Consider the following 72,089-nt stretch of genomic DNA (forward strand, 5'->3'; position numbering starts at 1 on the left):
TACAATTTTCATATATTTAACTTCTTAATCATTTATTTTTCTTAACCTTCTTAAAGGATGTTTATGCTGGCAATGGTGAGTTTAGCAGAGAAAAACAGCGTGTAGTCAATGAGTCTACTGTTGATATTGTCGAGGTATACAAATTTAATAAATTTTATTTTTTGTTAATGACGTATTATTTTATTAATTCTATTTGTTTTTAAACTGTACTATAGGATTTATTAGTCAGATTTACCAAAGAAACAATTGAGTGTGCATCCCAATCTGCTGACTTAATCAAAGATACTGCTACGAATGAGGATGGTAACACTTCACTTAAGAGAGAATCTGCAAAGAAGACCTTATCACTTGAATCCATCGAAGAAGACACTGTTCCACTGAAGCTGCTAAAAAGAAATATTAAGAAGGAAAAAATAGTCAAACAATAGATGATTTTAGTTTTAATATTTGAAGACAATTTCTTTTATGTCTGACAATTTGGGACTGTAATATGTGTACGCATGGTTATGTCTTCAATTTCCTTTAAACTATAACTTTAATGTTTAAATTTGATTATAACTATATTATGCTTTTATTATGGTTTTATTTGTTAGAAATTGTATAATTTTATTTCTTCCATCCGCTGGTTTGTAAAATATTGTTGACATTTTTCAATTATTGTCAACAAACTTGACTGCCAGCTACATCAAAACGTTTTAAAAGTGATATTATGTTTTACCATCAATTATTTATCAATTATTTTTTATAATAAAAAAATAACTTTTATCAAAAACTTATTTAGAAATTCAAATTTATTAGTTATATTTATTTTCATAAATGCATCATATATTTTTCTTAAACAATCGAATTTAGAAATTCTCATTTCTTATTTACATTGGTTTTCATAAATAATATATATTTGGCAAACTAATTAAATGTTGTCACATTTTAAGTTATGGCAACAGAATTGGCTGCCATACACAAATTTGAATCATTTTTCTTTGTAATGGTTACCAAGTTTATTAAATAAATTTCATTCTCATTCTCATATATCTAAAAAACAAAGATTTAATATATCATAAATTTACAACCAATTATTATATATTAACTTACTACGTCAATTTCGATTCCATTTGTCTTAATATAATATATAGATATATATATTAATATTTATCTCTATATATTATATATATATGGATTTTGGTTGTTACTTTATTGTAAAAATAAGTCTTGATTTTATTATATATTATATTATATTATGATATTATTATATTTTTAAAATATTTTATAACGTAATATTTTATATTGTCATTTTAATGGTCTTCCCGTTTTCCAAAGTAATAATTACATTACTGTTTTGAAATCTATTTGTAATCGTCCCGTCTTTTCATGGGGGATTTTTCCTCTATAAATGTTGATCTTCATTCTACCATCAGAACCACACTTGAAGATAAGTTTCGTCATATTTTCCATTTTTACTACTCTATTTCTACTTCCATTCTGAAAGTCCTACCAAATGGAGAACAACTTCAACCAAGAACAAGTTGTTAATAGAATGAGTAGGTACCAGTTCTGTATTATCCACCTTGAGGATGAGGTACGTCTTTGGTATATTTTTATATACAATTTTGGTTTTACAAAAATTCTTCTACTCTTCTTATTTTTTTTCACGGATTTGAAATTATATTATCATTTTTTCTTCAACTAATCTATGTCGTTGTTCAAATAAATTATATCCTTGGAGGTTGTTGGGTTTGTGGATCGTGCATTCGCCATTCTTTATGATCACGATCTTCAACGTCAATGGACTTTAACAGATGAAGAAGGCAATAGACATGTCGTCACTTATAACAAGAATTTACAGAAACCAATGGTAATAGGAGGATGGAATGATTTAAGGGAATTTTATGAACTACACGATAACCACAGTATTTATTTTGGATATGTTGGTCATTCTTGCTTCCACATCACTGTTTTTCCAAGTAAATACAAACCTTTATCTATTGGACGTTTTCTTAAAAGACTTGAAGCAGATGAACCACTTTTCAATGGACCGAAGTTGCATTTTTGCATATTTCTGAATCCAAACCAATGCCATGCTAGCCATCTGGTGAGATTCATTTCATTTATATTTATATTAATGTATTTTAATTTTTTAAAAAAATTTAATCGATATCTTAAACTGATAAATAATTTTTATTGATTTCTTTAATTACATGCTATGTGTTAGGATTTGCCTTCTGATTTTGGCAATTATCTTCGTCAAGGAAGATTTAAATGCATTCTTCTTCATAGACCGCGCGAAATAGTGAAGTGCAAACTACTCTTTAGAAATCATCCAAAAAAGTCTAACAAAATAGGAAGTGGGTGGAAGGAATTTTGTACTGCTCATGGATTTGATCAACCTATTGACTTGGTGTTTGAAGTTGATGAGATGAAAAACAATCAGAATGTCAAAGTGCTTACATATTGTAATCTTTAATTTACAGTTTCTTTTATGGTGTTATTTGAAACTTTTTATTATAATTAGTTTTGTTTTCATGTCTGCTACTTAGGTAGTTTTCAAGCTACAAGTTCATATATATTCAGCAATGCATATGTATTGTTCTATTTTGTTATTAATGAAATTTCTTTGCACATTGTCTCAAATTCTATGAATTCCAATCAAAAGTTTATTCTTAATCTTTAATTCATCGACTCTAATTCATACATACTAGAATTTAATTTAACATATTCAAATGAGTTATAATTAAACATAATTAAATATGTTATAAGTAAACATACATGTATGGATATATCTTGGTTTAGTATGTTATAAGTAAACATACATGTATGGATACATGTTATAATTTTGCAGACATCATGAAAAAAGAATGGCACATACTTGGTATGAAACTGTACTTTTTGTTCTACTATATATAGTACTGCATAAAAAAGACGTGTTGTAGTACCAACATAAAAAGCAGATTTTTTGTTCCCTGTAAGAACAAATTACCAGTGCAGAAAGGGCTTTCTGCCTCGGTTATTTTCCACATTCTGCCTCGGGTCTGGAACCGAGGCATATTGGGGCGAGGCCAAAAGGTACATCTTTTGGCCTCGGTTATCACCCGAAGCCATAGACCCAGTTTTTTGCCCCGGTCTTGGTAAGAACCGAGGCATATTCCTTTACTCGTCATTTCCACACGCTGCTCCTCATCACATCCTTCACCTGCAATTCATTCGCAATTTAAAAAATGTTTACTTTTTGTACCAATTCATTCATGTTTTTCGATCCAAAATTATACCACAATAATTTGCAAATGAAAGTAATTAAGATACTGATCCTAGAAACTGATATGAAGAAGAATATTGCAGCTATTGGCATAGAAAGATTAACATGTAGATGATGCAGAAGCAAAAAAAGCAACCTGAGGCTGAGAAAATTGTCAAAGGCTACTTGGAATAGCAGTTGGAAGGGCCATGTACGGCCATTGTAGGGCCATGTACGGTGACATTCAATCTCTCTCAGCCTCCTACCCCACGCTCCATTTCAACACCATTGCTGATTGCTACAGCCATGGCAACCACTCTGGATCTCTGCGGCGTGGAGGTGTGCGCGATGAGGAGTGCGCCCTTCGCCCTCGCGCAAGGCACCAGGTGGAGGAGCTCCTCAGTGGCGTCGACCGGCGACAGAAAGGCGGAGCGGAAGGAGGGCGTTAAGGAGGTGACAAATCCAGACTTGCGGAGCGGAAGGAGGGCGTTAAGAAGGCTAGGGTTTGGGAGTGGTTCGCGAATTGAACAGAGGCGCTGGCGCGGGGAGGAAGAAGGGTTCGCGAATTTCGAACCCTAAATAAACCCTATGGCTTCGGTTGTTAGAGGAACCGAAGCCATTGACCCCCTTTTGGCACCGGGTCTTCTTGGACCGAGGCCTATACTCTGACTTCCAGCCACTTTTTGGCTTCGGGTCCTATTGGACCGAGGCCTATACCCCTCTTTGGCACCGGTTTTGAGCGAACCGGGGCCTATACCCTCTTTGGCTTCGGGTATTTGGAGAACCGAGGCCTAAAACTTGACTCTAATTGCAAAAATGCCACCGCGCCATTATATGCTTCGGTTCCTGGCTAACCGAAGCATATAAGGCGAGGTAAAATAAACATTCTGTACTAGTAATCAAATATCAAAGAATTACTATATATATGAATGTTTCTGATCTATTACCAGTCACCACTGCATGCTCTTACTATTTATAATCTTAGTCTACTGCTAAATACTTTTGGTAGTCTTACAATTGCTTCCTATTACAATTACAAATATTTTTGTTTCCAAAATTGTGATTAGAGGTACAATCTCCAAAAAAAAAATTATAAAAATCATTCACCAATATAGTAATAAAACAGAGAACACTTTTTCATCCATTGAGTCAACTTATCTTTCTTTTTGTTTATTCCATTGACACCTTTGAAAGTATTCCATATGTTTTCTGCTGAAATGGAGGAAAACGATTGTAAAAATGCAAGGCTGAGGAGGAAGTTGGTGCTACAACAAAGGTTTAATGCAAGAAGTAATCAACATGCAGGTAATCTTCTAACATATACCTTGAATCATTTGACTGCACAATCTCTTCATCAAACATTTATTTACAAATTCTGCATTTCTATGTTTATATCTTCTTTGCAGATTACAAAGAACAGAATGCAAGAAAAAAACCAAAAATCGCCAACCATTGTTCTCAAAGTATAAAAATATCAGTTCATTTTTTCTCTATTTGAAAAAATATATTTTGATTTGAACTTCACAACATAGATTGATAATCAAATATCTTTGCTGTTTTAATAATAGATAAAAGAAGTGAATCTGATAAATTAGTCCATAACAGTATCCAAAGGAAGCCATTACAAGAGTTGCATCTTAGTAAGTATTCTTCTTCTTACCTCTTTCTTTAAACAGTGTTGTTACATTGTTGTTACATGAATGCCATATGTATGGTTTTGTATTGTTGGACATAAAATGCTGCTACAATAAACATTTTTCAGATTTGGAAAACAACAACAATTTTCACAGTATTAAATCAAGATTTCAGTCAACAATTGGTAAGTTATATTTGTTTGTTTTTTAAGATTACTATTGCAATATCACTTTAACAAATTATAAACAATTGTTTATTTTAATGCAGTGTCTGGAAACAATATATCAAATTCTTCAACTACTTTAGTTGAAGATCCAATTCAAATAAACTTAATGACTTCACAATCCTCAGCTTCTACTATAACATACAATACTCCTTGTGGTAAATTTCTACATTTAGCTGTATTTCTACATTGATCTTTAATGATTTCTAATGATTCTATTAATTTTTTTTAATGATTTCAGTTCTCAGCAATAGCATTCACAGAAGTTATGTACAAAATAATTACAATTGCAGTGCAGGTAAGTAGGTTTGACTCATATATACAAAAGTTCATACTGATAATGACTTTGAATATAACATAATTGTTTTAATAATTCTTTTCCATAGGTGCCACATTTGGAGTTCAAAATCATTCATATTCTGTCTCTAACAATAAAGTTGTCAAATATCCTTTTCAAGTCATACAATCACTTCAAAACAGATTCAATCTTCATGATGAAACAACAACAGAACAACATTGTTCAGACACAAGAAATGATGATTCAACAAGAACAACATATGAAGGTAATTCAGATCTTGAATTGCTAACTTATTGATTTCTATAAATTCCTTTTTTAAATTAGTAATTACTTTTCATTTTGCTAATATTGTAGGAGATAGTACAAGTACTACAATTACAAACGAATTGTATTGCAAAGGAGAGTTACAAGGTAAAGTCACACAAAATTGTACAGAATTTCATACATAAAATATTACTTGAGGTGCTAATGCTTTATGTTTTTGTTCAGAACTACTCAATATTGGAGATCCTTGCTTGGAATGCCAATACTGTAAAGCTCAACTGTGGTATGAAGAAAGAGCAGAAAAAAGTAACACATCAAAGGAAGTTCAATTTTCATTATGCTGTCAAAAGGGAAAAGTACAAATTCCACTACTACAAAAACCACCTGATCTTCTTGAAGGTTTGTTAAATGGTGTAGATCGTAGAAGCAAATCATTTTTACAGAATATAAGAATGTACAATAGCATGTTTTCATTTACTTCAATTGGTGGTAAGATAGATACTTCAATGAACAATGGTTCTGCTCCACCACAATTTATTCTTAATGGTCAGAACTATCATCGTATTGGAAGTTTATTGCCAGAACGTGGATCAAAGCCAAAGTTTGCACAACTTTACATATATGACACCGAAAATGAATTGAGTAACAGACTAAAGCATTTCAGGTTAGTTGAAATGAGTAACATATATGCTCAAGTTATTTGCTGAAATACATCTGTTTATTAAGTTATTTCTTTTCTCTATTATGTTTTAGGTCTAACAGCAAGGAATCTGATCTAGATCAATCATTGGTTGCTGATTTGATTCAAATGATTGACACTCACAATGTTCTTGCAAAATCTTTCAGAAGAGTAAGAGAATTGTCACTGCAACATATGGAATCAGATTTCACACTAAGACTATTTAGAGGCAGAAACAAAGACCCTAGAGTATACAACACACCTTCATGTGATGAAATAGCTGCTCTAATAGTTGGTGATTTTGGCAATCTGGATGTAGGCAGAGATATCATTGTCAAAAAATTTTCTGGTGAATTAACAAGACTGCATGAAACTCACACAGCTTTCATTCCACTTCAGTATCCTCTAATGTTTCCATATGGAGAAGATGGTTATCAAGAAGATATTCCAATCAGAGAGTCTCATTCAAGAAGTCAATCCAGGGTCAGAATTAGAATTTCGTTGCGAGAATTTATTGCATTTAGAATACAACAAAGATCTATAGAACCTGGAAATATTATGAATGCATGTCGATTATTCCAACAGTTTTTGGTTGATTGTTATACAATGGTGGAAGCACAACGACTGTCGTTCATTAGAGCTAATCAAAAGTTAATTCGTTGTGATATTCTTAATGGATTACAAGAGGCTGTTAATAGAGGAGAGACAGATCCTTCTTTAATTGGAAGGCGTATTGTACTGCCTGCTTCATTCACTGGTGGTACAAGATACATGTTCAACAATTGTCAAGATGCTATGGCTATTTGTAAAAAATTTGGCTATCCTGATTTGTTCATTACTATAACATGCAATGTCAATTGGAGCGAAATAAGAGACTTTGTTTTACCAAAAGGGTTGTCACCATCAGATAGACCTGATATTGTATGTAGAGTATTCAAAATGAAGCTTGATGAAATGATGACAGATTTCAGAAAAAAAGACTTCTTTGGAAAAACCACTGCAGGTATGTTCTATAAGCATTAGTATAGACTTTTTGAATATTTTTGAAATTTCATTTTTTAAACTATTTAATTTGTTCTGTTATATATGCAGGAATGTACACAGTAGAATTTCAAAAGAGAGGTTTACCTCATGCACATATACTTTTATGGTTGGATGGAGAAAGCAAATTGAAAAATTCAACTGATATTGATAAAGTAATATCAGCTGAATTGCCCAATGCGGATTTGTATCCAAAATTGGAAAAAGTTGTAGCAAGTTACATGATTCATGGACCATGCGGACCTGCGAGATATACTTCACCATGCATGAAAGAAGGAAGATGTTCCAAATTTTATCCTAAAAAATTCACATCTTCAACTTATATTGATGAAGATGGATATCCATGCTATAGAAGACTTGATAATGGTAGATTTGTGGAGAAGAATGGAATTAAGCTGGACAACAGAAGTGTTGTTCCTTACAATCCACCACTTCTAATGAGGTATCAAGCTCACGTGAATACAGAGTATTGCAACAAGACCAATTCAATAAAATATTTGTTCAAATATGTCAACAAGGGTCCTGACAGAGCTACTCTTAAAATAAGCAACAACTCTGCACAATGTGACAAAGAAACCATTATTGATGAGATCAAGAGGTATTATGATTGTAGGTATCTATCACCATGTGAAGCAGCTTGGCGAATATTTGCTTTTGACATCCATCACAGATGGCCTCCTGTTCAGAGATTGACATTCCATCTTCCTGGACAACAATCAACTTTGTTTAAAGATAATGATGATATTAATGTGATCTACAACAGGTACGAAAATGCTAACACAATGTTTCTAGCTTGGTTTGAGGCTAACAAAGTTTATATGATGATATTAATGTGATTTGCAACAGGTACGAAAATGCTAACACAATGTTTCTAGCTTGGTTTGAGGCTAACAAAGTTTATACAGAAGGAAAAGAATTGACTTATTCTGAATTTCCAAGCAAATTTGTGTGGTTTGCTAAAGAAAAAGAATGGAAACCAAGGAAGAAAGGCTACAACATTGGTAGACTTACTTATATTCCTCCAGGCTCTGGAGAACTTTATTATTTGAGGATATTACTCACAATTCAAAAAGGTTGTATTGATTATGAAAGCATAAAGACCATTGATGGGAAATTTTATGAAACATACCAAGATGCTTGCTATGCTTTGGGATTGTTGGCAGACGATAAAGAATATATTGATGCAATCAAAGAAGCAAGTGAATTTGCTTCGGGGTATCAACTTAGAAGATTATTTGTTACTTTGTTGTCCATGAATACAATTTCTAAACCAGATATAGTTTGGAATTCTACATGGAGTATCTTATGTGATGGAATTTTGTACCAAAAGAGAAAGGAAATGAGATTACCAGGTATTTTATATTGTTATTTTTGTAATTCAATAAAAATATATCTTTTAATTGCATTATTTTGTTCATGCAGGTCTTCAAATTGAGACTGCTGAATTACAAAAAATATGTCTCATGGAAATACAAGAAATGCTAATGTCAAATGGTAGATGTTTGAAAGATTATCCTTCATTACCTCAACTTGATATTTCAGATGTACATACATTCAATAACAGATTTATTGTTGATGAGCTGCAATACAATAAAGAAGACATGGCAAAAGAACATGATATTTAGCTTAAAGCACTCAATGATGAACAAATGCATGTATATCAGGATATCATGACAGCAGTTGTTTCAAACAAGGGAGGATTCTTCTTTTTATATGGCTATGGTGGTACAGGTAAAACGTTTATGTGGAAGACATTGTCAGCTGCTCTAAGAAGTAAGGGCATGATTGTTTTGAACGTAGCATCAAGTGGAATTGCTTCTTTACTACTTCCTGGTGGAAAAACAGCACACTCTACCTTCTGCATCCCACTGTTAATTAATGATGAATCAACTTGCAACATAGCGCAAGGTACTCTCCGTGCTAAACTTCTGATGGCAACCAATTTAATTATCTGGGATGAAGCACCAATGATGAATAGAATGTGCTTTGAGGCATTTGATAGAACACTAAGAGATATTATGCGAAATGTTGATGATGCCAATAATGACAAACCATTTGGTGGCAAAGCAGTTGTCTTGGGAGGTGACTTCAGACAAATTCTACCCGTTATAAAGAAAGGATCTAGGTTTGATATCATCAAATCAGCCATCAACTATTCAGAGTTATGGAATTGTTGTAAAGTGCTCAAACTGTCCAAGAACATGAGATTAAGTACTACAACAAACAATCAAACAGCCAATGATATCAAAAAATTTGCTGATTGGATATTGAAAATTGGAGATGGCCAAATGGATGTAAATGAGATTGGTGAGTGCATGGTAGAAATTCCAGAAGAGCTGCTTATTATAAATACAGATGTACCTTTATTGTCATTGGTTGAATTTGTCTATCCTCAATTTGTGGTTAACATGATGAATCCAAATTATTTTGATGATGGAGCAATCTTGTGCCCAACTAATGATTCTGTAGAGCAAGTCAATGATTTCATGTTGTCTTTATTAGGTGGTGAAGAGGTGACTTATTTAAGTTCAGATACACCTTGCCAATCTGATGAACAAGATGAAGTTCAATCTGAATGATTTACATCTGAATTTTTAAATGATATCAAATGTTTAGGGATACCAAATCATAAACTCAAGCTCAAAACAGGTGTGCCAATTATGCTCTTGAGAAATATTGATCAAGCAAAAGGTCTTTGCAATGGCACAAGATTGCAAGTCAACCATTTGGGTAAAAATGTAATCTCTGCAACTGTAATTACTGGAAAAAACATTGGTGACAAAATTTTTATTCCAAGAATGGATTTAGTGCCATCTGATTCAGGATTGCCTTTCAAATTCCAAAGAAGACAGTTCCCAATTACATTATGCTTTGCAATGACAATTAACAAAAGTCAAGGACAAACACTTTCTAGAGTGAGACTTTATCTTCCCCAACCTGTATTCACACATGGCCAACTATATGTTGCTATTTCTAGAGTGAAAACCAAGAGAGGATTGAAAATACTTATATTGGATGAAAATGGAAATATCACAAACACAACTAAAAATGTTGTCTACAAAGAAATTTTTGAAACTCTTTGACAATGAACACATTATAGGTATGTCATTTCTAATTTTCTTTTAATTTGAAAGTTTGTATAAATATAGATGCATGATCTATTGTTGTAATTAAAATATTTGTTATAATTTTGTTGTTCAATGCAGGATCTATTGCGTAAAGTCCAAGGCTTACAATGAACATCATGCTGATTTAAGAAGTAATCAAATTTGTGTACCAAAGGAAGTTATAAAGTTGATTAACCAAAAACAGATTATAGGTATGTAATTTGGTCTTCTTTTATTGTTATTTTTTTAAAGAAATTATATTATAACCTTAGAAGTTAATAAATATTACAAAATCAATTCCTATTATCAAAAATATTACATTTAAAAAAACCCGTGCGTTGCATGGGTAGAAAGACTAGTATTTGATAACATATACAAAGATACTGAAATCTAATGTTAAACAATAAATGTATAAATACAATAAATATTATTGAGAAACAGGGGAGGAGCGATTTGAACATTAAGGCACACAAGTTTCATGTTATGAAATATTTGTAATGTGTCAGTTACTATGCAATTTATTATGAAATAACATGAAAGGACTCTAACGTGTCAGTTATGATTGTGTGAGTGTTGATGTCAAGTCCAATAAATAGGAATTGTTGTCTGTAGTTATGTGTGAATAAAAACCAGTTTGTAACTTCATGTATATATCTCTCTTCAATAACAGTTTTTATTTATGTATATTCATGGTGTTATTAAGCACTTAGAATTACATTCTTATCAATTGGTATCAAACTTTATGATCCTTGGGCTCGTTCATGGCAGACTATACCCGCAAGGCAATGGTAATGAAAGAATTGGAAGACCGTGTTTCTACACGTTTTGAAGCGCGAATGGCAGAATTGGCTGGTTCCATTCAAAGTACCCTTCATGCTTCTTTAAAGGATACGATCGATACATGAGATTGTGGCCCAATTTCTTAGAAACTCTGGGTATCATAGTTGATGAACAGAAAAACATTCAGAAGAGGTAAAGCGTAAAGCATCATGAAGGGAAAAAGAAACTGTAAGGTGAAAGTGTTGTTCTGATGTGGGTATTCACCAAAGTTCAACATTGACTAAAGTGAAGAAAGAAAAAGTAGGAAACTACTATAAAAGCGATGAGTTGATTTGAGAGTTAACACTACAACACAATAGGTCTCTTGGTTGTATGAGGGGCTTGGGTAGTTGTGTGTCATTAGAAGGTTGCAGTTTTTGCCAGAAAAATTGCACTATGAAGGGTTTGCAATTTTGGTCTACAAAAAATTGCACTTTGAGTGATAATGCTTTTGTTGAGTCTTTGTGGATGTAGGCCTTGAGGTGCCAAACCACGTTAAATTTCCTGTTTGTTTTCATTTATATTTTTCTGCTCTTATTAGTGGGTGTGCTTCCGCTTGTAGAGATTATTGCTTTTAGTGCGTGATTTCCCAACAGTGGTATCAGAGCTGAGGTTCTGATCAAGGTAGGAAGAGGAACAATTTGAAGCGTTGAATAAAGGCAACTTTACGTGGGTTCCTTGGAAAAAGGTTAGTGCTGATAATTTTCTTAAATTTGTGCAATGACTTCGTTGAAGCTAGATGTTCCTTTATTTGATAGGAGGATGGATTTCTCCTTATGGCAATGCACAATTCAAGATTATTTGGTGCAGCAAGGTCTAGATTGTGCTTTAGAGGGGGAAAAGCCTGTTGAGATGAAAGATGCCGAGTGGATCACAATTCAGAAAAAAGCAGTAAGTACAATTAGATTGGAATTAGCTCCTCAAATTAAAGTGACTGTGTTGAGAGAGACCTCTCACTAGTGTAGGAAGAGGATTTGGCAGTGGTTATTTTTGTCATTTTGCCCCGGTTCCAGAACCGAGGCATATTAGGACGAGGCCAAATGGGGTCAAGCTTTGGCCTCGGGTGTGAACCGAAGCAGAAACATCACATTCTGTCTCGGTTCTTTTGAGAACCGAAGCCATATGGTGCGATAGAAAATCAACCCTAGGTTCTTCCTCCACCTGGGTTCTTCCGCCACCTGAGTTCTTCCGCTACCTTCGGACCACCATGGAAGTTGTCGTCCATCTTCGACTCACCGAAACACACCACACCTCCTAGGAAACTTCGTCACTTGCATCTTCACTCATCAACGAGTCCACTATGATCTCGCAACAGACACCGAAGATAGAACCACCAACGTTCACCTCAAATCTGCATCATGAACAGCAACACCGTGGATTGTAGCAGTGTTCGCAGGGAAGGATACCCAACGATGCAACGTGGTGGTGCAAGGTAGACGGAGCAGTAGACCTGTGGTGGCGTGAATAGTTGGAGCGCAACAATAGTAGGCGCGAGGCACGATGAGAGGAATCGCAGGCGTGAGGAAGAAGAAGAAGAAAAGGGATTCGCGTTTTTGAACCTTAACAGAACATATGGCCTCGGTTCAATTTTTTCGGCACCGGTTCAATTTCACTCAAGGCCAAACATCATTCTAGTGGCATTTTTGAAATACTGGCTAACTTTTTGGCCTCGGTTCAATTTTTAACCGAGGCAGAAAACCCTTTTTGGCACCGGTTTTCTTAGAACCGAAGCAGAAAGGTGTTTTCTGCCTCGGGTATATTCTGAACCGAGGCGTAAAACTTGGAAAAATTACAAAAATGCCACTGCGTCATTTTATGCTTCAGTTAAGTGACAACCGAGGCCTATAACACGAGTTAAAAAACCCAAACTGCACTAGTGTCTCCAAGGAATTTGTGGAATTTATTGGAAAGTAAGTTTGCATCAACAACTCTCACCAATCAATTGATGATGAAAAGGGACTTATACTCATTGAAGATGGAAGATGGATGTAATGTGTTTGATCATATTAATAAGTTCAATGAATTAGTATCCAAGCTTATGAATGCAGGAGATGAGAGTATTAAAGATGAGGAACAATCATTACTTTTGTTGGCATCATTACCTAAGTCTTATAAGCCACTAGTGCAGTGAATTCTAGTTGGGAAGAGTACACTAGGACTATATGATGTGGTGAGATCATTGAAGGAGAGTCAACAAATGATGGGTGATGATATAAGTTTAGAAGATAGTCAAATATTAGTAACTAAAGGTGAGCCAAGAAAGAAATATGGTTACCAACAGGGTAAATTTCAATCGAAAGATATTACTAATGTTCAATGCCATTATTGTGGAGAGTTTGGTCATATACAGGTTAAATGTCGAGCATTCAAAGAGGACTTGCAACATATGAAGGAAATGATGGGAAAATCTGAGAGTACTCATTCTGCAAATGTAGTCAATCATGAAGATGGTCTTTTAATATGTGAGACTTTTAGTGAAAGAGAAATATGTTGTTCTGAAGTGGGTATTCACCAGTCCCGCATTGACTAAAGTGAAGAAAGAAAAAGTAGGAAACTACTATAAAAGTGACGAGTTGATTTGAGAGTTAACACCACAACACAATATGTCTCTTGGGTGTATGATGGGCTTTGGTAGTTGTGTGTCATTAGAAGGTTTGCAGTTTTTGCCAGAAAAATTGCACTATGAAGGGTTTGCAATTTTGGTCCACAAAAAATTGCACTTTGAGTGATAATGCTTTTGTTGAGTGTTTGTGGATGTAGGCCTTGAGGTGCCGAACCACGTTAAATTTCCTGTTTGTTTTTATTTATATTTTTCTACTCTTATTTGTGGGTGTGCTTCTGCTTGCAGAGATTATTGTTTTTAGTGCGTGATTTCCCAACAAAAAGAGACGTGTATCATATTATGAAAAGGGGTTAGAGATGAAAGGAAAAAGGGTGCATATATATAGGGGGTATCTGCAAGAGATGCAACAGAAATAGGTATTATGTAGAAGCATGCAACCCTATGCATCACGTGTAGATTACAACGTGCCACTATATCACTTTAAGATGGAACATGCTGCCAAGAGCCACCACTCGTGGTCCAACCTCTACAAGCCTCCCACTCATTGACCAATACACATGGAAATACCACATGTTTACAATCCATTACGAGCCACCCTTGTAAATGGGTCTCAACATGTCTCACACTCGAAGGTATCATCCAAAGTCGTGTAATCCCCGCAAGACATTCCTAATTCAACCCCTGCCCCTGCGCTATCGTCTGGTGCAACCTAAGTGCCGCGAGGCGAAAAGTCGTTGTAAACCGTATGGTAGGCACCCCTCGTTGCCAGGCGCCAAGCATTCCAGAGGCCATTATTTTGGCCATTATCGCCTGGCGGAACCATCCTTCCAGCTAGGCGCCTAACAGTTCAGACCTCATTGTTAGGTGCTACACCAGTACAATGCATCTTACTAGTTTTTAGAATCTTGGATAGGTTCTAACACACTCAATTCATACAAGTACTTATCTAGAATACAACATAGATCTCTACATATTTTCAATAATGCTTCAAATCATTATATCCCAACTCAGGTGCATCAATTCCTTACACACACACACACAAACACACACACACACACACACACACACACATATATATATATATATATATATATATATATATATATATATATATATATATATATATATATATATATATATATATATATATATACTATACCTTCTCAATTTGGAAACATGCCACCCTTGAATTTAACTACAAGTAAATTCTATTCAAAGAGACTCTAAGACAACAACCAATTCATCCATGATATTCGAAAGACCATATTCTTATATCAAACAGTACCTACAACCATCCAATTCAACTATATGGATACCCAAGTGTTCACCAATGAAACAACTCTCAACATGTGACCAACCCAAAAGAACATCTAAGCCCTAGAACCTCATAACAGAACCTAACCCTGCTTCTAATTCCTGCCACAGTAAACTTACCTCCAACCAATAGCTACAACATTTCATTCCTCCCAAACCTTAAACTAAAATGAAGTGTAACCTTAATTACTACCACCTTCCATGTATTAGCTCAACACCATTACATGTTTTATCTATTATATCATTATTCCTGCCTAAACTAAGGTAACCACCCACAAAACCCCAACTTCGCAACCTTCGCATCACAAAACACACAATATCGCCACCATTGTGCTGGCGCTTGGCGGCAAGCCATGGGCCGTCAAGCAATGCATCCAATTTTGGGTAAAACCCATAATTTCCCTACACCTACGAAAACCCTAAAATCCCCAATCTCATTTCCTTCGTCCATTTCCATAGACCAATAGTCAATCATGCCTCAGTTGTACATAAAATTAATTTACACTCCAACACACAAATTCTCAATGGAATTCATATAACAATTACCCTCTGGAAAATTATGTTCCAAATTCCTTCCCAAACCCAAACTTACAATCATGTTCACACACATAATTATTCATCCAATACCTAAAAGTAAAACACAATTCAACAATTCATGGCATCCATCATTCAACCAACTGCTAAAGACCCCTTTCACCCCAATTAGAATGGCCCAAAACTCACAAAAACTCAAAAAGGAGCTAATTCTTCTCGCGTCGCCTGGCGAGCATTCATCAGACGGTTCATGTCAAAACCAAGAAAACTGGTTTACTCTTGTTGTGTCGCCTGACAACCAATTCATGTCGCCAGGCGAGTTTTGGCAAAAACCAAGAAATTGAGTTCAAAAGCCATGTGTTGTAAGACCCGCGTAATTTAATTAATTAAATAAATAAATAATTAATAAATGTGGGAGGCTAGTGCATTTATGACATTAAATTATGTTAAGTATGACGTGAAAAGTGCTAGCTCATGTGGTTGAGAGTACTTTGATTATGTGAGAGGACTTGGGTTCGAGTCCTAAGTATGCCAATTGTGTGTTGTTTGTTTTTATTGTTTTAATAATATGTGGGGCCACATTTTTGTATGAGATAATGCTTGAGTTGTGTGTGTTAGCAAGAAACAAAAGTTGGCCTAGTGGTTAGCTTTGACTTGGCATTGGGAAGGTCATGGGTTCAAACCTTGGTGAGTCAAATTTAACTCTTTTTGGCTTAAACTTTAGTGTGTGGCTGAATATGAATAGATGAGAGGGACCTTAGCAGAATGGGGTAGCTAAAGGAGCTGAAAAACTATTAAGTGATGGGCCTTGAATAGAAATAAAAGCCAATTCCCGTTTTTTTTTATTAACCAAATTAGAAGGAACTATAAAAGGCAGAATTTGAGAGGAGAGTAGGGTTTTGGAGGTCTATTTCTGAAAGCTTTAGAGGGAGGACGAAAATTGAGAGTGAAGGGAGAAGTGAGAGTGAGTTAGAAAGGGAAAAAGGAAGTGGTGGTACGGTCAGTCTGTGGTGATCAAAGGAATCCCTCAATTTCAAGCTTTAAGCGGGGGAAATTTCAGGTTAGGGGAGCTGAGCCGAAATCCATGTTTATGTTGTTGTTTTTGTATGATCTGTGATGGAATTATGCCTAAATTTCGTGCTATACCTGAGGGAATTAAGGGTTATGGGTTTTGGTACTATTTTATTGAACTTTGGCCAAAATAGCATGAAAATAATAGGGTTATGCACTGTCTATTCCGTGGTTATGCATGTTTGGGCTGTTGGGGGGTCTATTTCAGTGTTCAATTATGTGCGTATGACTATTGGGAATGTGATGATTGCAATGGTATGAAATTGAAGTATATTTTGGTTGAACTTGTTGCTGTTGTGTGCGTGAATCAGCGTCAAAACCTGCAATTCTCGCTCAGGCGAGATATGCAGGGACGCGAACCCTCTATCTGCTCGTGGCCATCGCTCGGGCGGAGGGTTTTGGGGTTTGGGCGAGGGCTCATCTCGCTTAGGCGAGTGAGACTCGCCTAAGCGAGAATTCGTGTTCCATTGTGTGGTTGATTGAACATCTCGCACAGGCGAGGTTGATTGTTATTTTGAGCGGAAGAACGTCTCGCCCAGGCGAGACCCTCTCGCCTAAGCGAGAATGCGAAAAGTGCTCTGTTGAAGGGACTGACTCATAGCTCAGGCGTGAAGTTTGAATTTTTGGGCGAAACTAATCTCGCCCAGGCGAGTGTAACTCGCCTAAGCGAGAACTCGAGACTGGTTTGGTGTGTGGTACTCGCTCAGGCGAGATAACCTAGCCCAAGCGAAGTGAACTGATATGAATATGCGTGAATTGGAAGTTTATTTCAAGGATGGAGGGATGTTAGGTTTAAAGGCAATAAATAATGAGGAATTGGACTGAGTAAAGCTTGGATGCTGATGCATGATCTATAATGCTTCTAGAGTGTCTTAATGGTGAGCTTGCTGGTGTTCCATGGGTTGTGGCCCGGAACCCATCCTTGAGTTGTGGCTCGGGATAGGGGTTAAGCACGTGGCATTCTATGGGTTGTGGCCCGGAATGACTTCCCTTGAGTTGTGGCTCGGGATAGCAGATGAACACGAGGGATTTTGAGTTGTGGCTCGGGTTGGCGAGTGTGACGGTGTGAGTGTGCTGATGGTGGCCAGTACGGATGGGTCCAGATGGATTGCCCTCCTTAGTGGTTGCTGACGAGTTTGGTAGTCTTGGGACGTTACGGACTATGTTCGTATTTGAGAACTCCACCTGGTGTTACGGTGTGTGATCCGTAGCATGTTTTCCGCACGTGCTCTATCGGTTGCGGCCGATAGGTGTGGCCAATAGGTGTAGAATACTGCTAACATGGTTGTTGTGTAGAATACTGCTAACATGGTTGTGGCCATGTGAAAGAAAGGGAACGAGGTTCCCAGATGTCCTTATTATACATGGTGGTGGCCATGTGATGGAAGGTAACGAGTCTTCCACTAGGTACATCGGTGTACATGGTGGTGGCCATGTGATGGAAATGGAGTAAGGTTTTGTGGGAAAAGTAAGGATATTCTATATGGTTGTGGCCATGCAGTATAAAGAAAGAATTCGTGCTATTGTTGCATTATGTTGTATTGGTTATATATGTATATGTATGTTTGGTATATTTTCGTGTGTTTTAACTGTTAGCTCACCCTATCTGTTTATGTTTGGCGATGATTGTGTACGCGGTACACAGGAGCAGGTGATGATACAGGTGGAGCTGGTGAGGCTTAGCTGCGGAGAGTGGATGATTAGGGGAAACTTTATGTTCACATTTTTGTTATTCTATTTTGAAACATGATGTAAAGGCTCATGGCCTATTTGACTAAACTTACAGTTTTGTATTTTTGGACTTACTAGTAATTTAATGAACTTTTACATTTCCCGTGTCTTGGGAAACGAGGTATTATTATTAAATGAGATTTTAAATAAATGATGCTGATGCATTAATTCTATTTTGTTATATTAAATTCGTAATATCCGAGCGGGATGTTACATGTGTCGCCTGGATTCTGGAAAAATTCCAGAAACACTAAAAATCCACGGAAATGTAAAAGAAAGAGTGCCACGAACATACTGCATGTTATGAAAACATTAGAATTAAATCAAACACATATAGTAGCTCCCCTAACATGGATTCCTTGCTCCAATTTTCATCATACAAAGGAGTGCATATCGGTTAAATGTTATAGTTGTGGGAAGGTCAGGCATTTCACAAAAGATTGTCGATCTAAAAATGGAATAGAAGAGACAACCAAATCTTTTCAAATAAGTTGAAGAAGAAGCGGTGTTGTTAATGATGGGATGCAGATCGGGGAGCAAGCACAAGCAAGTGGAGAATTGGAGAAGAAGGCCAAGTGTAAATAGCTTAGAAAGCTTGGCAGAGAGTGTTGTGATCTTAGATAGCTCGGTGGAGCATGAAGAGAAATCAGTGGACCATAAGGCCTACTCAATTAGCTTAGTAGGAAGTCCAAATAGCTTGATTAAGACGACGAAGCAAGTGAACTTCCCAGCAAGCTCGGTATGGTAGTTGAGCAATTCAGATAACTTAGTGAGACGTCTAGATAGCTCAAATGGCTCAGTGTGGAGTGTGGATAGCTTGGATCTTGAAGAAGACAAGTCTGTTCTTCAAAGGTTAGAGCTTGCAATAGGCATTTTACAATAGAGAATTGAAAGGGAAGTAAGAGAAAATGCATAGTTACAAGAAATATTAGAAAAAAGAAAGCAAGATTGGATGATGAGTTTGGGGCGAAGAAGGTGTGGGAATTGTCCAATCTCTTGGAAAGAGCTTGGTCTATTGAGAGGAACCAGTTAATGACAAGTTGGCCATGGAGATAGTAAAGAACCTAGTTAGGGACAAGTCAACCAAGGTTAAGAAGAGGTCGACCAAAGTGAAGTACAAGTCAACCACAGAAAAAGAGAATAACAAGTCAGTCAAAGAGAGAAGCAAGTTGTCTATGGAGATAGTAAAGAACCCGACTATTAATGAAAGGGGCAAGCACGACATGGGCTGCATATGAGAAAACCAGGATGAAGGATGAAAGACAAATGAAGTATTTAAGTTTACAGGGAGATTTTGTTGGGAAACTTAAATGAAGGTAGTTGGATAAATGTAAAAGATACGAGTGCTTCTTAGTTATAATTATGAAGTTCATTTAATTGTGTTTAGGTAGTAGTCAGGTAGCTCCATTTAAGTATAGAAGTTCATTAATAAGATTTTAGTAGTAATTGGATAACTTTATTAATTGTGGTTTGGTAACCATTATATTTAATATATGTGGTTGAATAGTCAAGTTAAAAGACCTATAAATAATACATATAGTGCTATTGTAAAACACAGCGAGTCTTAATACAAAGAGTGTCTATCCAATAGTCTTATTTGTCAACAGAAACTCCATGTCACAATGCAACAAAACACTAAGAAGTTTTGAAAGGCTTCTAAGCGTTGATGCTAAATCACCCAAATAGTTACTCTCCACATCTACGGAGGTTAGAGGCGATGACATGCTCCAACATGGGTAAATAGGGAATTTACTTTTAGTGGTCCCTGTTGCCGTACTATGTACCTTAACTTCTGATTCTAGAACATCTAAAAGAAGTTGTTATTGAAAATGAATATCCCCTTTGTTGTCCTGTTCACAAACTTGTCCAATGTTTTGGATGAAACTTTTGTCGACATATGTACGACAGTATGACGAATTTGATTGTGGATAACTTTCGTTGTTGTTGTCTTACCTGATCCTCCCATCCCTCATAGAGTCGTATATATCCCTATTTTGCAAGCTTTGCCTGATTGATTTTCAGTAAACATAATCACTTATTTCACACCAACCGGAAATTGGGTAATAGGTAATGATGTGTTGTCTAACTCGGTCAAAACTCTCTTCACCATTTTCTTCACTTGTTCAGCTTCATTCCTTCAACAATATAAGGAAAGACAGAATGAACATAAAAAGGATTTTCAGAAAATTGCAGTGACTACCCAAAAATCTCTATATATAAAAGAGTTTGGGAACATCCAGCTTCTGCGCTTGTTCTCTTTATCCATAAACAAATCTCTCCCCCAAATTCACAATAGAACACGCGGTGGAAAGAAAAATGAAGAAACATTAAGAAAGAACTCGTACTTACAGCACAACGGTTTAGAATTTAGGTGGCACAGAATAAAGTGTTTTGTATCTTAAAAACCATACAACTAATTTTGAACTCTGTAATAATTATTTCCAGTGAATTGTAGGGTAGAGAATTGTTAAAAAATCCTTTGGGTAGCCTTGTTAATAGATTAATGATATGGTTTAATTACTATTTGGATACTTTTTAATTTATTTATAATGTTCAATTTGTTCCTCTTCATTAAAAATTCAATTAGATGTTCTAATTGTTAAAATGCTTCAACAAATCCTTGGAGTTTTAAAAGCTACAATTAGATCTGTCATTTTAGGGTTAAATATGTTTTTGTCTTTTTACTTAGTGAAAATTAAAATTAGTCCATTTTTGACACTTTGGCTCAATTTAGTCTCTGAACTTTAGAGATATGTGAATTTAGTAATTTTAACCAGATTTTGTTAAGTTTATTTGACGTTTTAACTCATTTCTCGACTAACATCAGAGCGAAAATGTGTCAATCTGTGTAAACAACTCAAATGTTATTATGAAAAACATTTGAAACAATAAATAAACTTAACAACATTTGGTTAAAAGGACTAAATCCATACTTTTTTAAAGTTGGAGAATTAAATTGGACAAAATTTCGAAGATTGACTAATTTTAATTCTCACTAAAAGTTAAAGGACAAAAAACATATTTAACCCTTTATTTTATTATATAAGTTCAATTTGATACCATTTTCCTTCCATCTAATCCAAATTTTCTAAAAATTAAGATTAAATTTAGTTTTAAACGAGACCAAATAGAATTCATTGTAACAATAAGGGATCTAATTGAAACATTGAATCTAATTGAACTATCTTTAACATTTAGAAGATGTATAATTAAAGTTTCTTTTGATAAAACGGACTAAAATGAACTTTAATTATAGATTGAAGGACAAAGTAAGTAACTAAACCTGGTTATATTGCGGGAGTTAGTCTGTTACTGCATTCAACAAATAAAGAAACCGCGTCACTGTTCAAAATCACGAGAAAAGTTAATTGAGTCTGGAAAACCTCATAAAAGTGACTATTTATGTTTGGATTTTGTTCAGAACAATGATAATTTATTTATTTAAAATATGTAATTAAATAAATGGTTAAGTTGAGTTTCACAAGTTCTGTCCCTTCTGAAGTCCCACATCAATGAAAGTGTGGACTCCCGCGTGTCTCCTCCTCTGAAGTTCAGAAACACATCGTATCGTATCTCCAATGAGTCTAATGATTGTTAATTCTGTAGCAAGAAATGAACACAGTTTATTTTCGATATTGTCTTCTTAATTGCCTATTAGTTTTGTGGTTGGTTCAACACAACTGTTGTATTATTAGGATAGCTCCGTAGCCTCGTACCTTAACTGAAATGAATGAACACACTTCAATATCATCTTACATTACTTATGCTCATCCTCTACGTCTTAGTAATAATAAAAGGTTAAAATACCTTTTTGGTCCCAATTTTCGTCAACTTTTTTTCAAATAGGTCCCAATTTTCGCGGGTGCTCAAATAGGTCCTAATTTTGGTCAATTTGATTCAATTAGGTCCTAATTGGGTAACGCCGTTTAAATTGATAACGTTTCATTGTACAGTTGACTTTTCCTTACTACGTGTTGAAATACTAATCCTACGTGTCAGTTTTTCTTTATAATGAGATGGTTAATTAGGGGGTTAATCACATTAAGTGTTTAATTAAATGCAAAAAATTAAAATTAAAAAATAAAGTGTTAGGGTTTATAAAAAGTCGAAGAAGCCATCTCTTTGGAAGAAATTTCAGCACCCAGAAGAGAAAAACAAAACCCCAGAAACTTACACCCCAAATATCTCAAAATAGTCTATGGAACCATCGACGGGTTGAATGCACCGACACGAGTCGCATACGAGGAAAGGTGCGGAGTGAGGAGGAGCATGGCAATTCCAGCATCCAGTTTGGATTTCCACGACAGATTTAGAGCATAAGCTTTTCCAGGAAATCCCCGGAGAACAGTTGAAATCGAAGGTGAGAGCGCGAGGAGGAGGATGGTGAGGTGATGCATGGTGAAGAAGAGAGAGTTTAATGTAAGGAGAAAAATTGGAAGTGAAGTGCTGAGGAAACGAAGTTAAAGAGCGCCGCAAAAGAAAAGAAACGGGCGTGAAGGTCCCAACTTTTTATAAACCCTAACACTTTATTTTTTAATTTTCATTTTTTGCATTTAATTAAAAACTTAATGTGTTTAACCCACTAATTAACCACCTCATTGTAAAGAAACACAGACACGTAGGATTAGTATTTCGACACGTAGCAAGAAAAAGTCAACTGTACAGTGAAACGTTATCAATTTAAACGGCGTTACCCAATTAGGACCTAATTGAATCAAATTGACCAAAATTAGAACTTATTTGAGCACCCCGCGAAAATTGGGACCTATTTGAAAAAAGTTGACGAAAATTGGGACAAAAAAGGTATTTTAACCATAATAAAATTATTACTATAGTAAAGTCCATGTACAGGAATAACTTTTTCGAGATATAACTAAGCAAGATTATCTAGTAAGTCCACGTAAAAGTTAGTGTTTGTAGTTTAAAATTTAAAGTAAAAATATGCTTTATTTAGTCAGTTTAATGATATAAAATATTGTTGTAATGACTATAATCTGGGATGCAATTTGAGTATATGATATTTGGTAAGCCTCTTTATAAACATTTGAAGCTTTTAATTATTTCTCTGTTTTTCTTTTAGTGCTGTTAGATTTCTACGAGGATAAGTTGGTTTAAAAGTTCACGAGAGCGTTTTGTACTTATTTAAAAACGGAAAAAGATTATTTGACGATCATAAAAAAAAATGTGACGTCAAAATATGTGTCCTGTAAAATCCGTGTAGAGAGAACATAAGAAGGGTTAAAATAATACCTTTGCTATAAGGAAAATGATGGAATAGATCTTGTAGTGTCTACCTTTGCTACCTTTACTCACACTTAACCCTTCCATCCAATGCTTTATCCAACCTCTTAATAATCCACCTTCTTAATGCTGCTCACAAAAGCAAGGTAGGAGAAAATGTGTTTTGTCTTCAATACTTACAACACTGTAAAGTCTGTTGCATTATCACCTTTGTGCATATTGTCTTTTCTTCTCTTACTCTGATATTTATCTCTTCCTTCATACACAGGTTCAAGTCCTAATTATAAATATCCTTTTACACAAAACCATTTATACATTATAAGCTTCAATTTGTTCAAATTAACATAATCATTGCACTTGACAGTGCTATTTTTTTTTAAATGCAGAAACAACTTATTTGAACAATATATATAAAGAACCATTGATTGTAAGGAACGTGAAGCAGTCAATATTTTTACAATCAATAATCTTTTATTTTGTAAATTGATATATATATGGGCTAATAACCTTTGTAGGAAACCATGCAAACTTAACCATTTCAGTTAACTTGTATCAGAATCTTAGGTTCAATGTTCTTGATGTTTCTCTGACAGCGCATGTTTGAAATCTTCATCAACCAAAAGATAATTGTTCCTCGCAGGTTCCTTTTTCTTGAAAAATCACGAACAATTTTTGTTCCCATTTCTTGTAGCAGAGGATGCATTCCAACTTTGTTGTTTTTTTCAACTTTTATGAGGCTACGCTCTATGAGAACTCTTATTCCCCTGTCAGGGTCTACTCCACAGACATTTAGGATCTTCGTGACATAGGTTATGTCTTTACCAACAAAGAAACAACATACATCAAGGAATAGATCTTTTTCCGATTGATTAAGTAAGCCATCGAAGCTTATTTTCAATATTTGTAGAACTTCATGGCGGGGAATACTTTCTAATCTTGACAATACTTTATTCCATTCTTCTTTCGGCCTTTCATATAAACAAGATCCAATGACTTCAAGAGCTAGAGGTAATCCTCCACAGTAATCAACTACCATTTTTGCGAGGAAATGACATTCCTCTTTTGGTTTTGCTTCTCTAAATGCGTGCCAACTGAGAAGCTCAACGGACTCGTCTGGGTTCATTTTGTTTATCTGAAAAACAGAACAATTTTTTTTCAAATGTATGTCTACTACATCTCTTGTTGTAATGATTATTACAGATCCTTCAGCGAAGTGGTACCAAAGGGCCGGACCGTACTCAGTCTCATCTAAACAAGAAAAATAATGATCATCCACATCGTCAAGAACAATGAGCACCCTTTTACTAAGCCTTTTTCGAATCATATTTCCTCTCATCCCCTTAACGCTATGTATATCTGTTTTTAAGACATTAGAAAGAAGCTGTTTTCGTAAATGAGCATGCCCTCTTGTTTGAATAACTTGTGCAACATCTTCAATGAAAATTTTCACTGTGAATGTACCAAGAATTTGATTATAGATGGCTTTCGCAAGTGTTGTTTTACCTGACCCTCCCATTCCACATATCCCTATCCTACAAACTTCCCTGGATTCATTTTTTATAAGTTGAATCACTTCTTCCATACGGGATTGTAATCCAACTGGAAAATTTGTAGCAGACAAGACTGATAAATTAAGAACGCTCTTAACAATTTTGTCCACTAGTTCAGCATCACTCCTTCAAGTTTAATAACAATTATAGAAGAAGTCATGTATTGCAAAAGTTAAAGTAGAAGCTCAAAATATGCATATTGAGTGAGTGAGCTAGTAACTTACCTGTAAGTGCTCTCATCCCAGCCATAGAAATTTGCTGCTTTGGCGAGCGCGTGGCTCCACCTTGACATGCCATGCTCTAGTTGTTGTGGTGAAAATGTTTGTTGTGCAGTTGCTTTGAATGCTTCTCCAAAATCACCCTTCTGAAGACGCACATCAGATGGCTGAATCTCGTAATATACAGGCAGAACATGTCGACAATAAGTTTCGTGCCATTTGATGATTTGATGAAGCTGATGAAGACACCAAGCAGATTGAGAATAGGTTTTGGTGAAAACAACAATTGCTACCCGACACAGATTGAGAATAGGTTGTTGGATGTCCATGTCATTGACTGCATTCTGGTGGTGAAGGAAAGTGGTGAGTCCAGCAGCAGAGAGCACAGAATCGAGATGAGAAACAAATTTCCTGCGAATGTCTTCTCCATTGAAGTTAATCAGCACGTCGTACATCTGTGGGAGTTTGGAAGTTGAAGAGGCGAATTCCATGGAAGGAACTGGTGACGCCATCAAGTGTTAGAAGAGAAAGCAATAATGCAACTCAGTGAGAGATGATCTCTTTACAGACACAACCATTCAAAGTAGCCAAAGATTAATATTTCTTTATCGTGGAAGCGCCTTAAGACCATTACATAACCTTTTTACTTTGGTCATTAAAGAAATTAGACCTACACCCACTTTGAACCACCCAAAAAAAAAACAAAATAAATACACTGATAACTATAAAACTTTTTGTAATTATATCACTGCAAGAAAATGTCTTATTACTAACCAATTTTAGTGACTAACACTATAGTCACTAATATAAATAAAAAATTATAATTTTTTACTAACCAATTATAATTTTTTATTCATAATAGTAACTATCTTAGTAACCAATGATCTTTTTACTTTGTAAACTTGTATCTAAATTAGTAATTATAGTAACTAACAACTTTTGGTCACTAAAATTGGTTACTAATGAAGCATTTTCTTGTAGTGTATGTTTTCCAAACTTTACATATTATCTTTACTTTTTAGTTTAAAAACATTATATTATCTCTTTTTATGTTAGGCACGCATTATGAATACAATTTAAGAGAATAACAAAGACATTTTTTTTGTACACATTAACGTATATCTAAAAGAGGCCACTGTAACAATGAAAAAAGAATTCTAAATACAATTTAGAGAAACGTAATAATACCTGAATGTTAAAAAAAAAAAAGAATTCAGTGCCAGTTTTTATTTAAATTTAGGAAATTTTGTATCCGTTTACTGAAAATACAAATAAGATGAGTTGTAATAACCCAAAAAATTAGAGATAATTTTACAATTTAAAGTTTACACCATTCATTTAGAGCTTTTACAGCGCTGTATATGCCTCGGTTCATGCGGACCCGCTGCATAAAAGCATGCGGTGGCAGTTTTGTAATTAAATTGAACTTTTATGCCTCGGTTGTCATAATAACCGAGGCATATAGTGCTAAAAAAATTTGACCGCTGCGTTGACCCCTAATTTAAATTTTTTATTTTTTTTTTACTGAAGGAATATGCCTCGGTTCTGTAATAACCGAGGCATATAGTGCTAAAAAAATTTGACCACTGCGTTGACCCCTAATTTGAATTTTTTATTTTTTTTTTTTACTTAAGGAATATGCCTCGGTTCTGTAATAACCGAGGCAGTAAGTGTAATATATGCCTCGGTTCAGCACCTACCCGAGGCAGTAAGTGTAGAATATGCCTCGGTTTCGAATAACCGAGGCAGTATCCCTTCGTAGGGTTAAAAAACCCCAATTCCTTCGTTGTTCTGCGATTTCATCTTCTCCGTTTTTCTGCGAATTCGTCTTCTCCGGCCAACCTTCAGTTCTCCGACGACCAGCACCACCTTCACGCACAGGTCCCATCGTCCGGCGCACCTCCGGCGCACCTCCGACGCTCCAGCGCAACTCTGCGCACCGTCCCGCACACCTCCGACGTTCTAGGGCATCGTTTCGTCGCAGCACCGCACCGCCGCGGCTTCTTCTTCTTCTTCGACCCACCACCACCGTCGCTGCACCTTTGAGGAGTCGTGCACTGCGTGGAGGAAAGTGAGCGTCGTTGGAGGAAACACGAAGACGGGGAAGGGAACGGAGTGTGTGTGAAACTTCGACGAAGTTGAATTCCGTTTTCTTGAAGTAAGGTTTGGGAAAGTGGACCGCCGCCACTCTAGCTCGGCGCGTTTGTGGCAACGAGAAGGGTTTGGCGACGGAAGCAATGGCGGAGGACAGCGTAGCCATGGCCGCGGACGGTGGAAGGTTTCAGTGTGTAACAGGAGGTTCTTCCGGTGCCGCTGCGTGTTTTTTTTTTTGAATTTCTGATGCTCATTAGGCCTCGGTTCTGCGAGAACCGAGGCAGTAAAAATTAAATATGCCTCGGGTTGTAACCGAGGCATAAAATACTAGTTTTTTACCTCGGTCGTATATGCAGCGGTTGCGGACCCGAAGCCAAAAGCTGAAAATAACCGCTGTCATTTCCCTTCCCTGCACTAGTGATTAACACAATATACACTAGTGCAGAATCACGTTTTTAACTCGCTTTATAGGCTTCGGTTACTGCGGAACCGAAGACTATAAGGACGCGGTGGCATTTTTGAAATTTTTCGAACCTTTTTGCCTCGGGTCTCTATCCAACCGAAGCCTATAAGAGATTTTATGCTTCGGTTATCACTCAACCGAGGCCTATAACTCGTCAGTGTTCCCCAAAATTTCGAAATTGCCACTGATAGCGGAGTCTTTGGCCTCGGGTGGAATAGGACCGAGGCCTATACGACTTTATGCCTCGGTCATTAATGGAACCGAGGCCATAGACCTTATTTAGGGTTCCAGTTCCAAATTCGCGAACCCTGCACCTGTTCATCTTCTCTACGCCAACCCAAATTTTTCTCCTCTCCATGAGCGTGGTGCAGATATGTTTCGTTGCTGCAGATCTATTTCTGGCTCACGCGTGGAGGCTCGCGATGAAGCTGCAACAATGGTGGTTCGCTGCCTTTGTTCGCCAATGGAGGTTCTGCTGTTGTGAAGCTGCCGCACGAGATAAACTGGTGCATATCTGCTCCAAGCGCGGTGATGAATGGATCTGTTGTGGTGGTTGCGTCGCGGAGGCCTGGTGTGGTGAATCTGCCATGGTTGGATGCGTGAATGGACAAGTTCTTCGAGGATGTGGAGGACGTGAAATGAGGAGCGTGGAGATGCTGTACAGAAAGCTGCAAGAGGCGAACAAGGAGAGCAAAACGGCGAAGGCGGTGAAGGAGATTCGGGGCGCATGGATAAGGACGTGGAGTTGGTGCTGAAGGCGCTGGAGCGGTCGAACGCGGCGAACCGAAGCTTGCCGGGGTGCGGGCCGGGGTCGTAGGCGGACCAGACGAGGACGTCGGTGGTGAGCGGGTCGGGGAAGAAGCTGAAGGACATGGTGGCTGGTGCGTGAATGGTGGCTAGTGCGCGAAACAAAAAAAGTCTCTATGGCTTCGGTTCTTTGCAACCAAGACCAAACTTTTGGTCTCGTCCCAATATGCCTCGGGTCTAAAACCGAGACAGAATAACGAAAATAACCGGGGCCAAAAGCCCTTACTGCACTGGTGATATGTAGTTCATACTTGACACTAAAAGGTATCAGCTTTCACTATAAACTCCATCTGTTCTAGGTTCTAGCATTCCGTCCATCTGCATGCTCTTCTGCTCACACCAATATAAGGATCATGAAAAAAAAATAATATAAAAAATGTTGAGTGTGAATTGGAGGATGACGCTGATAGTTATCATAACATTAGGATGGATATTGAGTGTGAGGTAGACACTAGTTTTGGGGTTGAAGTTGGAGTTGAGGTGCTGCCACAAACGAAGTGGATGCTCAAATTGGGGTTGATGTCAATGTTGAGTTTCAACCAAAAACTGAACTTGTGGATCAAATTGTGGTTGAGGAAAATAATAGGTTGAAGCAGAAGTTGGTGTCCAACCTCAAGTTGATGTACACGTATGTATTGAACATGAGGTAGTAGGTGGTGTCCAAACTGAGTGTGATGTAGAAGCACATACTATAGTTGAGGAAGAAATAAGGATTAGGGATGAAAGAAATGAAGGTCAAATTGATTCTAATCATATTGCGAGTGAGGAAGATCTACATGATATTAGTGTTCATTATGAGGAAAATTTGTGGGAAGGAAATGGGGAAGATGTTGAGGAGGAAGAGTTAGAATTTGATGTCAGTGCCCATGTTGATATGCATGATAGGGGTTTATCTGATGATGGGTGGGAAGCAGATAACATGGACAACGATGATGCAAATAGTGATGAGTCATTGGGCAGTGGCAACCAATGTAAGGCAAACTTTGGGACCTTTAAAATGCCTTAAAGCATGGCCTAATACCAGTGGGAAGTTGAAACATATTTTTATGATAAAGAGACATTTGTAGAAGCAATAAGGACATATGGAGTGCAATCTAGAAGAAGGATAAAACATCATAAAAATGATAAATGTAGATGTAAAGTGATATGTTTGGTGCGAAAGGAAAATGTACCTGGTTTGCCTATTGTGCTTATGTGGCTGCAACAAACATATGGTAGTTAAGGAGAATTCATGAGAAGCACAAGTGCATTAGAGAATTCAATGTAAAAATGTTAAATGCTAAGTGGTTAGGTAGTAGGTTGGAAAACACATTAAGAGACAACCCAAGTCTGAGGGTAATTGATATTCGCAATATAGTAACTAGGAAGTAATATATTGTTGTGACAAAGTCCATGGCTCGTAGAGCAAAAACATTGGTTGTTGAGCAAGTTGATGGGTCTTTTGTAGAAAAATTTAAACGAATCTATGACTATACACATGAGATTCTTCGATCTAATCCAGGTTCTACAACAAAGGTGAAAGTTGAAGGAAATGAAGGGGAAAAAATATTTCAGCAGGTTCTACATGTGTTTTAAAGCATGCAAAGATAGTATGATTTCATGTCGCCCTTTTATTGGTTTAGATGGTTCTTTTCTAAAACACAAGTATGGAGGTGAACTCCTAACTACTGTTGGAAGGGATGCCAACTACCAAATGTTACCAATTGCATGTGTTGTTGTCGAAGTGGAAAATAAGGACACATGGACATGGTTTTTGGAGTTGTTAATTGATGATCTTGGGGGACCAGATATTTATGCATCCTACACATTCATGTCAGACCAGCAAAAAGGTATGTCTATTGTTTTACTATTGTTATTACCTTTTATTGTTGAGACATTTGGTGCCCTGCTGCTTAGTCAATTTAATTGTCTTTTGCAGGGTTTGTTGCTTGCTATTCAATCCCCTTTGCTTGGGGCTGACCAAAGGTTTTGTATGAGGCATTTATATGCAAACTTTAGGAAGAAATTCTCGGGAAAGAATTTGAAAGCTTTAGTGTGGGAAACAACTCATAGCACATATCCACAACAATGGGAGAAAGTCATGAGGGAGATTAAAGAAGTTAACATTGATGCTTTCAAATATCTCTTAGGAATACCCCCATGGTAAACATATTCAACTTTGATGATAAAGTATGATAAAATTGTGAAGCATTACTGATTTCTGTGTGCCACTTGAATAGGTATTCATCCTCAGACCTTTGTGTGACACAATCGTGAATAACATGAGTAAGGCATTCAACAGTATAATTGTACAGGCAAGGAGTAAGCCAATAGTGTCCATGATGGAGGAAATACATCCTTATATGATGCAAAGATGAGCTGAAAATAGATCAAAGGCAAAGTCCTTCAAAAACTCAATATGTCCAAAAATTAAGACAAGATTGGACAACAAAACAACAAAAATTCCATAAACTAGATTCCCAGGTACTTGTAAATTGTTGCCCATTCATTCAAATTTAGTGTATTACCTGATCTGTGATTTATACTTGTATTGAATTGTGATTTAATGTTACAATTGGTCAACAAATCAGATATTTGAGATTAGGCACAAATCATTTACTAGGGAGAAATTTGTGGTTAACATAGACAACAAACACTGCACCTGCAGGAAGTGGAGTCTAACAGGGATACCTTGCTGTCATGCACTAGCTGTAATTAAGTTTCTAAAATTAAGTGAAGAAGATTTTGTCCCTCATTGGTTTAGAATCTCAACCTACAAAGAGACCTACAATTCCATCATATACCCTTGAAACGGTCAGTAAATGTGGATACAAACAGAATTTCCAGATGTATTGTCCCCTCCTAAACGAATTCTACCTAGAAGACCCAAAAAGGAAAGAAGACTTAGAGCTTGGGAGATGAACAAGAATGGTATGCAGATTACAAACACATGGCTTGTCTACAAAATGTGTCATATGTAAAGAAGTAGGCCATAATCGAAAAACTTGTCCCCAACAACCTTAGTCAACACCACCACTTGAAATAACTCAACCAACAAATGTTGGATCAGAACAACCACTACCTCCTGAAACAACTCAGCCAACAAATGTGGGATCAAAACAACCACCACCAGAAACTCAAGCAAGTTAGACATCATAGCAACAACCATTAGCACAGAATCAGGTAACTCAGTCATCACATCAGCCACCAGAATCATCATAGTAGCCACCACCAACACAAACTCAGGCTGCTCACCCATCACAACATCCACCACCAGCAGAAACAAATCACCCACCACCACCAGAAACTCAAGCAAGTTAGACATCATAGCAACAGCCATTAGCACAGAATCAGGTAACTCAGTCATCACATCAGCCACCAGAATTATCATAGTAGCCACCACCAACACAAACTCAGGCTGCTCACCCATCAGCAGAAACAAATCACCCACCACCACCACTAATAAATTAGCCACAACAAACATCATACCTAGAAGGAACACAAACAGTTGTAGGAAGTCAACCATGCCACCTTCCAATTCCTCGTCCAACCTCAATCATACCCAATAGAAGGCAGAAACTCCAGCATAAGAGAGAACATATGTGGAAGTCATGAGGCTTAGGTATGATTTTTTTTATGTTGCACCACTTATTTTGGGGATATGATGTATTTTGCATCAATTAAATTTCTAAGTTAAGAATATTTTGTCTACTTTTATATTTCAACTTTTACATTTTAAGTACAAAAATCCATAAGAATACTGGATGTCTTTTTTGCTATTATCTTTATTGAATGTTTGTAATGGTTGTATTGGACACCAAACAAAGATTTCTTTAACGCAAACTTTTCATTAATTTACTAATTGATATAGCAATTCAGGTTTTGCAATTACATATTTGAAGTCAATAAAATCACAAATACAAACTAATATCCACAATACAAATTCAACACCACCTAATACAGATTAAATCACATAATTTTCATCAATCGTTCCAACACAATAATGTTAACTACAACCAATAAACACAATATCCCTAGTAAAATGTTAACAAACTTTCAGGATCCTTTAAGTTCTTTCTCCAAAATATATATCTTCCTCCTTTGCTTTATAATAGAACCATCCCTTTCATCATCACCATCTTCCGAGCACCATATAAAGTAATTACAAACAATGAAAACTTCACTTTCGCTCTATTATTGACAACATTGATAACAAAAAACAACCTTTATGTTAGTTGACACCACCTATTCATGAACGGACCACAAAAAAAGGGTGATGGATCTAACCATGTAATTAGGACAATCCTAAAATTGCATCCCACCATTTTTAGTAGTTCAAGCTTTTCTTAACACAGCAACCTCTCCACAATTGCAAGTGGGTGCTCCATCGTAAGAGAAAACCCCACCACCGTGATTAGATATCCTAGGATTTTGCATACCCCATGAGTTATAGGAGCAAGATGAAGAAGAGTGTCCCCTCGACATCACTCAAAATCAATAAAGCAAGGCAAATGAAGAAGAGCTCTAGCCCAATGAAGAACAACAATGAAATTAAGGCAAATGAACAATTCTCCCTCCATAAAAATACTGCATTGCCACCTCATTGTTAGGTTTATAAGGAGGGGTATCACTAGGGAGATACAAACACTAATGAGACTTGAGCCCAACCACATAAGGCATTAACACCACTCTCAACCCAAAACCTTAAGGCAATGGGTTTGTGGGTCTTTATCTTTATATAGTACTCTACTACTCCTTTTCTCATTTCTGGTCAATGTGGGAACTTAGACTCACACTTGGATTCCTAACAATCTCCCCCTCAAAGGTGAGTCCCTTCAACCACATTGGTACACTCCCCCTCCAGCGGAAGCATTCCCAACCATGAGTACTCCTTTTCTGCCCTTTTTTGTACCACCCATTGCCTTAAGGTTTTGGGTTGAGAGTGGTGTCAAAGCCTTATGTGGTTGGGCTCAAGTCTCATTGGTATTTGTATCTCCCCAATGATACCCCTCCTTATAAACCTAACACTTATCACACAAGATTGATGCCAAGGTATTCAAAACTTGCCACGTTTTTGTTCCAAACTAACATAGGGGCACTATTTTGACTCAGTTTAACCAAAACTAACGGGAGGGACCATTTTAAACTATTTTAACAAACTGGAGGACTAAATTGAGCCCCAAAAAAATCAGGGCACCAAAATGAACCAAGCATAAAAATTAGGGGACCAAAAGACCAATTAAGCCTATAAAAAAATACACAAACCAGATAAAAGGGTAAACTAATGAAATTAGATTTCTAATCTACACAAATTTTTAAGTTCAATGAATAAGATATTCACTATCAACAATATATAGCACATGCAATTAACCTACTTAATTCAATGATAAACAATCCACTAAATTCTTAGAATATTTATCTGAATTTATGCATTGACTCAAACCAAAAGAAGCTTTGCACCCGTCATAAAGTGGATTATCTTAACAATTTTATTTTATTATATTCAATTTTATATTGTACAATTTATTAACATTAAATGTTGTACTTTATAAAAGAAATAAAAAATACCGAATTTAATTTTCATTAATTTTCGGTGTATTAACATCTAATTTAAAGTGATAATTATAATTTAAAAAAATTTAAAATATATAATTTTAAAAAAGTTAATAAAGTTTGGGGGGGTCGTGGCCATTATGTAGACGACTATAATATATTGTCCCAATTTCAATAAATAAATCACACAGGGATGGAGAAAGGAGACTCGACTCTGATGAAGGACGATGTATTGTACTTGAAGGACAAGCATGGTCTACTAGCAGCTTGGGTAGAAATGAATAAAAACCGGATGTATAAACTAGAGCTGAACATTTTGCAGAAAACATGTTTGAAGTTGGACGTGAAGGATGAAGCCATGATGTTGCATTTCTGATATGGGCGCTTGAATTTTTGAGGCCTTGCCGAGCTGTCAAAGAAGCAACCACTACTCAAACTACGTTGCATAATGTTTTAGAAGAAGTTTAGTGAAGAGTGTGTGCTCAAAAAACATCTGAGGACTACGTTTCCAAACATGGATGAGTATAGGGTGGAAGAGTAGCTCGTCCTAATACATATCGACCAGTGTGGATCAATTTCTCCTAGTTCGTTTAGTGGTAAAAAATATTTCATTTCGTTCAGAGACAATTTCTCTCGAAAAGCTTGGGTGTATTTCTTAAAGTAGAAATCAAAAGCATTTGAAACGTTCAAGAAGTTCAAGTTGATGATGGAGAAAGAGTCCAATAAACAGATTAAAACAGTTCGTTCTGATAAGGGAGGAGAATTCACATTAGTAAAGTTCATGGAGTATTGTAAAGAGCAAGGTATAAGACATTTTCTCACAACTCCATTTTTACTGCAACAGAATGACATCGTTGAAAGGAAGAATTGGGTCATCCTTGATATGGTTCGAACAATGCTTAAAGGAAAAAACATGCCAAAAAAATTTTGGGCGGAGGCAATGCAGTGTGCTATATATGTCCAGAACAAGTGTTTGTATTCCAAACTAGATGGTGTGACACAAGCATGGCTTATGGTCGTTCAGTCCAGCTCAAAACAAAACTTGATGATAAAAGCAAAAGTTATGTTTTTATTGGCTATGATAAAGAGGCAAAAGCCTACAAACTGTATAACCTAGGTACATGCAAAGTTCTATAGAGTTTGGGAATATTCAGGTAGATGAGGAGAATGGATGGAAGTGGAAAGAGTTCTAGTGAGTTTTGGAATATTTAGGTAGATGAGGAGAATGAATGGAAGTGGAAAGACTCGAAGGTGAGGTCTTTCGGCAGCACAACCTCTGGGGGAGAGAGTTCAAAAATAACTAGGAGGAACCCGGAAACCACAAACGAGTATTCTAAGGAAGAGGCTGAACTTGTGCAACCCAAAACTTGGAGATAGTAGGACATCTATAATTCTACTGATGAGGTACATGTAGTGTGTTGGTTGGTAGGTGCAGAAGATGTTAAATTTGAAGAAGCCGATGAGATATGGAAGAAAGCAATGGATAAGGAGATGAACTCAATTGAAAAAAATAAAACATGGGAGTTGATAGATCTACCATAGGAGCCCGACCAATTGGTGTGAAGAAGGTATACAAAAAGGAAACCAATTCAAATTGAGACGTAGAGCATTAAGGCTACAGAAAATAGAAAGACATTCATTATGATGAGGTCTTTGCACCTAGAACAAGGATGCAAACGATCCGACTATTGTTTTCTTTAGCAACACAACATGGACGGAGGATACAGTGAATTGTGTTTTGCATGGTGTGTGTCTCATCCCATTCTATCTCATTATGTGCGTGAGTGAGTTTTGTTTACAAAGTGGTAGTTTAGTTTACATGTTGGACTCTTTTACAATGATAGAGAAGTAAAGGAGCACTTTAATTTGAAAGCTTGGACCTATATAACGAAGGATTTTGATGTTATCAAGATGACTAAAACGCTACTTGAATCTATTAATTAACAAGCAATTACCACTAATAATCTTGATGCTCTACAAGTTGAACTACACCAAACCTTACATGGAAGGAAGTTCTTGTTTGTATTAGATAATTTGTGGGAAACCTATAATGATCGGAAGAGACTAAAGGCCATTCTTAAATATGGGGTTGTGTGAAGTAAGGTAATCATCACTACTCGTAAGGAAAATGTTGCCTTGGTTAGGGGTGGGCAAAAAATCCAATTTTCTTGATCCAAACAACTTTTACTCTGATCCAATCCATTTAAAATTCATTTTATTAAAAATCTAATTCATTTAAAATCCATTTTATTAGATCAAGATTTCAATTTTATCTACATTTTATATATTCAATGGATTGGATATCCATTATCTAAATCCATATTTTGAAATATGGATAATCCAAAAAATCCAATTCAAATTTTAAATCTAAATTTTTAGTTGGGTAAGGTTTAGGTTGAGATTTACTAGTCGTATTCGACAGTCGGCCCTATGCAAATTTGGCCAAGTCAACTGTGACCCAAATTTGAACGAATTGGTCTAAGTCGACCCTCAACGAAATTTGGCCATATTTGGCAGAGTCTGTCGCGACCAAGCTGTACAATTTGCAAACCTTGCTGCTATCATGTTGTTCATATCTACTTGAATTGCCGTGACATAAACAAATTGATTAAGTTGCGCCATATGGATCTAAGTGAAACCAAGTTGAAGGAGATGCCCTCAAATTTAAGTAAGCTAAATTGTCTCCAAACTTTGACTTCCTATGTTGTCAGCAGACTGAAGGATGGATTATAGGTTGGAGCAATGAAAAATTTTCCACACCTACTAGGAAAACTTTCCATATTAAACCTACAACAAAACGTGGATGCCAATGATGTTTTTCAAGGTAATTTGAAAAAGAAGGAGCTAATTGAGGAGTTAGAATTGGAATGGACCTACAACATTGAAGATTCACGTATGGAGAGAGAAGTACTTGACCAGTTGGAATAAGTGACTGCGATCATTGTTGGTCATTTCCACCACTTGGACAATTATCTTCTTTGCAACTACTCTCCATTGCTAGGCTCAAATCATTAAACCATGTTGGAGATGATTTCTATGGCACAGGCTCTTCTTCTTTTCAATCATTTGCAAGTCTGAAGCATCTAAAATTTATGGAACTGTCATGCTGGGAGGAATGGTTTTTTGCAAGTGATATAGCTACCGGTTTTCCTTCTCTTGAAGAGTTGTGCATATTCCACTGTCCCAAACCAAGATGAAATTACCTAGTAACCTTTCATCACTTAAAAGACTGTGGGTAGTTGAATGTGATGTACTCGAGTTACAAAACTCAAATGAGGTGGATAACAAAGTGTGTTGTTATCTGAGCCATTGTTGTGTTGTGTGGTAATGGAGTTGGATTACATCCATCTTCCACTACATCCTCTAGAATTTGAGCTCTGAAATAAGTTTTCACTTTTGTAGCCCACAAGTCAAAGTTTTCACCTACAAATATCAAAGAAAATGGAAGAAAGTTGTTGCTTCATGCCATCATTTCTTTTGGGTATTTCCTTTCTGGATTGTATATGAATTTCTAACTAGTTTTTACTCCCTCTCACATGTCCTTAAAGATCAACTAAACTTGTGATACAATGTTACAAGATCAAACACAATGAAAGAAAATGTGAAAAACGGAGAATAGAGCTTTTGGTTTTAGGTGCACAAGTAATTAAAAAGGAGAAAAACTCATTTCATTACTAAGTGTAGTAGGTAATATATTACAAAAGCATTTAAATCAGCAAAAAAGAAAAAGGGAAATATACGATCAATTTAGGTGTAATTAAGATTTTCACTAATTTCAACTTAACAAAGCATAACAAGTAGAAAATATAAAATATGATCTTAAAATACATAGAAAAATCTTAGTTACTAACATGAAGGGAGAAAAAGTAATCATCTCATGAGATTGTAAAAGGTGAATAACTCTAAATGAAAGCATGCACTTGATCTCCTATAGATATTTTGACAGAGATTATTCCATGTCTCTTAATCAAATGCAAAGATGAATACTAATGAACAAAAGAAAGCTGAGTAGGAACCTCTGAAATGCTCTTGTTCAGAGTATTGAAGACTTCATGGTAGCTTAAGTTTAACGCAACTACACTTCCTTGATAAAAGTTTACGGCTATATATTTCAAAGGAAATCCTTGCCAATAATCCATCTCAGCTTCGTAGAAAGATGCTCAAAAGATTCACCGACTTACACAACGAAGTTTCAACAGTTTCAATCCTTTCATTTCCTTAAAAGCGTTTGATTCAAAACAATCACTATCAGTTGCATGCAATTTTAGTGTCATGTCAATCACTCAATGGCTTCTGTCCCCTGCGATGAAAAAAGCAGAAAAAGATAAACCACTTTTGTTTGTTCACAATGAAACTGAAAAAAATACATCTTTAAATTATACATAAAACAAATATAATCAATGCAAAACGTGAAGTGAGATTGTAGAATTTGTTTCATGTATAAAGCGATGGGCTACGGTGCTATTATATTGAAAAGAAAACAAGGACTACCTAGCATATAGCAAAGCAAATAACAAAATATCGAACAACAGCTGTCTTTATTTCATAATGAATGTCTGTGTTTAAGAGTATTTCTTAAAGAAATATTGTTTGCTAAAAAGGAAAAGAATTACAGATACTTTACCAAAGCATGCACGACTTTCCCACAGGTCCAATAATGGAACGCTCTCATTCACATCGTCAAGTACAGTGAGCATTCTTCTCCCAGAAAGTCCAAATATAAACGATCTTAACAATTTTTTCCACTAATTCAGCATCACTCCTTCAAGTTGAATAGGAATAATGGAAGAAGTCATGTATTACCAAAATTAAAGGACAAGTTCAAAATATGTTTGATTGAGTGAGTGAGTGAGTGATTTACCTGTAATTGCTCTCGTCCCATCCATAGAAATTCGCGGCTTTAGTGAGTGCGTGGCTCCACATGGACATGCCATGCTCCAGTTGTTGTGCTGAGAATGTTTGTTGTGCAGTTACTTTGAAGGCTTTTCCAAAATCACCCTTCTGAAGACGTACATCAGATGGCCGAATTTCGTAATACACGGGCAGGACATGTCGCGAATAAATTTCGTGCAATTCAATAATTTGTTGAAGCTGATGAAGACACCAAGAAGATTGAGAATAGGTTTTGGTGAAAACAACAATTGCTACCCGACAAAGATCGAGAACAGGTTCTTGGCTTTGCATTGGCTCGATTGCATTGTCATGGTGAAGGAAAGTGGTGAATCCAGCAGCAGAGAGGACAGAATCGAGATGAGAAATAAATTTCTTACAGATTTCTTCTCCAGTGAAGTGGATAGCCACATCATACATGGGTGGGAGTTTGGATGTTGAAGAGGCCAGTTGAATCGAAGGAATTGATGACGTCATCAAGTGTTAGAAGAGAAAGCAATAATGCAACACAGTGAGATATGGTCTCTGTTGGCACAAAACCATTCAAAATAGCGGAAGCTTTAATATTTATTTTATAGATGTGGAAGTTTGGATGAGTATACATCGAACATCAATGGAAGTTTTGATGATGAAGTGAACATGAAGTGCCTGTAGAGAAAACAATAACGAAACAAAGTCAAAATTATGATCTGTACAAAAGGAAGCAAGAGAAACCAATAATGAAACAAAGTCAAACATATGATCTGTCCAGACACACAAGCATTAAAAGTACAGCAAATATTAATACTTTTTTCGTTAGTTGTGGAAGCCCACTAAGATATCAAGACATTTAAGAAATTAGATCCAGATCCACTTTAACCATAAAAAAATGTATTCGACGAATAACTAGGGTCGTTAGGGTATTTATGAATATTTGATCGACCAACTGTTGAAAAGTAATGTTAAGTGGGCAACCACACTTGGAAGCAGAGGCCGAGAGGCGGAGAGAGTCACTTTTTTCAATCACTTTTTTTTATCAGCAAAAATTATATATATTTATAATAAAGCACTTGGAGTTTAAAGTCCCATTATTCAGTCTATTTATGTGTAATATTTTATAACATCAATAAATATAACCAAATTGTGACTTGATGATTACAATTTTAAATTTCTGCCATGTTACACTACATATGTTGTGTTCTAATATAGATAAATACTAGCCATCTTCTCCAAGGACTTTTTTAAAGATTTTAAAATAAGTGTGAAATAAATTTAAAAAGATAGTTGAATAAAATTATTTAAGTGTGTACAAAAGTTCCTATCAAAATGGAAAATGTCCTACCTTTAAGTATGGTTTGAACTATTGTACTTAACTATGAAAATATGAATCATAGTTGTTGACATAAATGTACAGATAATACAAAAAAGGCTTTTAACGTATGATATTTTAGGTCTTTGACGTCTGTCCAAACATCGACGTCGTATTAGGTGACGTCAAAATTGACGTCGGAAAGCAGAGCAGACGTTAATTAACGTCGGGGTCAGGAGAGTCAAACGTTAATTAACGTCGGGGCCAGGAGAGTCAAACGTTTATTAATGTCGGGGACAGGAGAGTCAAGCGTTAATTAATGTTGGGGCCAGGAGAGTCAAACGTTAATTAACGTCGGGGTCAAGAGAGTCAGACGTTAATTAACGTTGGGGTCAAGAGTTAGACGTCAAATAACGTCTGTGAAGGTTCTACCAGACGTCGAACAGTGCTGTTTTTTTTTTAAAGTTTTGTTGTTTTTACAACATTCCCACACCTAAAAATCAGAAAAATTCCATAATAGTTTCTAAAAGCTTTTCTTAAAAGTATTAGCTTCCATATTCCAGAACTACTAGTTAATTAATAACTATAAAAAGCCATTGAATCAAATGCCTTGTAGTTTAAAAAAAATGAGTACAACAATATTGCATAGCTATGATATTTTATACTACATAAATTTGTTAGGTATTTGTTATCCTCATGCCATCACCTTAATCTTATGTCGAGAGAAGAAAATAACTCTAGCAGATTACAAGAGATGATGTCTCATGACAAAATCAGACCAAAGAGAAACAAAAGACATATGAAAAAGAACATTACCTCAGTTACTTGCTGGTTTTGAGGTCCTTGATTTAACCTTACCTCACTCACCCCTCTTAATGGAGAATTAAAGATCAAGGAGTGACCACCTAAATATTACTCCAAGGCAACTTAGAGGTCAGTTTAAAGAAATGTAAACACTTCAACATCATTTGTAAAAAAGAAAAATACTAAGAACTCTCATGTAATGAAAACATAAACATTATAGTTCATGGAATGAGTCATCCTTCATTATTTACTCCACCTTAAATTTATTATGACTCATTTTCGTATGGAGTTCACAACATTGATCACCACATCATGCTCATTTACCCTCCAAATTAGATATGTAGGTTATCAATTCAATTTCAATTTCAATTTCAAACGGCATGCATAATTAAAAGTCTAAAAGGAGGCAATTCACATGAAAGTGTCTGGTACACTCTTTATAATCATACACATATGAAAAGAATTACTTGCAGTATGCATCATGCCATTGTAATCACAATTAACACTCAATTTAGTAATAACCCTAAATTTAGAAATGGAAAACTAACCCCTTCTAGCAAAATGAAAGACGAACTTGGAGAGGGTGGCTTTAAGGTCTCTGCACGCTGTTAGCCAAATGGGGATGAAGAGCAAGTGGGACGAATCTCAAAACTCTACAAATGAGGATGAAAATGCAAAATATTCGGTTCAAAATGCCTAAATCAATTCATAATCAAATCCCAAAAACTTTGATGGTGAAAAACGTTCGAAACTCACCTAGAGGAGGTCGGAATGGTGGTCGCCGGTGGAAAACACTTCTGGAAACAGTGCAACAATGTAGGGTTTCTGCGTTTCGCGTAGAGATAAGTAAAACTTAACGTCGGTGGTGAAGGAGTCCGATGTTAAGTGACGTCGGGGGAAACAACAGTCCGACGACCTTTTTTAAATGACGTCGGGGTTTTTTGGGTAGACGTTAAATTACGTCTGATCTGGAACGGGCAAAACGTTAAATTACGTCTGATCTGGAACGGACAAACGTTAAAAAAGTCCAATAATTAACAAAAATGCCACCGGTCATTTTTAACGTTGGACTGTTTTTGGGCAGACGTTATAGGGGTGACGGTATAACGCTTTTTTGTGTTAGTTAATAATACCAACATACCCAAGTAAAAAAGAGTTCACTCCAAATTTCTCATAATGCAAAATAGATATCCAACAATGATTACCTAACAAATCCCCATCAAATTTCTTCTACAGGAAATCAATAGGCTGAAAAAGAAAAACAGTTGATTAAAAAAGTTGCAGAACTCTTGTAATATAATTAGAACTAAATGGGTTTTTAGAAACAAAATGGATGAAGATTGTAATATAGTAAGAAACAAAGCTAAACTGATTGTTAAAGGGTATAATCAAGAAGAATGCATTGATTTTGATGAAACATATGCACCTGTAGCTAGGCTAGAAGCTCTGAGATTACCCTTAGCATATGCTTGCATGTGTAACTTTAAATTGCATTAAATGGATGTGAAAAGTGCATTCTTGAATGGTTTCTAAAATGAAGAAGTGTATGTATCACAACCTCATGGCTTTGAGGATCATCTTTATCCTAACCATGTTTTCAAATTGAAAAAGGCCTTGTATGGTTTGAAACAAGCACCACGACAGTGGTATGAAAGGCTAAGTAACTTCCTTTTATCAAAAGGTTATGCTAGAGGTGCAATGGATAAAACACTCTTCATTAGAAAGCATGAAAGTGATGTTATACTTGTTCAAGTGTATGTTGATGATATCATCTTTGGTTTAAATAATAACATCTTGTGTGAAGAATTTGTTGTAGCTATGCAAGGAGAATTTGAGATGTCCATGATGGGTGAGCTTACCTACTTTCTAGGGCTGCAAGTCAAGCAACTCAAGCATGGAACATTTTTAAGTCAATCAAAATACTGTTTTGACTTCTTGAAAAAGTTCAAAATAGAGGATTGCAAGGAAGTTTCCACTCCAATTGCTACAAGTTGTCACTGCAATGGTTGGCCAACCAGTGGATTCAACTAAATATAGAGAGTTGATTGGGTATTTGCTCTATCTTACAACAAGTAGGCCAGATCCAGTTTGGTGTATGCTTAGGTTCCAAGAAAATCCAAAGGAGTCCACCTAAAAGTTGCAAAAAGGATTCTAAAGTACCTAAAAGGAGAAACCAATGTTGGTTTATGGTATCCATGTGATTCTAACACAACTCTGCCAAGGTCGATCATATAGCAAAGTTTTGTCGAATTGAAAAAAAAAAGGAGAAAAATCTTCTTATAGAGGAAGACGACGAGGAGACAGGGATTTTAATGATAACAAAAAACTTGAATCAATCATTAGGAAAATGTGTCTTTAAATCTGTGGAATGCATTTTCAATAAGTTAAAAGGTTAGCTGTAGTAGTATTAAACTGTGACTTATTCAATCACTTGATTTATTTTTTAATCGATTGATTTCACTTAAGTCAAGTGAAATCAATCGATTGATTTGGAAATCAACTTATTGAATTTCGTAACAGTTTGACTATAAGTGTTGTGATTTTCGAAAGAGAGGTAACTTGATCATTTTTTTAGAGCAAAACTATTTTAGAAACCATGGAAATCTCTCTCTTTCGCGATCATTCAGATTGCAGCTGTTGAAGATTGATCGTGGATCAATTCTTGGAGCTTTTGGCTTATGTTTGAAGCTTGGAGAAGGTGATTGTCACTAGTGCAGAATCACGTTTTAAACTCGCCTTATAGGCTTCGTTTACTGCGGAACCAAAGACTATAAGGACGCGGTGGCATTTTTGAAAATTTTCGAACCTTTTTGCCTCGGGTCCCTATCCAACCGAAGCCTATAAGAGATTTTATGCTTCGGTTATCACTCAATCGAGGCCTATAACTCGTCAGTGTTCCCCCAAATTTCGAAATTACCACTGACAGCGGAGGCTTTGGCCTCGGGTAGAATAGGACCGAGGCCTATACGACTTTATGCCTCGGTCATTAATGGAACCGAGGCCATAGATCTTATTTAGGGTTCCAAATTCGCGAACCCTGCACCTGTTCATCTTCTCTATGCCAACCCAAATTTTTCTCCTCTCCGTGAGCGTGGTGCAGATCTGTTTCGTTGCTGCAGATCTATTTCTGGTTCACGCGTGGAGGCTCGCGGTGAAGCTGCAACAATGGTGGTTCGCTGCCTTTGTTCGCCAATGGAGGTGCTGCTGCTGTGAAGCTGCCGCACGAGATAAACTGGTGCAGATTTACTCCAAGCGCGGTGATGAATGGATCTATTGTGGTGGTTATGTCGCAGAGGCCTGGTGTGGTTGTTGTTGTGTTGTTCGTTTTGGTTGCAGATCTGGAGCTTTCGTAGTGGCGGTGATGGTGGTATATACAAGGTTAGATGCGTGAATGGTGGCTGGTGCATGAATCTGCCATGGTTGGATGCGTGAATGGACAAGTTCTTCGAGGATGTGGAGGGCGTGAAAGAGGACATGAGAAGCGTGGAGATGCTGTACAGAAAGCTGCAAGAGGTGAACGAGGAGAGCAAAATGGCGAAGGCGATGAAGGAGATTCGGGCGCGCATGGATAAGGACGTGGAGCTGGTGCTGAAGCGCGTGAAGGTGGTAAAGGGGAAGCTGGAGGCGCTGGAGCGGTCGAACGCGGCGAACCGAAGCTTGCCGGGGTGCGGGCCGGGGTCGTCGACGGACCGGACGAGGACGTCGGTGGTGAGCGGGTTGGGGAAGAAGCTGAAGGACATAATGGCTGATGCGTGAATGGTGGCTGGTGCACGAATGGTGGCTGGTGCGTGAATCTGCCATGGTTGGATGCATGAAGATGGCTTGGGTTCTCATATACCCGAAACAAAAAAGTCTCTCTATGACTCCGGTTCCTTTGCAACCGAGACCAAACTTTTGGTCTCGTCCCAATGTGCCTCGGGTCTAAAACTGAGGCAGAATGACGAAAATAACCGGGGCCAAAAGCCCTTACTGCACTGGTGTGTGGTACGCAAGGTTGTGCTACCACTAAAGTTTGATCTTTCTCAAGCTTTGTGTGTGTGCCTGGTGGTTTTCCAGGTCTACAAGAGGGTTCTTACTGTGCTATTGTGATTCTTGTGTGATTCAAGAGTCTTTGTTGTGTGTTTTGCTTATTTTGAAAGTGTAAGTGTGTAAGCTTTGTAAATCTTTTGAAATAGTGCATAGTCAAGCTCGGGTTGCCTTGACAAACTGGATGTAGCTCAGGTTTGAGTGAATTAGTATAAAAATCTTGTGCTCCAATCTTTTCTCTAACCCTTCTCTCTTGCATAATCATTTTAAGTTTAAGCAACATGAATCTAAACCATCTTTTTCATATTCTTGAGTGTTTTGGTGGCATCTGCAGCATTGAACATGTTTGCATAATCAATTAGAACCTGTCTTGACTGTTCTTTTTCATTATTCTTGCTCCAAATCGTAAATCTATATTTCTGTATTTTTCTCAGTATTTCAATCGATTGTTTTTCTGTTTCAATCGATTGATTATACCAGAACAAAATCTGTTTAGTAAAATTAATCGACTAACTATACTTTTGACCGATTGAAAGTATATTGTCCAGTGGTTTTTGCATCTAAACTTGGTGATCAATTTGATTCAATTAAAGATAATTTTTAGACGTTAAAGATTGCCTAAATTTTTAACTAGCCAATTCAACCCCCCTCCCTTCTTATCATTTCAACCATTTCAAAACTCACACTTTGACTCACTAATGTAGAAAAGGGTTTCTGCCGCGGTTATTTTGGTCATTTGGCCTCGGTTTAAGACTTGAGGCATATCTAGATGAGGTAAAATAGGTTTACCTTTCTGCCTCAGTTCTTACCCGAGGCATATCTCATCATTACTGCCTCGGTTCTGATGTCAACCAAGGCATAAAATGCGTTCAAAATTAAAAAAAAAATAATTCAACTTTAGGAATCAAATATGCCACCATTGATAAAACTTAGATAGAAAGAAATCGCAAAGCCAGAAACCTATAAGAACATGAGCATGCAGAATATGAGAGCCTTACTGTAAAATGCCTCCATCACCATTCCTAAATCTCCTTTGCGTTTCAACCACCATCAACAAAAACCACCTACAAGTGCAATGTCTCATTGACCCAAAATGCAACTTCGTCAGTTTGTGAAACACCACCACCTCACGCATCCAAAATCTCGTGCCAACAACCATTAAATCAACCACTATTCAAAGTTCACCTGCACCGAAACGTGAGGAAACATAGCAAGACGAACCCCAACCATAAAGGAAAAGCATCTAAGAAAATGGATTGAAATCGCAAAACGAAAATGCAAAAAATACCATAACTTGCGGATGAAGGTGGCGCAACTGCTGTTCTCGTCGGACATGGCACAATGCCGACAGCAGGCGGAGGAGGCGGGCACGGTGACAGATCTGCAATGGTGGGTCGCGGGACTAAACAAAAAATATGAGATTTCACACACCAAAGGTTGTTTTCACGGACCAGGAAGAAGATGGATCTGTTTATGGATTTAAGGATATTTAACCCACTTTCTTCCTCGGTTCAGTCAAAATTGAGGCATATCAACATCAACATCTTCTGCCTCGAATCCTAACACCTGAGGCCATAGAGTACAACAAAAAAAAGAAAAAAAAAATAGTTGGCCACTTTACTGCCTTGGGTGAGTAACAACCGAGGCATAAATTGACTTTACTACCTCTAGTCAATAACAATCGAGGCATAAAGTTTTTTTTAAAATTCAAAAATTCGAAATGGCGGAAGGGTGGGAAATTTGGAGAGGCTTTAGGCCTCGCGCGGGTCCCTCAGAACTGAGGTATAAGACAGGTTCCTGCTTCGGGTCAACTGATAACCGGGGCATAAGGCGTTGCATCAATTACAAAACTGCCACCGCTTATTTGTATGCCTCGTTTATGTTATCCATGCAACATGGCCACTAGGTTTTTATCCATGCTCTACGTCTTTGGATGAACACCTCAAGATGCACTTGCTGCCACACATAGAAGCCACAACATGTAGAACACGTGCAAGAAATAACTATGGACCACACTCTGTAATGCCAGGTGGAGTTCCCAATACGAACATAGTTCGTAATGTCCCAAGACTACCAAACTTGTCGGCTAAATACCGTAGACGACAATCTTTTTGGACCCATTCGTACGAGCCATAATTCGCACACTCACATCAACAACACTCGCCAATCCGAGCCACAACTTAAGGATTCCTCGTGTTCAACCGTCATCCCGAGCCACAACTCAAGAGATGCCATTCCAAGCCACAACTGAAGGAATGCCACATGTTTAACTCCTATCCCGAGCCACAACTCAAGGGATACGTTTCGAGTCACAACTCAAAGAACACTCCAGCAAGTTGATATTTAAGGTATCACCAAAGCCTAGTTGTGGGACACGGAACTGATACAGTGGTGATTGGTTGGAAGTGTTGCAACTTTGCTGAAAAGAGTTGGAAATGAAACACAGAGGAAGAAGACAGGAGAAATAAAAGAAGATTATGGAAAAGTTTAAGTTGAATAATTTAATGATTCATGTACCGTTTAGAAGATGACCAACCTCAACACGCTTATTTCGATTCTGACCCGATAAATATTTATTATAAAATGACGACTTTCAGTCATGAACCGAGGTGATGACCAAGGAATCCGAACATGATTTGGGTCAAGCAGGAATTTGGCCAAGCAAGATTTAGGCCGAGCAGGATTTGGGCCAAGTAGGAATTGGGCCGAGCAGGATTTGGGCCAAGCAAGAATTGGGCCGAGCAGGATTTGGGTCGAACAGGATTTGGGCCAAGTGTAACATCCCTAAGGAATATTACTGATATTAAATAAATAAAATTCGAATTAAAATAAATACTACATTTAATATAAACTATTTCCCAAAAACGCGGGAAAACTACAAACCATAACTAGTACCATACACAATCCGGATGTACAATATCGTTATGTATAAATGTTATTAAAGTTCAACATAAAAATATTTACATCAAAATCAAAACAATAAAGTGCCTCTCAAAATCCCAAGTAGCCCATGCTCTCTGTCTCTAAGCATCTCCTGGCTCACCTGTCAAATCATCTGCTCCCGGATAACAAATTATCTGATCATCGCCAAACACACACAAATAGGGTGAGCTATGCACAATAACAATATAAACATATATATGAAATAAATATGTTTCCCCAACCCGGAAATACATAATTAAAATCCTCATACTTTCCAAATCACCCAACCATGACCTCATAGTCCTTCATGAGTCATATGCATGAACTAGGTCTTGGGACTTCCCTGTGCTCCCACGAAACTAACTCATTCGTGGTCCAACCCTATAAGCCTATCCCGCTCATAGTCCTGCCCTACAGACTCCTCGTCTATAGTAAAACATCCAAGTCTCATACTTGGACCCTAGCACGCACGCAATCACCATACTCTGGACTCCTCGCCCAATAGTAGCCGACGGGAACATCACAGTTCCTTGCCCATTGTGCGCCCGACACATGCAATGACCATACTAAGGACTCCTCGCCTATTAGTAGCCGACGGGGAACTCAACTAGTTCCATGCCCATCATGTGTCCAACCACCGAGCACATCCCAGACCCCTAATGGACTTAGTCCTTCAAGCCCACACACCACAACACATGCATATACAACCTAACCATGGTATAAACAGGCAAACACACTCACAAGCACGTAGAAACATAGTAATTCGCATAAACTCGCTTAAGCTAGGGACCCCTCACCCAAGCTAGACCCTCAGTCTCGCTTAGGCTAATCCACCTCGCCTGAGCGAGTTTAAATCAGCAACAAAAGCACGTCATCTCGCTTAGGCGAGATCCCCTTGCCTAGGCGAGATCATCTCTCGCCCAAACACCCATTTCAGACTCGCTTGGGCTAAAATACAACCAAAGCACCACGCATGGCCACGACATCTCGCTTAGGCGAGGCCATCTCACCTGGGCGACACCCTAGTTCGCTCAAAACCCACAAAACCCTCGCCTGGACGAGAAACGTAGCTCTGCAATTCTCGCTTAGGTGAGATGATCTTGCTTAGGCGAGACTTGAGTGCAACACGTTTGAATCCTCTGAACACACATCTTGGCCATAACCCAAAAATAACAACACCGCATACCACAACTATTAGTTAGCAAAAATAAAACTTATTCTTTGCCCACCATGGTTTGAACCCATGACCTTCCACTCATAAGGCCAAAGCACAATCACTATACCAAATCACATTTGGTGATACATACAAATCAACATAAGTTTACAATACAAATCACATACTCATACATATCTTTAAAATCCATAATAAAACAACTACACATAATTGGCATACATAGGACTCGAACCCAAGTCCTTTCACACAATCAAAATACTCTCAACCACTTGAGCTAGTACTTTTTCACACCACCCTAAACAATAATTAATGCCATAAAGGCGCTTTCTACCCTCATTTATTAATTAATTAAATATTTAATTAATTAATTTTCACGGGTCTTAAACCAAGCAGGAATTGTGCAGAGCAGGATTTGGACCAAGCAAAATTTGGGCCGAGGTGGTTAGTTCGTTCCTAAAAGGAAGAGATTTAATATATAATAGAAAAATAGGAATCAGTTGCTGATATTTTGCCACACTAACACGTCTTCCTACGAATCAGGTAGGTAGGAGCCCTATATAAAGGATAAGAGAGGAAGAGATAAACATACCTTTTTTGGAACCAGAACTACTGAACTTTAGAAAATGAAAAATTGGAAAACGCATATCTACTAATGTAAGAGTTAGAAAGGTAATTTGTTTTTGGTTTTCGTCTTTCTAAGATTCGAGACCGAAATAATTCCATATTTATTAAATTCTGATTTTTTTAAATATTTAAAATAAATTTTACATATTTAAATAGGATTTCTGTATAATTATATATTTATTATTAAATTGTGTAGTTTTTGTTTCAAATTTGAGACAACTTTTATTTTTATTTTATTTTTTAAATTAGAAAATATAAAGTTACAAATTTATAACTTTAATATTTTTAAATAAAAATTTAAAGTCTTATTAGATATAAAAATTATAAAAAAAACAAATCAAAACTTTTATTTAAAAAAATTAAATATTCAAATATTTATTATAATATAAAATTAAAAATATAACATAACATTAAATAGACTAAAAATTTAATATATATATATATATATATATATATATATATATATATTATGATGTAATTAGTTTTTAATTTTTGATGTGTTTTATTTTTATATTTAAATAAATTGCTTCATATTAAATTATTATTTAATTTCTATATATTTTATATATTTAATTAGTTCATGGAGGTGTGTGAACGAAGCCATGGTAGTGTGTAGTGTGTCCCAACTACCTGCCTGCTAGCTATCTCTATGACAATAGTCTTATTCATATTCATATAAGACATTTGACATCAGTTTTACCCAAAAACTTTAAGACAATAATGTTATAGGTCTTTATTCTTATATAGTGTTTAACTTTGTTTATTTTATCCGATGTGAAACTTTGACTCACACTGACTATTCTCAACATGAAAAAATATATAAACCCATCAAGAAACCTTGTGATCCTTCTGCAAAGTCTTATTCGATATCGCAGTAGACACAAAAATCAATGCTTATTTCTTGATATAGTATTCATAATGATAAAAAGGAAAAAATTCACACAAATAACAACTAGAGAGGAAATACAATAAACAAGGATAACCAATAAGGTACGATGAAAGGCTTGAGAAACAGAGCAAAATAGACATTGAATTTCTTAACTAGGAACTACTACTCATTGTAAACAAGGAAACGATGCAAATAGATACACTATAAACAAGGGTACTATACTCAAGGGATCCTCATTTGTTCCCAAAGAAGAACAATAACTTGCAGAAGTCACACATTACAATTTTCTCAATGAATTTATTCAGAGCATTTTCCTTTGGCTCATGGTGAGGCCCCATTTCCAAGCTCTTGGAATCACCATATATAAGATAGACACTTGTGTTCTTGACTACCAATCCATGACCAAAATTCACAAAAATTTCCACCCTATCTCCTGATCCTAAATTTGATATTATACCCTCCCAATCTTTATCATTTAAGGAAATTACTGAGTCATGGTTGTGTATATGTAATGTGCACTTTGTGTAATTAACAATTAAGATACTCCTAAGACATGCAGTTGCCACAATTTCAGTGGTTGATAAATAAACTACACACAAAGCCATTCCCTTTATGTCACGATCCCGAGGCACAGTGAATGAAACAGAATATCCCTCACCCATATGGGCTAACCAATTAGGACCATTGTCACCTAGAAGAGAGACATCACAATATTCACTTCCTGCATATACCTGTATCATGAGATAAATAAGGGCATGTTTAGTTAAACAAAAATAAATACATGATTAAAAGAAATATTGTTAATAAATTAGATTGCGGTTCTGTTTTGTCTCTCTTAGTTTATATTTTTTTACTATCATTGGGAATAAAACAATCATAAAGCTAGTAAATCAAGAAAGTAGAAATCAATTTGCTAATACTTGGCATAAGTATAATCACTTGGTTAGATGGTTTTTAAAATCTGATACTTTTAAGAAGTTGTGTGCCTGTAGAAGTGCAGAGTGCTAAAAGTTTAGAACTGTAGTTTCTACTCATTAGGATGGTGAAAGTAATGAACAGAGGGAAAGTTAGAGAAGAACCTTGGAAACTCTTTCACTGAAAGCATCGAAGAATTCTTTGCATCTTCCAACACCGATCAAAGAAGACCTGAAGTGCTGCTTTGAAGTGTCTGATTCTGTACTATTTACACCATATTCAACCAAAATAATTTGTACTTGCTTAGATAGTTGAAACTCGGTGTCACATTGCACCAAAACACTTCGAATATTGGAAATGATGCTAAGCAATGGCCCAATATCATCGCAACTATGGACCTCCATATCAGTGCAAAACGAACAATGATAAGGTTGGGGGTTCATTAGTGGCAACATCCAAGACCGAATGATAAAAGGAAAAAGATTATGTGATAATCCCTCAAATCCTTGTAAAGATAAATATCCAATACTTTTTGAGCTTACAATTGAAAAAGGCACTTGTTTCATGGCTGTATTTTCAGTAATTAGAGTTATCAAGGATTCCATTTGCACTATATGTTTTTCCAATAGGTGAATCCTCGAACAACCAGAAAGAATGAGTGTTTTTAAAGATTTCAACATATATATCTCTCTGGGAAGATTCTTTATCCTTGTACAGTCCTTCAAATTTAGAAGTGTAAGATTGCAGAGACCTCCAATAGATTGGTGCACTTCGCACAATCTTGGGCAATCTTTGAGAATCAGGTGTTCAAGACTTGGTAGTCTCGAAAAGTCAGGGGTTTTTCTCAAGTACTTGGAGCGACTAAGATTAAGGACTTTTAGTGACGCCAAAACCTTCAAGAAGATAATTTTTTGAGAAAATGTTAGAAAAGAAAATGATGAAATAAAATAGTTCTAAGTGGAAACAAATACTATATTTATTTTGAGCTGAGTTTCAAAATAATATGTCACGTAATATAAACCTGGGGTTCTTTCCAGACGAGTCGAAGAAGACTGTGTTTTAAATCAATGGCTATTGCATTATGCAGAAATCCAAGAGGAAGGTATTCTGAAGAAAACCCTTGCAAGCAAATCCATCTGAGTATCTTAGAAGAGTACTCAGAATGTCTCTCTAGTTTCATCATTCTTACCTCTACAGGATCAGCTTTGAAGAAATGTCTTGCGGTTGAAAACGATCCCCAATGGAATATCTGAATGACTTTTTTCTCCTGTGATGAAAAGAGCTAAAAGACAAATATATTGCACATGAGAAAGCAAATACTTTTAAAAAGAAGTTTCAAAACAATAGAAAAAGAATGTTCTTACAATATTCTCTAACAGTACACAATGTGCATTCTTATCAAACCATACTTGACTGGTCTTCCTAGGTTCCTCTCCTGAAGTAATTTCGCCAATAATTTCTCTTGCCATTTCTCTTAGCAAAGGATGCAATCCAAACTTGTTCTTTTTAACTAATATGAGACTACGTTCTATGAGAATTCTTATTCCACTATCAGCGTCTACTCCACAACCATTTAGGATCTTTGTAACATAGGCTCTATCTTTACCAACAAAGAAACAATATATATCAAGGAATAAATTTCTTTCAATTTGATTAGGTAAACCTTCGAAACATATTTTCAATACTGGTAGAACGTCATGCTGGGGAGTTTTCCCTAATTTGAACAGTACTCTATGCCATTCTTCTTTCGTCCTTTCATATAAGTAAGTTCCAATGACTTCAAGAGCCAGAGGTAGTCCTCCACAGTGGGTAACTATTGCTTTTGCAAGGTCATGGTATTCTTCTTTTGGTTTTGCTTCTCTAAATGCGTGCCAACTAAGAAGCTCAAGAGACTCTTTTGCGTTCATTAGATTTATCCCAAAAACAGCATCAACTTCATGTGTCTTCAATAGTTGTTCAGTTTTACTTGTAATTATTATTACAGATCCTTTATCAAACCGCAGACGACTTTCGGATAGGGCTATTAATAGAGAATGGTGCTTCACATTGTCAAGTACAATGAGCACCCTTTTCTGAAAATGCCTTTCTGGAATACTTCTTCCCTTCTCAATGTTACGTTCCTCTACCTTTGGTGTTTGGACATCTGAAAGAATTTTTTCTATTAAATGAAGGAATTTTGTTCGATTAGCATGTGCAATATCTTCAATGAAAATTTTCCCCATGAAAGTATCATGAATCTGATTGTAGATAGCTTTGGCTACAGTGGTTTTACCAGATCCTTCCATTCCATATATTCCTATAATACAAACTTCCGTGGAATTATTTTTGATAGTGTGAATCACATCTTCCACATGGGATTGTAATCCAACGGGAAATTTAGTAGCAGACAAGAGTGGTAAATTAAGAACGCTCTTAACAATTTTGTCCACTAGTTCAGCATCACTCCTTCAAGTTTAATAACAATTATAGAAGAAGTCATGTATTGCAAAAGTTAAAGTAGAAGCTCAAAATATGCATATTGAGTGAGTGAGGTAGTAACTTACCTGTAATTGCTCTCATCCCAGCCATAGAAATTTGCTGCTTTGGCGAGCGCGTGGCTCCACCTTGACATGCCATGCTCCAGTTGTTGTGCTGAAAATGTTTGTTGTGCAGTTGCTTTGAATGCTTCTCCAAAATCTCCCTTCTGAAGACGCACATCAGATGGCTGAATCTCGTAATATACAGGCAGAACATGTCGACAATAAGTTTCGTGCCATTTGATGATTTGATGAAGCTGATGAAGACACCAAGCAGATTGAGAATAGGTTTTGGTGAAAACAACAATTGCTATCCGACAGAGATCGAGAATAGGTTGTTGGATGGGCATTGCGTTTGCTTCATTTTCGTGGTGAAGGTAAGTAGTGATTCCAACTGTAGAGAGAACAGACTCGAGATGGGAAATAAATTTCTTACGGACTTCTTCTCCATGAAAATTGATGATTACATCGAACATCAATGGGAGTTTGGATGATGAAGACGCGAATCCCATGGAAGAAATTCTTAAGCTCATTAAGTGTCTGAACAGAAACCAATAACCCAACAAAGTCAAATATATGAAATTTGTTCAGACATAGAAGCAAGAGAAACAAATAATACAACAAAGTCAAACATATGATCTGTACAGACATAAAAGCCTTCAAAGTACAGCAAAGCTTAATACTTTTTTTTTTTTTTTGTGGGAAGCGCATTAAGATATCAAGCCATTTAAGAAATTAGACCGACATCCACTTTAACCATAAAAAAAATGTATTACAGTAATAACTAAGAAATATTTTTCTTATATTATGTTTTTTTAGAAATTACATATTAACTTTACTTTTTATTTTAAGAACATCGCACCATCTGTCATCTTTTGTTAGGCACGTGTCCCATTATGTTTTAAAAGAATAAAAAACACAGTTTCTTTTCACATTGATTATCTAAAGACGTCATTTTAATAATGAAATAAATACGCTTAATTAATGTTTTGGTTTCTAATTTGTTGGTTTAGTTCATTTTGATCTCTTTAGGGTTTAATTTGTTCCTCAAATTCTTTAGAAAGATCTATTTGGTTTCTGCTATTAAGTTGATGTTAACATCATATCTGTACATGTCACGTGTTATTTTGTTGAATTTTTATTTTTTTTTAATTTTTTTTTAAATATTTTTTGTTAATTTGTTTTTTAAAAACTAAACTATCATGTGTCACTTTATGATTGTGACACGTGTCAATTTGATATTTTTTATTTTTTATTTTTTATTTAAAAAAAATACTGCCACGTGACATGTTACGATTGTGTCACGTGTCAAGCTAATATTGATTGTTTTTAATATAGTTTTTCTATTTCAAATTTAAATTCAACTTAGTCCTCCAATCTTTTAAAATGATTCAATTTTGTTCTCTTCAATTTGAGACCAAATTAATAATTAAGCTTAATTACAACTTATATATTCATGTTAAAATAATTTTTTATGATTTATACATCAAATCACTCCCTAAATACTCATGTTATTTTATTTCTTACATTTTTCACTTGTAATCTTTTACACTTGAAATTTTGTACACATGTAAAAATAATAATAATTTGAATAGTTAGGTGGAGTAATTTGATCTATAAATATATTAAAAATTATTTTAACATGTATATATAAGTTATAATTAAGCTTAATTACTAATTTTTACTCAAATTAGAGAGAACAAAATTGAATCATTTTAAAAAATTGGAGGACTAAATTGAATCAAAATTGTAAATAGAGGGACTAAATTGAAATCAACCAATGTTAACTTGATACGTGACACAATCGTGATCTGCCATGTGGCACTTTTTTTAAAAAAATAAAAAAAATTATCAAGTTGACAAGTGGCATGACTATGAAGTGACACGTGGCAGTTTATTATTTTTTTAAATAATAAAAATTAAAAATTAAAAAAAATTAAAAATTTCATAAAATGACACGTGGCATGTACGGAAACGGTGTTAACGTCAACTTAACGGCGACAACAGAGACCAAATTTAACTTTTTTAAAGAATTAGAGGACTAAATTGAAACAAAAAATAATAAGAGTACCAAAATAAACCAAACCAACAAATTAGGGGACCAAAATAATAATTAAGCCAAAAAAAATAACTACATTAATTTTAAAATAAAATAATGAAATTAATTTTCACTTTTTAAAATTTAGGAAGCTTAGTATCAATTTATTAAAATTCAAAAGGTGAGTATCATTCATTTATTAAAAACACAAAGTAAAGTAAATGTAATCATTTTTTCCTTTTATTTGAAATACAATATGTAATATGTTACACATTTTTATATTATTTTTCTTGTAATTTAGAATTATTATTGTAAATTATTAAAAATGAACACACTTATATATCGTCTTACATTATTATTGTACATGTACAAGAACTAGGGGTGGACAAAGAATTTAATTTTCTTGATCCAATCCACTTTTGCTCCAATCCAATTCATTTATAATTCATTTTATTAAAAATCTAATCCATTTAAAATTCATTTAATGGATCTGGATTTCAATCCAATTTACATTTTATATATCTTATGGATTGGATATCCATTTTATAAATCAAGATTTTTAAATATGGATAATCCAAAAAATCCAATCCAAATTTTGAATTTAAATTTTTAGTTGGGTTAGACTAAAGGTTGAGATGGACTATGCTAAATTGAGACTTCGACAGGCCTTGCTCGACGACCTATACGGATCGGGCAGGCCCGACGACCATAAGAGGTTGGAAATATTTTGCAAATTTTTTTATGAAAAATATTCACAACAATTTTTCCTACAAAAAATCAATCTAAACAATCGCATGTACTTTTTCTTGCAAATTTACATTTCGCAGGTAATTTATTACAAGTATTTTTGCGAAAATTAATTTGTAAGTATATTTTTCTACCAATTATTTTGCAAAAAAATTCGCAAGAAACTTTTTATAAATTTTAAAAAATATATAATTATTCTTTTGAGGACCTAATGACTACCTGGCGATAACATAGAGGCAGTGTGCTATTTATTGTGTTTTGGATGTTTTGAGAGGTCGGACCTGGACTAGGATAAGCTTGATAGTATCACGAGCGGGTAGGTTCGTGATTGGTGATGGAAGGCATGATTAATATGAATGGGGAGGTTCATATTAATGATACTCTCGTATAAGGATATGAGCGGGAAGGTTCATAGAGGTTGTTGGACCATGAGCAAGAAAGTTCGTGGAAGCATGTGATATCCTTAAGGCTAAGGTCAAGAATGTGTACAATGTATTAAAGGAGTGATAGTCTCATCATAGGTTATGAAATTATGATCCTACATTTAATGGTATTATAAAGTCTGGGTTATGCTTACGTATATTACGAGCAGGGAGGTTCGTAATGGAGTTGGAAACGCGTGATTAATACGGTTGGGGAGTTCATATTGGATGTACTCCTGTGTGGGGATACGAGCAGGGAGGTTCGTATGTTTCGTGCTCACACTTGAGGTTGCTATGAGCGAGGAGGTTCATAGCAGGTGTTCACGCGTGTTAGACTATAGACGGGGAGGTTCGTGGAAGAATTACAATCCCTAAGATCCAGGTTGATTGTGTGCTGATCTTGTATAGGTCAGGTTAATGATATTGAGAGTTTTACACGACTTGTGGTGATGAATTTGAGTATGAAACTTGTTGATGCCTATTCAGGACTTTTGGCTCGAAATGAATGGTAAACACGTGCAATCCCGTGTAGTGGCCTGGTGATATTAGAAATCTGGTGTGAGCATATAAGTTGTGGCTCGTATTAGTTAGCTCCACTTGATTTTCACTAATGGGTTGTGGCCTATGATTGGGAATCTTGTGTTTACAATACAAATTATGGTTCGTATTGGGGAACTCCACCTTGCATTAGGGATGGTGGTTTGTAACATGATATTTCCACACGTGTGATCTATGAATGGTGGCTCGTAGAGGTGGAACATTGAGTGGTGGCTCGTGGCAGCAAGTGTTATCCTAAGGCCATTATTAGAGTGTGTAGAATTTGGATGTACATGGTGGTGGTCATGATTTCTAGTGTCAGAGGATGGAGGTTCTCCAAAAGGGTGCTGGGTTAATTTAATAAGTTAGGATGCAGGTTTACATTGTGATGCTTATTATTTTTTTTATTATTTGGTCTCACCCTTTCTATGTATGGTTGGCGATGAACGTGTAACTCATTACACAGGAGAAGATGTTGTTTCAGATACTATAGCATTTATTATTTGGAAATTTGGAACTATTAATGTTTTAGTTTGAATTTCTAAACTATGGCACATTTAATAAATTTAAAAAAAATTTTGCGCTTTGGGAAAAAGGTTTTATTAATTCCCGATTTGTTATTACTTATTATTTTATTTTATTTAAATTAGTAATATTTGTCCAGGATGTTACAATTATCACAAGAAAAATATGTTTTATATTATGATAGTCAAAGTGCAATCCATCTCAGCAAGAACTTAACTTTTCATTCAAGGTCAAAGCATATTGAAGTTCAATATCACTGGATATGGGATGAATTAGAGATGAACAAGGAGAAAGTTTTCTATTTGCACTGACTGAGTTTGGTTGACTATGCCCCAATAATTGGTGAAGGGGGAGATTTTTCAGGTAGGTCAAAAATTTATTGGGCCTATGCTGATTTAAGAAAAATAAAATAGATATTTTTCTTTATGGGCTCCTAACCCATTATGCAATTTAAAATGTGCAAACCTTGCGTCAGATATGTGAAGAGAGGTAATAAAGTGAGAGACAAACAGACAGAAGTTGTGAGTGAGTGCCTCTAGTGATTAAAGAATGAAGCCATTAGAGAGTGAGATAAGAGCAACCACTTAATCCTATGGAATTTTGTGCAGAAACTACCTTAGAGATAAGATTTTCTTCCTCTTCTCAAATATTGGGGTTCCCTGTGTTGTTTATTTAAGTACTAGTGTGGTTGGTGAAGAGAATAGTGCACTACTAGAATTTTCAAAATTACATGGAAATTTTCTTGCAATTTGTTTACAAAAATTTGCAGGAAAAGAGTTTCCTGCCATTTTTTTTGCAAATTTTGATCGGTAGGTAATACCTTCATGGGTAATTAATTATCGTGGAATTTAAAAATTCGTAGGAAATATTTTGCAAATTTTTTTATGAAAAATATTCACAACAATTTTTCCTACAAAAAATCAATCTAAACAATCGCATGTACTTTTTCTTGCAAATTTACATTTCGCAAATAATTTTCTTGCGTATTTTAAATTCGCAGGTAATTTATTACAAGTATTTTTGCGAAAATTAATTTGTAAGTATATTTTTTCTACCAATTATTTTGCAAAAAAATTCGCAAGAAACTTTTTATAAATTTTAAAAAATATATAATTATTCTTTTGAGGACCTAATGATGTTATTTTAATATATATATATATATATATATATATATATATATATATATATATATATATATATATTTATTTGAATGTAATTTGTAACACCCCATTTATTTAATAAAGCTAAATAAAGGATATGTCACACAATATAATATAAGAAGCGAGGATAAAAGAGTATAACGTCACTCCTACAGATATCTCAATTGCTTAGAGGACGAATAAAAGAGATACACCACGATGCCAGGTACAAAGTAAAGTAAGAGAGTGAAAATGACTTAAACAAATTCCCGGAGAAAACAATACATGGGCCTTAGCCCTAAATGAAGAGCACAAAGGCAGAAGTCAACCATAAGAGGTTGGGCGGGCCTAAAGATATGAACGAGCTAGGCAGGCATGACAAACTGAACGAGTCGATCGGGCCCAATGACCTGATGAGCCAGGTGGGCCCGAAGACCCGAACGGGCTAGGCAGGTTCGAAGATCCGAACGGGCCAAGCGGGCTCGATGACCCGAATGGGTCTAGCGGGCTCGAAGAACCGAACGGGTCAAGCAGGCCCTAAGACATGAACGGGTCAGGCGAGCCCGATGACCCGAACGAGTCAGGCGGGCTCGAAGAATCGAATGGGTAAGGCGGGCTCGAAGACCTGAAGACCCGACAGGGTCATGCAAATCCGAAAACCCGAATGGACCAGGCAAGACCAATGACGAAAATAGGTCAGGCAGCCCAAAGACCCAAACGGGTCAGGCATGCCCAAAAACCCGGACGGGCCTGACGACCTGAACGGGTCAGAAAACCAGAATGGAGGGGACAACCTGAACGGGCCCAGCAACCCGGACGGGCCCGACGACCCAAACGGGTCTGACAACCTACACGGGCCTTACGACCCAGATGGACAGGACGACACGAACGGGCTAGACGACCCGGATGGGCCCAACGTTCCAGACAGACCTAACGACTCGAACGACCCTGACGGGCCCGACGACCCGGACGACCTTGACGACCTACACGGGCCTTACGACCCGGATGGCACGATGACATGAACGGGTGAGTCGACCCGGACGAGCCCTACGACCCGGACAGGCCCTACGACCCAGACGGGCTTGACGTCCTGGACGTGCCTGACGACCCAGATGGGCCCGATGACTCGGACGGGCCTGACGACCTTGACGTACCCGATGTCCCAGACAACTCGAATGTGCCCGACTACCTGATTGGGCCCGACTGTTTCGACGGGTCCGTCTGGGTCGTCTGGCCCTTTCGGGTCGTCGAGCCCGTTCGCGTCGTCGAGCTTGTCCGTGTTTTCGGGCTCGTCTGGGTTGTTCGGCCCGTCCAGGTTGTCGAGCTCGTTCAGGTCGTCGAGCCCGTCTGGGTCGTCCGGATCGTCGGGCCCGTCTGGGTCGTCGGGTCTGTCTGGGTCGTCGGTCCCATTTGGGTCATCCGGGCCTTAATGACACAAGTTTTAAGAAATTCAATTTAAATTTCTTTTATAAAAAATGGATTATGGATTTTGAACTTGATCCAAATATTTGGATTGGATTTAAATCTTGATTCAAATATTTAGATCTGGATTTAAAAAAAATCCAAACTACTTTTGCTAAAAAAATGAATTTGGGTTAAAAATCTTATCCAATTATTTGGATCTAAAATGGATGTGGAATGAATCACTAAAAGTCCAATCCATACCCACCCCTAACAAGAACAACTTCTGGATATAACTAGGCATGATATATATACCAAGTCCACGTAAAAGTTAGACTCTGTAATTTAAGTAAAAGTATGCTTTATTTAGTCAGTTTTATAAGAGAAAATATATTGTCATGATTGTAATGACTATATTATGGGTAAGGATTTCAACGGGGCGTTGACCAAAATTTCTGGAGAGCTAAAATATACTTAAAATTTACATATTTAACATTATCGTCGTCACTCATTCAATGGAAATGAATAATATTCTAGTATAGCTATAACTATAAAACAAATTACACTATCTAACGAATTGTCCATCGTTTTTTCATATTCTTGAACGTATCAAATAATTTAATCATAACTAAATTTTTCACCTATTTTTTTTCAATATAAATAATCATATTATCTGCAAAATATTCATTTTCCATTTTCCTAATGTGCACATATCAATTCAAAAGTCACATTTCATTTCATTGTTATGCGATGAGCAACCATATTGTCATGTTTTCATCTTCACTCTTCTTTTATCAATTCTAAAAAATGAATTTATTCTTTTTTTTTCATCAATATACCTATTTGAAAAACAAGTTTAAGACTAAAAAATAATTTATCATAATATAATTAATAATTGACAAATATAATTACTAACAAAAATTATGATAATCAATTCACTACCAAGTGAGACAAAAGAAAATTACTTTTTTTCCTTTTGTGGTAAAGTAACAAAATAAAATCAGGTAAGGGTAAGAGATAAATACAACATGTGAAAAACAAAAAACACTAGTGCAGAATTCCCATTTTACCTCGCCTTATATGCCTCGGTTGGCCAGGAACCGAAGCATATAATGGCGCGGTGGCATTTTTGAAATTAGAGTCAAGTTTTAGGCCTCGGTTCTCTAAATACCCGGAGCCAAAGAGGGGTATAGGCCCCGGTTCGCTCAAAACCGGTGCCAAAAAGGGGTATAGGCCACGGTCCAGTAGTACCCGAAGCCAAAAAGTGGTTGGAAATCAGGGTATAGGCCTCGGTCCAAGGAGATCCGGTGCCAAAAGGGGGTTAATGGCTTCGGTTCCTCTAACAACCGAAGCCATATGGTTTATTTAGGGTTTGAAATTCCTGAACCCTTCTTCCTCCCCGCGCCAGCGCCTCCATAGGGTTCGTCTCTCTGTCGCTCTCTCTCGCGCGGTCTCTCTCTCTCTCTCGCTTTCTTTCGTCACCGACAACGCCTTCGCCTTCGCGACCTCTCCCTCCTCCTCTCGCCATCGCCATCGCCTCCTCCTCTCGACAACGCTCTCTCTCGCCATCGCCTTCGCCCTCGACCTCTCCCTCCTCCTCCGCGACCTTCGCAGCACCGTCGCAGCGAGCCATCTCCGCTGCGACGAAACCAGAACCAGAACGACTCTGGACCAGATCGGCCGCGAGCCACCACGGCGAGTCCATCTGCGACAAGGAAGCAATCGCGAGTCACCGCCGCTGCAGAATACACCTCCTCAAACCTGCAGAAAAACCAGAAACAGAGGTGCATTCGCAGAAGGGGAAAAGAGGCCGCTGTCATCGCAACAGAGGTCGCGCGACTGCACTGCTGGAGGAACCACCGTCGAAGCAGCCGTGAACCTGGAGGAACCGCCGACGACGAAACTACTGCGAGCCGCACATCGCTGGAGAACCTCTGTGACAGAGATCGATGCAACTCCAGTGACGCGAACCACAACGGCGCAGTTCCAGTGATGAAGATGAAGGCACTCGAGGAAGGAGGAACACCAATTGAAAATTAGGGTTCACGCATATGGGATGCTAGGGTATTGAACCCTCGAGAACAATCCACCAGATTTGAAATTTTTTTTTTCCTAATTTGTTGTCTGATTGGAATTTGAATTGCAAATTTGAATTGCAGGTGAATTCCTATATGTATGTTTGCTGCATAATGAAATTGAAATGGTTCCAAGCCTTCTTAAATTTTCTGTTTCAATCTGCCATTAGATTCCCATCGTTTGCTTTGAAATTGGTCACAGATTTGATTATGGACCATGGACCAGCAGTGGAACTGATGAGAATATGCCTCGGTTCTTACCAAGACCGAGGCAAAAAAATTGGGTCTATGGCTTCGGGTATAACCGAGGCCAAAAGATGTACCTTTTGGCCTCGCCCCAATATGCCTCGGTTCCAGACCCGAGGCAATATGTGAAAAATAACCGGGGCAAAAAGGCCTTTCTGTACTGGTGAAAGACAATAAAAATAAAAAATAAAAATTATCTTAATAATTTCTTTTCTTTATTATATTTGATTTAATATTTTATTATTTATTAACATTAAATGTTATACCCTATAAAAATACCTAATTTTATTTTCATTAATTTTTTAATATACTATTATCTAATTTAAAAATATACATATAATTAAAAAAATTTAAAAACATAAATAATTTAACAAATTTTAAATATATAATTTTAAAAAAATAAAAAGGTTAAAAAAATTGAAAATATTGGGGGGTCTGTGGCCCCCGCCTGCTCCAACCATGTTCCGCCGCTGATGAGGCGGGTATGGGTAGTAGCTCCCCCTACCTTATCCTCTAGATAAATATTCTTCCTGTACTTGTACCCATATCCGTCAGGTATCCGTTATGCGGATACCTGTATATTTTTTTTCATATTCGCGGGTATCCACGGGTATCTTTAGGTATTTACAAAAATATTTTAAAAATTAAATATTTAACCATAATTAGAGTTCCGATTGATTCCTAAAAAACAAACAAATAAAAAAGCACTAACAATTTATATTGTAGTTTAATTTTGAATGAAATATTAAAGAAATTACTAACTTCATCAATGTTCACATCTTGCAAAATTGTATAAATTTTCATGTTATCCAATTTTAATCTAGAAGAGTCCGAAAACATAAGAAATTCATTAAAAATTTCTAACAATAATTTAATTAAAATATCTAAGTAAAAATGTTAATTTCATTACCTTCCATGTTGGTCCATAACCAGTCTTGGAGGCACATCAATATCTCCACAGTATCTGTAAGTAATCTACTCCAATGTGGGATAAAAATCTAACCACCATTACTAAATAAAGACTCATAATGTTTTTTACTAATATATATATATATATATATATATATATATATATATATATATATATATATAAAATTTTTGTAAATTAAAGTTTAGTAGGTACGGGTATCCACGGGTACGGAGACTATGATACCCGTACCCATCCCGTTAACATACGGGTATCAAAAATACCCGTATCCGCATATAACATGTATCTATTTTTAATATCTGTTTCCTACTGTAAATTTTATCGGCGGAAACCTACATATACAAATTATTATTTTTTTTAGACATCCCTAATTCTGGATTCGATTTGAGTGTATAAGTTTTGGTTAGCCTCTTTATGTACATTTAGAGCTTTTAATTATTTGTCCGTTTTTGTTTGTCTGCTACTAGATTTCTGTGGATGTTGGTCTAAAAGTCCAAGGAAGCATTTTATACTTATTTATGGATACTGCATCAACTCACACCTTTCCTAAACTATGTTCCATAAATTCTGTTGATAATCTTCTTGAAGCCTTATAATTTTTATTTCTTTACAAAATATTTCTCAAATAAAAACTAAAAATTTCTATTTAAAAAATTATTAAATAAAATTTTAATTATTTAAAAAGATAATAGTAAAATAACAATAAAAGAACAGAATAAACATATTAAAAAAATAAAATAATGCCAATTATAAAAATAGTCTAAACTTAAAATAATTAATCCTAATCATGCAATATATATAAGAGAATTTCACTTGTGTCTTAAAAACTTAAGATAATCTATAATCTATACTGTAAAGAAAAAAAAGAGAAATATGAAAAAAAAATAGCAAAAAGGATAGTAGGATTAACTCCATAACTAAAATGATCCTGGTGTTGACAAAGAAGAAAAATGACTTACCCCAAGTCACATTATAATTTTCTTTATGGATCTTATGAGGGAATTTTTCTTTGGCTCACCATGCATCAAATAAACAGCTGTCTCCTTAACCACCAATCCATAAGCAGAAGACACAAAAATCTCCACTCTGTCTCCAGATCCTAAATTTGATATTATGTGATGCCAATCTTCATCATTAAAGGAAATTACTGTGCCATGGTTGTGTATCTGTAATGTGCACCTCGTGTAATTACCAATTAAGACAGTAGTAAGTTCAGGTTCAATGATTTCGGGAGTTGATAAACAAACAACACATAAAATCATGCCCTTCATCACACAATCCCGAGGCACAGTGAAAGACGCAGAATGTCCCTCACCCCTATGTGCCGACCAATAAGGATAATTGTCACCTGGTAGACAAACATCACATGACCCACTACTTGCCAATACCTGTACCGTGAGATAAAAAGGTTGGTTATTTATGTAATTTTGCTATTCAAATTATCTTTTAAACTCATTATTTTATCATTAAAAATTATAAAATGAAAAATTACATACTAATGTAATTTTAACACATCATGTCCTTAAGGATTTATAATGTATCTCTGTTTTCGTCTCTTTCGGTTTATATTTCTACTATCATTGGGAATAATGCAGTCATAAAGCAAGAAAGTGGAATTCAATTTCCTAGTTCATGGTATAAGCATAATCACTTGGTTACTTGATTATTAAAATTAGATACTTTTAGATCAAGTCATGGGATTATAGAAGCGAACGGTGCTAAAAGTTTAGTAATATTGTAATTTCTACTAGATATTTCATTAGCACTATTGTATGTTCTCTAAAATAGTGGCTAAAATGACAGTCAAAGTAATAAACAAAGGGAAAGCTAGAGAAGAACCTCAGATATGCCATCGTTGACACTATTGAAGAATTCTTCGTATCTTCCAACACCAACCAAGCAAGACCTTAAGTGATGCTTTGAAATTCTTGATTCTGTAATATTTACACAATAATCCACCAGTATCGCTTTTAGTTGCTTAGATAGTTGAAACTCGGGGTCACATTGCACCAAAACACTTCGAAGAATTGCAAGACTGTTAAAAAATGGTACAATGTCATCCCAACTATTATCCTCCATATCACTGAAAGTATGAATATAAGATAGGGGATTCATTGTTGGTGACATCTGAGACCGAATGATAAAAGGAAAAAGATTATGTGACACTTCCTCTAATCCACATAAGGATATATATCCAATGCTTTTTGAACTTGCAATCGAAAAAGGCACTTGTTTCACAACTGTATTTTCAGAAATTAGGGTTATCAAGGATTCCATTTGCACTATATCTTTCTCCAGTAGGACAATTTTGGAACAACCAGAAAGAACGAGAGCTTTTAAAGATTTCAACATATATATCTCTCTGGGGAGATTGCTTAGACCTGTACAGCCCTTCAAATTTAGTAATGTAAGATTGTAGAGAAATCCAATAGAGCGGTGTACTTCACGCAATCTTTGGCAATTTTTGAGAATGAGTTGTTGGAGAGCTGGTAGTCTCGAAAAGTCAGGGGTTTCTGTCAAGTAAATGGAATGACTAAGATTAAGGACTTTTAGCCGCGCCAAGACCTTCATGAAGATAGTTTTATACAAAGTATTAGAAAAGAAAATGATGGAATAAAATAATTATGAGTGGTAACAAATATTACTTTTATTTTTAGCTGAGTTTAAAAGAAAATGACACGTAATAAAAACCTGAGGTTCTTTCCAGACCAGTCGAAGAAGATTGTGTTTTAAATCAATCACTATTGCATCATGCAGATAAAAGTCGTTTGGTAGGTATTCTGAAGAAAACCCTTTCAAACTGACCCATCTTACTTTCTCATAAAGGGACCAAGAAACTCCAGCCAGATTCACCGGTGTTCTTGATGGCTCTCTTACCTCGGAAGGATAAGGATAACGTTCGAAGAAATCTCTTCCGCTAGGCAATCTTTCAATGACTTTTGTCTGCTGTGATGAAAATAGCTGAGAAAAAAAACCATAGATTACAAAGTATCCCGTGAGAAAGCAAAGTACACTTCCAAAAGAAGTTTCAAAACCATAGATTAAGAATGTTCTTACAGTATACCATGACAGTGCATGTTCCATATCCTCATCAAGCCACAGCCCACTGATTTTCCCAGGTTCCTTACTTAAAATTTCGCTAATAATTTGTCTTGCCATTTGTCGTAGCAAAGGATGCATTCCAAATTTGTTGTTCTTTCTAACTTTTATGAGGTTACGCTTTATGAGAACTCTTATTCCTCTATCAGGGTCTACTCCACAGTCATTTAAGATCTTGGTAACATAGACTCTGTCATTACCAACAAAGAAACAACATATATCAAGGAATAAATTTCTTTCAATTTCATTAGGTAAACCGTCGAAACTTATTTTCAATATCTCTATAACTTCATGTTGGGGAAGACATTCTAATCTTGACAATACTTTATTCCATTCTTCTTTAGTCCTTTCATATAAAAAAGATCCAATGACTTCAAGAGCTAGTGGTAGTCCTCCACAATAATCAACTACCATTTTTGCAAGGAAATGACATTCCTCTTTTGGTTTTGCATCTCTAAATGCGTGCCAACTAAGAAGCTCAAGGGACTTGTTTGGGTTCATTAGATTCATCCGGAAAATAGAATCAACTTGATGTGTCCTCAGTAGGCTTTCATCTCTTGATGTAATGATTATTACAGTTCCTTCACCGAACCTTGCACTACTTTCCCATAGGTCCAATGGCCCATACTCATTCACATCGTCAAGTACAATGAGCACCTTTTTCCCATAAAGTCTTTCCCTAATCATATTTCTTCCCATCTCAACTCTACGTATCTCCACCTTTGTTTTTAGGAGATCTGAAAGAAGTCGTTGTTGTAAATGAGCATGCATTCGTGTTCGACTAACTTCTGAAATATCTTCAATAAAACTTTTCTCCAAGAATTTAGCATGAATTTGGTTATAGATGGCTTTGGCAAGTGTGGTTTTACCGGATCCTCCAATTCCACATATCCCTACAGTACAAACCCCATTGGATTTATTTTTTATAATTTGAATCACATCTTCCACGTGGGGTTGTAAACCAATTGGAAATTTAGTAGCAGACAAGACGGGTAAATTAAGAATGCTTTTAACAATTGTGTCCACTAGTTCAGCATCACTCCTTCAAGATCAATAGCAATTATAGAAGAAGTCATGCATTACGAAAACTAAATCACAAGCTTAAAATATGGATGATTGAGAGAGTAATTTACCTGTAATTGCTCTCATCCCATCCAAAAAATTCTGCAGTTTTGCTGAGTGCGTGGCTCCACATGGACCTCCCATGCTCCAGTTGTTGTGCTGAAAATGTTTGTTGTGCAGTTGCTTTGAGGTCTTTTCCAAAATCTTCCGTCTGAAGACGCACATCAGATGGCTGAATTTCGTAATATACGGGCAGAACATGTCGGTAATAAGTTTTGTGCCACTCAATGATTTGTTGAAGCTGATGAAGACACCAAGCAGATTGAGAATAGGTTTTGGTGAAAACAACAATTGCTACACGACAGAGATTGAGAATAGGTTGTTGGATATCCATGTCGTTGACTGCATTCTGGTGGTGAAGGAAAGTGGTGAGTCCAGCAGCAGAGAGGACAGAATCGAGATGAGAAACAAATTTCCTGTGGATGTCTTCTCCATTGAAGTTAATCAGCACATCATACATATGTGGGAGTTTGGAAGTTGAAGAGGCGAATTCCATGGAAGAAACTTGTGACGTTATGAAGTGTTTGAAGAGAAAGCAATAATGCAACACAGTGAGAGATGATCTCTTTACAGACACAAAACCATTCAAAGATTAATATTTCTTTATAGCCGTGGAAGCGCGTTAAGACCATTACAGAACCCTTTCTACTTTGGCCATTTAAGAAATTAGACCTACACCCACTTTGTCCACCCAAAAGAATCATTACACTGATTAACTATGAAACTTTTCTAGTTATGTTCCGATTTTTTCAAAATTACATATTAACTTTACTTTTTGTTTTAAAATCAATATATTATTTCTCTTTTTAACCTAGGCACGTATCTATTTAAATTTTAAAGAATAAAAAATACATATTCTTTTCACATTAACCCATATATCTAATGAGGCCTTTCTAATTATGAAAAAAAATTTAGAAAGTATAAATATAATTTAGAGAAACTATACCTGAATTTGTTTGTAAAATAAATAAAATAAAAGAATTAGATATCACTTTATTAAAAGTATAATATCACTAAAAATAAAAAATAGATGACTGTTATTCATTTATTAAAAACGCAAAGTAAATTTAGTTTCCCCTTTTATTGAAATACAAAACTATATCATGCGCATTTTTGTAACATTATTTAATATCATTTTGTAGTTATTATTAAAGAAACATTTCATTTTTTCCATTTATATTTATTTTGAAACCTAGCTTGCTGGTCTTTGTCTCATTTAAATAATTTTATCAATTTTTGATTTAATAATGTAATCATACCTTTTACGAAAGTTTTTTTTCTTATGATTAAACCAAAGCAATTATAGTGAAAATTTTAGGCTACATCTCAGATGCATCTTGTACACGTAACATTGACCTAGTCCTTACCCTTTCTCTGGCTACCTATTTGATATGTAGACATCTAATACAAAAGACTCGAATATTAGCATATTAGGGCAAAACATAAATACACTTACAGGTATTTTTGTATTCTTAACCAGTCAAATTTAGAAAATCACATATATGATATATATTGGCATTCAATTCAATGGAATAATTATTACCTAATGAAAATCCACCAGACACATGTCTACAGGGCTAGGCCACGTGGGCTAGGGCCAGAAAAGTCCATCGAGCAAAAACGCACCTCATTAGGGAAGCCCACAGGGCCAAAAACCACACAAAAACCTTGTGGGTGAAGGCCAGCCCATGAACTTTCTTCTTAAACATAAAAAAATATATTATTTTTTAAAATATATTTTTAAACTTTTTGTCGTCAGCTTAGCGTCAACATGTCTAAGACGCGTCCAGGTTGTCAAACCAAGCAAAGCTAACCCGTCTAGGTTGTCAGACCGACCCAGTCTATCTACCTCATCATGCCAGTCCGACATGGTTAGGTCGTCGTGTCGGCTCAGCTTGACACAATAGGGTCGTCAGGCCCACCAGGCTTGTCAATCTCGTCGGGCCTGCCTACCCCGTACAGGTCGTCAGCTACAGTTCGTCCGAGTTAATGGTCAACTCAGTCTATCTTGGTTGTCGCGCCCGTCTAGGTCATCGCGCCCGCCAATACCATCTAGGTCCATGAGCCTTCCCAGTCTGTACATTTCGTCGAGCACAACTCGTCCGAATCATCGGGCCGATCCAGCTTATCCTGGTCTTCGGGGCCCCTCGACCCGTTCGGGTCTACTCGCCCGCCCTTTTTATTCATGTCGTCGGGCCTATCGAGGTCGTCGAGCCCACCCGTCCCATTAGGGTCGTTGAGCCGTGAATGGAGATACGTAGGAGCATGACAAGTCCTTGTTAGGTTCACCAGTGCAGAAAAGCAAAACGACAGCGGTTATTTTTAACTTTTGACTCTGGGTGCACACCCGAGGCATATACTGCCGAGGTAAAAAGACACTATTTTATGCCTCGATTATTAACCCGAGGCATATTTGAATCTTACGGCCTCGGTTCTGATTCAACCGAGGCATATTAATTATTAAAAAAAATCTTTATAAAACCTACACCTCACTCACTTTCTTTTCTTTCACACGCATGGGACCCACACCCCACACATTTTTTCTGTTTCACGTAGCACTCTCTCACCTCTCTCTTCTCTCTCCCGGGGCCTCACTGCACCACTCTCTTTTTCTCATTCACATAACCCACCCATCACACACTCTTCTTCTCTCACAATCACACACCCTCTCACAGAACCCGCACCATACACCCCACTAACCCACACAAAACCCACACAAAACCCTCACTTCACTCACTTTAATGCACCACTCACACTCTCATCTCACTGCACCCACGACCCAACACTCACACCTCATTAAAACCCAACACACACACACACCCTCATTGCTCACAGTACCCGCACCTGCATAATTCGTAGAAACGGTGCATAAGTAAAAAATTATTTACAAACTCAATCTCCATCAAACTACAAACCCAATTTCTACCATATATCTTAATAATCTTAAATCCAAGATTGAAAACATAAGAACACACAAACAATGCAGAAAATTATATCAAGACGAATCCAAAAACAACCCAAAACGTAAAAATAAACATACAAAGGAACGAGATTAAACAAAGGCAATGCTAGCGGTAGCGGCATCGGAACAACCTCCTCGACGGTGCGGTGTAGCGGCAGTGTAGGCGGACGTTGGTGATGGTTGCTCGAAGATGCAGCGGCTCCTCGACGATGCAGTGGTAGTGCAGCGGCCCCTCGACGGTGTAGGTGGAACGAACGCCGCAACGGAATAGCGATGATGGTTGGTCGAAGAAGAAGAAGATGCAGTCGCGCCGAAAACCTCCTCGACGGTGCAGTGGCGGTGCAGGCGACACGAAGGGCTGGCACGTAGTGGAAGAGTGGACCAGGT

At 36.4% G+C, this 72,089-nt stretch overlaps 5 protein-coding genes and 1 pseudogene across 7 annotated transcripts; 2 read left to right on the forward strand and 4 right to left on the reverse strand.

The window, feature by feature from the left end:
* The first annotated feature begins 3,535 nt into the window (after positions 1-3,535).
* Positions 3,536-10,452, forward strand: LOC114166992 (annotated as a pseudogene).
* Positions 10,453-24,078: 13,626 nt separating this feature from the next.
* Positions 24,079-26,098, reverse strand: LOC114166622 (TMV resistance protein N-like). Its single transcript, XM_028051374.1, has 2 exons — positions 25,524-26,098; positions 24,079-25,425 (listed from the first exon to the last, which is right to left on the reverse strand). The coding sequence occupies exons 1-2, from the start codon at positions 26,027-26,029 to the stop codon at positions 24,288-24,290; spliced, it is 1,644 nt and encodes a 547-aa protein (XP_027907175.1). The 5' UTR covers positions 26,030-26,098; the 3' UTR covers positions 24,079-24,287.
* A 10,699-nt stretch (positions 26,099-36,797) lies between these two features.
* LOC114166322 (disease resistance protein ADR2-like) lies at positions 36,798-40,034 on the reverse strand. 2 transcript variants are annotated; one of them, XR_003599898.1, is made up of 4 exons: positions 39,275-40,030; positions 39,038-39,175; positions 38,430-38,713; positions 36,798-37,836 (listed from the first exon to the last, which is right to left on the reverse strand). XR_003599898.1 is itself a non-coding variant. In XM_028051034.1 (3 exons), exons 1-2 carry the CDS (start codon positions 39,778-39,780, stop codon positions 39,094-39,096), a joined length of 588 nt encoding a protein of 195 aa, XP_027906835.1. In that variant the 5' UTR covers positions 39,781-40,034; the 3' UTR covers positions 37,851-38,713; positions 39,038-39,093. The 2 variants fall into 2 exon arrangements, 1 of the variants encoding a protein (XP_027906835.1); XM_028051034.1 differs by lacking the exon at positions 36,798-37,836 and having other exon boundaries at positions 37,851-38,713; positions 39,275-40,034.
* A 4,793-nt stretch (positions 40,035-44,827) lies between these two features.
* Positions 44,828-45,151, forward strand: LOC114166996 (syntaxin-125-like). Its single transcript, XM_028051884.1, has one exon. It carries the CDS (start codon positions 44,828-44,830, stop codon positions 45,149-45,151), a length of 324 nt encoding a protein of 107 aa, XP_027907685.1.
* Positions 45,152-51,151: 6,000 nt separating this feature from the next.
* LOC114166376 (TMV resistance protein N-like) lies at positions 51,152-55,097 on the reverse strand. Of its 2 annotated transcripts, none has more exons than XM_028051094.1 (5): positions 54,489-55,097; positions 53,310-54,390; positions 52,967-53,227; positions 52,110-52,838; positions 51,152-51,761 (listed from the first exon to the last, which is right to left on the reverse strand). In XM_028051094.1, exons 1-5 carry the CDS (start codon positions 54,992-54,994, stop codon positions 51,264-51,266), a joined length of 3,075 nt encoding a protein of 1,024 aa, XP_027906895.1. In that variant the 5' UTR covers positions 54,995-55,097; the 3' UTR covers positions 51,152-51,263. The 2 variants fall into 2 exon arrangements, with proteins under 2 accessions (XP_027906895.1, XP_027906896.1); XM_028051095.1 differs by having other exon boundaries at positions 53,310-54,088; positions 54,489-54,709.
* LOC114166377 (TMV resistance protein N-like) lies at positions 54,805-69,325 on the reverse strand. The gene is made up of 6 exons (XM_028051097.1): positions 68,752-69,325; positions 67,577-68,660; positions 67,211-67,480; positions 66,359-67,084; positions 65,479-65,907; positions 54,805-55,001 (listed from the first exon to the last, which is right to left on the reverse strand). Exons 1-5 carry the CDS (start codon positions 69,234-69,236, stop codon positions 65,485-65,487), a joined length of 2,988 nt encoding a protein of 995 aa, XP_027906898.1. The 5' UTR covers positions 69,237-69,325; the 3' UTR covers positions 54,805-55,001; positions 65,479-65,484.
* Positions 69,326-72,089: the final 2,764 nt, after the last annotated feature.

This window comes from Vigna unguiculata, chromosome 10, assembly GCF_004118075.2.
Source record: "Vigna unguiculata cultivar IT97K-499-35 chromosome 10, ASM411807v1, whole genome shotgun sequence".
Classification (NCBI taxonomy): Eukaryota; Viridiplantae; Streptophyta; class Magnoliopsida; order Fabales; family Fabaceae; genus Vigna; species Vigna unguiculata.

Excerpts from the sequence above, each read along its gene's own strand:
- LOC114166622 (XM_028051374.1), bottom strand. The coding sequence starts at position 26,029 with ATGGCGTCACCAGTTCCTTCCATGGAATTCGCCTCTTCAACTTCCAAA. Across the intron at positions 25,426-25,523 it reads TGGGATGAGAGCACTTACAG|GAGTGATGCTGAACTAGTGG; the intron begins GTAAGTTACTAG and ends TTAAACTTGAAG.
- LOC114166322 (XM_028051034.1), bottom strand. The coding sequence starts at position 39,780 with ATGACGTCATCAATTCCTTCGATTCAACTGGCCTCTTCAACATCCAAA. Across the intron at positions 39,176-39,274 it reads TGGGACGAGAGCAATTACAG|GAGTGATGCTGAATTAGTGG; the intron begins GTAAATCACTCA and ends TTCAACTTGAAG.
- LOC114166996 (XM_028051884.1), top strand. The coding sequence starts at position 44,828 with ATGGACAAGTTCTTCGAGGATGTGGAGGGCGTGAAAGAGGACATGAGA.
- LOC114166376 (XM_028051094.1), bottom strand. The coding sequence starts at position 54,994 with ATGAGCTTAAGAATTTCTTCCATGGGATTCGCGTCTTCATCATCCAAA. Across the intron at positions 54,391-54,488 it reads TGGGATGAGAGCAATTACAG|GAGTGATGCTGAACTAGTGG; the intron begins GTAAGTTACTAC and ends TTAAACTTGAAG. Across the intron at positions 51,762-52,109 it reads TCAGTGAAAGAGTTTCCAAG|GTATATGCAGGAAGTGAATA; the intron begins GTTCTTCTCTAA and ends CTCATGATACAG.
- LOC114166377 (XM_028051097.1), bottom strand. The coding sequence starts at position 69,236 with ATGGAATTCGCCTCTTCAACTTCCAAACTCCCACATATGTATGATGTG. Across the intron at positions 67,481-67,576 it reads ATGCACTGTCATGGTATACT|CTATTTTCATCACAGCAGAC; the intron begins GTAAGAACATTC and ends TTTTTTTCTCAG. Across the intron at positions 67,085-67,210 it reads TGGTCTGGAAAGAACCTCAG|GTCTTGGCGCGGCTAAAAGT; the intron begins GTTTTTATTACG and ends ATCTTCATGAAG.